General features: G+C 46.2%; 1 protein-coding gene across 1 annotated transcript; it reads left to right on the top strand.

The window, feature by feature from the left end:
- The first annotated feature begins 18,376 nt into the window (after nt 1-18,376).
- Smox (spermine oxidase) lies at nt 18,377-54,869 on the top strand. The gene is made up of 7 exons (XM_026385795.2): nt 18,377-18,538; nt 41,685-41,918; nt 45,591-45,817; nt 50,419-50,592; nt 50,700-51,459; nt 52,175-52,335; nt 54,639-54,869. The coding sequence occupies exons 2-7, from the start codon at nt 41,711-41,713 to the stop codon at nt 54,774-54,776; spliced, it is 1,668 nt and encodes a 555-aa protein (XP_026241580.1). The 5' UTR covers nt 18,377-18,538; nt 41,685-41,710; the 3' UTR covers nt 54,777-54,869.
- The last annotated feature ends 16,247 nt before the right edge of the window (nt 54,870-71,116 follow it).

Genomic DNA, 71,116 nt, shown 5'->3' with positions numbered 1-71,116 from the left:
TATCCTGGAGACAGTTGTATGAAGAAATGACTTTCCTTTTTGCATAAGCCAGTTTATGAAGTGTTTATTTCTTTTAGAAGAAAGAGTCAGGACTCAGAGGAGAGCCACTGCAACTTTGTTCCAGTCGCCTGCTATTGGGTGTGAGAGGCTTCTCCCTGCTTGTAAAAGTCTTCCTGGAATACCACCCAGAGTGGCAATCAGGATGCTGGGGCTCAAACCTCAGTCTGCTTTTAATGAGTTAGGTCAATGGACACATCCTTCAGCTCACAGGGCGGTGGGCTTCTCAAGGTTAGCTGTGGAGAGACCTAGAGCCCTGCTTTGCCAATGAATGGGACTGAGTGTTCACACCATTCCCTCGGGGCATTTAGGGCAGGGACAGGGTTGCTCAAAGCTGGCTCTCGGCTCTAAGGACTTGTTGCTCGGGGAGAGGAGCCAGGGCTCTCCTGCTGCCCTCTTCTTCGTCAGCAATCCCTGTTCCCAGCCAGGGTCTGAGCCCAGTGCTGCAGAGGCTGAGATGTCTTCTCCACTCCTGACCTCTCCTTCCTTCTCTGTGCTCCTCCCTTTGCCCCTGCCTGAAAGCAGTGTGCAGTGGGCAGCTGAGCACATGACTTTAACAAGGGTTTTTATCAGGAAAGTCCATCTGCACTCCTAACTCAGCCTTTAACCATTGGGAACTGCCTGTCTCAACTGCTTAGCCCTAGAGTTCTCAAAATTGGGCTCCAGAACCCTGGCAGCAGCATCACTTGGAAACTGGTTAGAAACCCACACTCTTGGGCCCTGCCCCAGACCTGCCCAATCAGAAACTTGGCCTGGGCCTACAAGCAACGTGCCTTGTAAGGGGATTTCAATTCCCATTCACATGACAGAACCATGGCTTGGAGCTGTTACTAGCACAAAAGGTACCCAGAGAGGATTACCTGGAGCTATCTACATCCCCTTTAGCAGCAGGTGTACATTTCCCCAGCTGCTGTGGAGGAGAGTTGGCTGCTTAGCTTCCAGTTGCCCCTTCTCCCTGTGCCTAATCACTATGCCCACAAATGGACAACTATCCCCTTGGGCCCCAGTCAATGACTGATGAACATGGGGGTTTATAAGGTCCAGGTGGGAAACTGGTGTGGATTACTTTCTAGAGCCTGTCTACAAATGAGGCCCATTCTAGATTTTAGTTGCTCCAATAGCCCAGAGCTGTTGTTAGTACAACAGGTGTGAATTACTACACAACACTCTGGTGCAAAAAATAAACAGTCACTTGGCTTGGTTTTGCAAAATTAAAATAAACCTGGCCCTAAAGCTCTGCCTGCCAGGTTGGCAGATGTCTGTGCTTGGTTATCCTTCTCTGCAGGCTGGTTGGAAAGTCAGTATCTCCTACATCCAGGAGGCTGGGGAGGCCCCTGCTTTGCAGGCCCTGGTGGCGACCAGCTGTGATTAGACCATTTTCCTCTTGGTCTCAAAGAATCAGCTCCTCTGCCCTTAGCTCAGACCTTATTGGGACCCATTTCACAGGGTGCCTAGGAAATACAAAAAAATTTATCAACTCCTCTCCTTCTCCTCACTGTTCTTCCTGAGGTGGGGAAGAGGGAAAAAAATGGGTGTTTTTTGTCCCAATAGGAAAAAAAGAAAAGAAAGAAAGGCAAGACACAAATTCCTTTCCCCAATTAATTTTTTTTTAAAGAGAGAGTGAGAGAGGAAAGAGACAGAGAGAATTTTTAATATTTATTTTTTAGTTGGCGGACACAACATCTTTGTGGTATGTGGTGCTGAGGATCGAACCCGGGCCGCACGCATGCCAGGCAAGCGCGCTACCGCTTGAGCCACATCCCCAGCCCCCCCAATTAATTTTTTTAAAATATTTTTTAGTTGCCAGTGGATTTTTAACTTTGTTTATTTATATGTGGTGCTGAGGATTGAACCCAGGGCCTCACACGTTAGGCAAGCACTCTACCACTGAGCCACAACCCCAACCCACCTCCCAATTAGTTTTTTGATGGGTGGGTATAACAGAGAAAATGACAAGTGTGTCTGTATCTGTGTGTCCGTGTGTGTGTCTATATGTTGGTGTTGGGGAGTGTTTGCATGCTATGTGTGTGCATATGAATGTGTTTGTGTGCATGTATAGGTACGTTTCACATTCATATAGAGGTATATTTGTGTGTGTGTGTGTGTGTGTGTGTATACAGGTATATTTGTACATTGGCTTGGATTTCCTTAAAGAGAGATTGTCACCAGGCCAGAACCCCAGAGGATGCCAGTCTCTCCTTCAGTCCCAGGCCTCACAAGTGATTGACACAGTGTCCACCTGCTGCCCCTGTGGATCCCACTGGGAACACAGAGGGTGATGCTGGGAAGGACAGTGGAATGACCTGTTTGAGCTCTAGCCACCTGCCTGTGGCATTTTAGGGTTCTGGGGTTCTGTAAGAACCTGAGCAACTATGGCCCTAAACACCCGGAAGAGACTGAAGGGAGACCTAGTTAAATGAAAATTAAAAAGACCAGATGGAAATACAGTAAAACATTCATAAAATTAATTTTTTTTCCCTGGGAGCTGTGATTATGGGTGTTCTCTATGTCTTTTTGTTTATTTGCATTTTTGAAATGTACTATAATGAACAAGAAGCATGTGTGCCATGATTGAAAATGAAACCATAAGAATACTTATCAGGCCATGCACAATGGCACACTCCTGTAATGCCAGCGGCTTGGGAGGCTGAGGCAGGAGGATCACAAGTTCAAAGCCAGCCTCGGCAATGGCAAGAATTGCACCCAGAATTGCACTAAGCAATGAGACCCTGTCTCTAAATAAAATATACAAAATAGGGCTGGGGATATGGCTCCGTGGTTGAGTGTCCCTGAGTTCAATCCCCAGGACCAAAAAAGAATACTTATTAGCACTCCCATATCTGGCCCTTGAGTACCTGCTTCTTCTCCTACTCTGTCAACAAAGGAAAGCTTTTACTTCTTCAACTTTCTGCTATGACAATTCCTGGCATAAGAAAAGTGGAAAGGATAGTATGGATTCCACCTGATCAACATACACCATGCCTCACCACCTAGGTTCAGAATTGGACTTTTTTTCACATTTTATTTTATGTGTATTAAAATAGATACTTTTTCCTGAAACATTTAAAAGTAAATCTCAGATACCAAGATATTATACCTCTAAATTACTTTCAAATACATCTTTTAAGAAAAAGGAAAGTCTCCTTGTAACCACAATGGCATTTCACACCTAAGATACTTTATTTTACCTAATATCCAGGCAATATTCAATTTCCACACTTGTCCTAAGAATATCTTTTGTAGCTGTCTAGTTTTTGAACCAAGATCCAATCAAAGGCTGTACTTAGTATTGTTTTTCATCTCTCTTGTCTTTGGTAGTAGAGATAGAACTCAGGAGCACTTTACCACTAAGCTATATCCCTAGCCCTTTTAATTTTTTATTTTGAGACAGGGTCTCACTAACTACTTCGGGCCTCAGTACATTGCTGAGGCTGGCCTTGAACTTGCAATCCTCCTGCCTCAGTCTCCCGAGTTGCTGGAATTACAGGTGTGTACCATTGTGCTTGGTTGTTGTGTCTCTTTAATCTCTTTTAGTCTGAAATATCCACATACAACCTTTTTTTTCCCCTGATGACTTTAACTTTGTGAAGAATCTAGGCTATTTCTTGTGGAATGTTGTATAATCTGGATTAATCTGTTTCCTTGTGAGATTGTTTATTTGTCTTTCTCATCTCTGAATTTTCGGTAACTTAGAAATTATCTTCAAAGATTTAGTTATTCTCAAACTTTCTCCATTTTTATGTATTGATTAGATTGAACATTTTGGGTACAAATATATGGTAGGAGGCCCAGAGCATCTGGTTATTCTGTAATGAAGCCCATGATCTCTCAGTTGAAATGTGTTTCCCTCTTTGCAACTAATAAATAGGATTTTATTTTGTCATGTTGTAAATATTTCATTTATACCAACTTTTCACCTAATGTTTTACACATCTATATATGGTTCTGGCCTGAATCAATCATTGGGGATTGAAGTAATGGGGATTCTTGATTGGATATGTAGCTCAGGAGTGGAGTATAAGGCTCTGGGTTTCATCCCCAGCACAGGAAAAAATAAAATAAAAAATAATGATTTGGAGATGTCTTTATGGGCCTTTGGATTATTATTTTTCAGTGCAATGCAATCAGTTATAATCATTTTTAGTTTTGATGTTCAAAATACCCCAAATTTGGCCAATAGGAGTGCTCTCATGCTGGGTCACATGTATTTTTGACATGGATTGAAACCAGGGGTGCTCTACCTCTGAGCTACAACCCCAGACATTTTTCTTTTTTAATTTTGAGACAGGGTCTTGCTAAGTTGCCCAGGATAGCCTTCAGTTTGTGATCCTCCTGCCTCAGCCTTCTCAGGAAGTAGGATTACAAGTGTGCACCATCCTGGTCCATATCTGTATTCCTGTTTATCTTATTTACCTTTTATTTTTACAATGGGAAATACATTGTACATACCATTTGCACTTGAAATTTTTCTTACGTCCTGGAAGTCATTCCACATCATATATCATCCGTATTCTTTTGTACAACTGTGTAGATGTATCAGAGATTATTCAGCCAGTACTCTGTAGACAGGCATATAGGTTATTTCCCATCATTTGCTGTTACAAATAGTTCTTCAGTGAAATTCTTTGTTGTTTTGTATTTGTGGTGGTGTAACTTTAGGGTAGATTCCAAGAACTGGGGTTTCTGGGTCAAAAGCCTTTGTACCTTCATCAGACAGCTCTTTTTAAACCTTGATCTGATCCTGTGATAGTGACTTCCTGTGGTCAGGATTATGACCTTAGACTCTCATCCTCCCTTATCTTGACCTTGGCTCTAAGCAGTGTTCTTTACTGAGTGAGCATTCAGAGTTAACTTTCTCTACGAAGGCCATTTCCCTGGGGTTCTCTGAATTGCTTCATTTGTCTAGATCTTCCGCTGATGAACGGTCTATTGCTAGCTCTACCTTTTCCATGAATGCTTCTCTGAAATTATGAAATAATGTCCTGTTCTGTTATTTAAGTCTTCATTCAGCATTTCCTGGGTAGAGTGACTCAGAGACCAAGACCCAGTCAGTCCTGCTCTCTAGGAGCCCATAGTGTAGTGGGTGCTTTGGGAGGCACCAGGAGTTGGTGCTGGTAGAAGCAGAGGAGGGGCATCTCCTAGAGATTGGGGTGGTTAGAAAAAGTATTTTAGAGCTGCAGATGATGTCTGGACGGAGACCTGAAGGATGCCAAGGGAGGCGCAGAGCAAGGGCAGATCACGGTTGGTGGAAGATGTCTTGGGGACCAGATTTTCAATGTTAAAAAAATTTCTCTTCCCACATATTCAAAAAAATTGTTTGAATGGAGTACTGAATGGAAAATAGATTGCAAAAGGGCATGGGGATTATGTAGGAACTATGACAGCCTCCAGAAGCTAATTGAAGTCCAAACTTCAGTAGATGGATATGAGGATTACGAGGGAGGCACATCTACAGGGTCTGGTTATTTACTAGACATGGTTGAATGAGCTGGGGGATCCGTCAACACTTTATAAAACATCCAAGTTTTTAGTTTGATTATCTGGATTAATACTAGTTCCTTCACTGAATCAGATAATTAAAAAAAAGAAAGAAATTGGATTTTACAGGTGGGTGGGAGAAATGGGCTTCCTTTTACTGAAGTAAGTTTGAAGTACCTGGGGTTCATTCAAGTGGAGACTTGTAAGAGGGAGTTTATATGAGAGGTCAGAGGGCTCATCTAGACTGAAGATGGTAGATTTATGGTTGATTAGCATATGATGGCAAGAGAAGCCCCTTCTAGAAGAAAGTTTGGCTTGAGAGAAGTCAACCAAGCCCCCAAACTCAGAGGAACCATCACATTTATGAGTTTCCTGGAAGAAAGAGACCCAGAAGAAGCATCCAGAGAGGTGAGAGGAAAGCCAGGGAGCTGGTGCCAAAGAAATTGAGAACACTTCTAAGGAAGGAGGAAGTGGCTGGCGAGTCAAATGATCCCTCAGGAGGATGTACAAAGGTCCACAGAGGACGGAATCATTAAAGAACAGTTTCAGTGAAGTGATGGGGACAGAAACAAGATTCCAAGGGCTTTGGTGATAAGCAGAGCACAAGGCTTGGAGATACCCATCAGAGGTTGCTCTATAAGAAGTAGGAAGGAGTTGAGAAGGAGGGATGGTAGGAGGGAGGAAGGATGAGCCCTTTGAAGTGGGTCTGCCATTTTCCAATTTTCCATTGTCCCTCAGTATCCAGCTAGGGAGGAGGAAGGCTTCGATGGGACCTAGGGGTGGAGGAGGAATGTGGCAACTGCCAAATAAACACACCATCCAGGGAAGGCAGCCAAAGCTCGGCCCAGAATATCTGAACCGGAACTCATCTTCCTTCTGCAGCAGGAAGTGGAGTTGGGAGCTGAGTTAACTGTGGAATTTCCGAGGTTGGAGGATGTTTGTGGCAAAACTTTTTATTTATTTATTTTTTCATTGATGAAAAAAGAGCTGGAATTAAGTGATCCCCTCCAAGTATTCCCTCCCACAAAGGAAATGCTTGATTTAGCCTTATGTTCACAGTTAAAAAAAAAAAAAAATCTCTCTGAGGTTTGAAGGTTTGTTTCTTCTGGGTTGTTTGTTACCCTCTAACATGGCAGGATGTTAAAATCAGACTCTTTGTGTCTTGATTTCAACTGAGAGCCTAAGAGAATTAGTGGCCCTATTCTAACCTCACTACCAAGAGGAAGTCCTTGTAGACCACTGTGGGGAATGTGGAAGGAGGTTTTGAAAACCAGCTCTGGAAATCTTAGATGGCCCCACCCGCTGGTCCATAAAATTTGCTGGTGAGTCAAAAAGAGAGTTGAAAATCAAGCCGGGCATGGTGTTGCACGCCTCTTTCCCAACAACTTGGGAGGCTGAGGATCGCAAGTTCGAGGCCAGCCTTAGCAACTTAGGCCCTGAGCAATTTAGTGAGAGCCTGTCTGAAATTAAACTTAAAAAAGGCCCAAGGACTTAGTTTAGCAGTAAAACTCCCCTGAGTTCAATCTCCAGTATAAAAAAAAAAATAGAGAAAATTTCTTTAGAGGCATTTGTGTTATGAGTCTATCATAGACTCCTGGAGTGAGATAGATGCCCCCCCACACTTAGGAAAAAATGAGAGGTGCTTCCATGATACCACATACAGAAAAACTCTTATTCTGTCCCCAAGGGAGATGATCCTAAGTCCTATCAGATGCTAGCTCAAAGCCTAGGGTTTATGGATGATGTGTGACTTTTTGCATGAGGGCTAGATAAACTTCCCTGTGTTCAATGGCCTATAAAAGAAGTCAAGTTATCTGGCTTGCACTGCATACCAGGATGTGTGAAAATACAATGCTGGGGAGAAAATAAGATAACTACAACCAAAACATCTCATTTGGCCAATGGGAGAGTGGGAAACCTGCAGAGTGGTGGGTGGTCCACAGCTATGGTCAAGCCCACTGGGTGGGCAGGATTCATGAAACTCCCTGCTCTGAGGATGGACTGAATTCTTTGATCTCCCTCTTGGTCCTGCTCATTTCTTTGCCCTGCTGGCATTGTCACTTGGTGGTCAATTCTTCTCCATTTAAAGCGGGCTTGGAAATGCGTGCCCTTCCTGGGTTCTGTGTAGCTTTCAGCCTGGCACAGGTTTGGAGGACCAGGATCACCTTAAAGGCTTAGAATGTCTTTAGTAACCCAGCCTCTTCAAACCCTTAGAAGGCTTCAGGGGTATTTATTCACATGGTTTGATGTTTAATCTCACCCAAAGACAATCTTTTTAAATTTTTATTTATTTATTTATTTTTACCATTTGAAAACTTTTAACTTTCATTTGTTGTTCTCTATACTGCAACAGTCTCCTTTTTCAACTTACTGATGTCTCCTTGAAGGTATATGAAGTAATTGACTTGGATGTGAAGGCAACAACATTATTCTCCCTCCTTCCCTCCCTCCCTTCCTCCCTTCCTTCCTTCCTTCCTTCCTTCCTTCTTTCCTTCCTTCCTTCCTTCCTTCCATTCTTTTTTGTACCAGGTATTGATCCCAGGTGTGCTTAAGCACGGAGCTACATCCACAGCCATTTCCACCCTCCATTTTGAGACAGGGTCTTGCTAAATTGCTGAGGCTAGTCTCGAACTTTTGATCTTCCAGTCTCAGTCTCCCGAGCTGCTGGGATTACAGGTGTGAGCCATTGCGCCTGCAACAGCTGGATTCTGAGCTTCAGGTGCTGACTGCACCCCTCAAGACCTTGGGGTCTCATCTTTTGCTTAGGATGTCTTTTTCAAGTCATATCTTAGAGACACCCAGGTACTTGAAATGATGGCCACTGTAGTGGACTGTTAGAAAAGTTACTAAATAATATCCCATCTTTCCCACCTTCTTTTATTTTATAGCAATAGAAGTTTTCCTGGGAGTTTAATTGCCCAGCTCTGACCTTTCTTCCCAGCTTCCCCTCTGGCTGGTTGTGGCCCTATGTACTGGTCAATGGGCTATTAGTGGAAGTGATGTGTACAGTTCCTTGGTTGTTTTCTTTTTCTTTCTTTCTTTTTTTTTTTTTTTAAAGGAGGAACATGTCTGTGTATTTAATATGCACAGTGTATTTTATGGAATGAATAAAACCCTGAACCCCGCAGGCATCTGAGCTTTATTTATTTTTTTTAAGAGAGAATGAGTGAAAGAGAGAGAGAGAGAGAGAGAGAGAGAGAGAGAGAGAGAGAGAGAGAGAAAGGGGGAGAATTTTAATATTTTTTTTTTTAGTTCTCGGCGGACACAACATCTTTGTTTGTATGTGGTGCTGAGGATCGAACCTGGGCCGCACGCATGCCAGGCGAGAGCGCTACCGCTTGAGCCACATCCCCAGCCCCCCTTGGTTGTTTTCTTAAAAAGAGGTTGGTTTACCAGTATTCATTCTAGTTTAGCCTTCATTTCTACAATTATTTATTTCAAATTATTTTTTGAATACTATCTCTTTATTTCTAAATTTTCCTTTTGGAAAATTTGTTATTTATTTATATTATTATATTGTTATTTCAGAGCTTACATAAATTTCCTAATGTCTTTTAGCTCATTTTGTTAGAGTAGGTGATGTTTTAAAGTCTGGTTTGTGGACATGGCTTTCGGGCTTGTGTTCATTGTCATCGTGATGTTATTTTCCTCCTTATTCTCTTTCTTCCTTACAGTAATGTTGTACAGTATCTGGCCTTGATTATTTGCTCTGACTTATTTCTTTGTCAAGTTAGTTTTCTTGAACTTTTAGAAGGAAACTGGCCAGATGAGGTAAATAGAGGATACTGGGGGTCCTTGCCTTATTCCAGAATTTGAAGGGTAAACATTTAATATTTATCTACTAAGTTTTTATTTTCTGGCATTGGGAATTGAGCCCAGGGCCTTGTACATGCTAGGCAAGTGCTCTGTCACTGAGCTACATCCCTAACTCTTTTTATTTTATTTTGAGACAGAATCTTATTAAGTTGCCCAAGTTAGCCTTGGACTTGTGATCCTCCTGCATCAGCGTCTCGAGTAGCTGAATTACAAGTGTGGGCCACCTCATGTAGTTTCAGTATTTTTTTTTTTTTTAAGGTATGGTGGTTATCTTTCCCTAGGTTTAGGAAATTCCATTCTGTTTTTAGATACCTAAGAATTTTTATCATTAATAGGCATGAATTTAAACCAATTTTCTCTATTTGATTATCTTGTATATTTAAATGCTTTAAAAATGTGTATATATAGTATGTTTTAATGGTGAACCATTTCTTGATTCTGGAGATAAATCTAATTACAGTATGATGTATTATTGCTTTGAATACATTACTGGATACAGTATTTTGTTTTGAATGTTATATTTATAATTGATGTTGGTCTGTGAATTTTCTTTCTCATTTCATTTTTGTTTTTTGTTTGGTTTGAGGATCAAGGTTTTTCAAGCCTCATTATTGAATTGGGGCATATTATCTTCTTATTTTCTGGAATGTTTTGTATGAGATTAAAATGAACTATAACATGAGTGCGTTGAAGACACTGCTATAAAACCATCAGAACTTGCTATGCACAGTGGTGGATGCCTGTGATCCCAGCTACTTTGGATGCTGAGCTCAGGGTCAGCCTGGGGAACCTTGTGAGACCCTGTCTCAAAATGGAAAATAAAAAGGGGGCTGTGGATATAGCCTAGCAGTAAAACATCCTGGGTTCAATTCCCAGAATAGGAAAAACAAACAAACAAAACCCATCAGTTTTTTTTTTTTTTTTTTGGTGGGTGGGGGAGGGAGGTACTGGGGATTGAACCCTGGGATACTGAGCTACATCCCATTTTTAAAAAATTTTAAATTTTGAGACAGGATCTTTCTAAATTGCTGAGAGTCTTGCTAAGTTGCTGAGGCTGGCCTTGAACTCAGGATCTTCTTGCTTCAGCTTCCATAGTCCTGAGATTACAGGTGTGCACTATCATACCTGTCAGAACTTATTTTTTTAATGAGTAGATTTTTAAATTCCTGAATAAATTTTCAAATGATTATACAATTATTTGGCTTTTCTGTTTCTTGAGTCATTTTTGATAGATATATTATTCTAAAAATTTTCTTGATGAAATTATCTAGATGAAACATCTAAGTTTTAAGTGGCAACATGTCATTCATAGTTTATAGTTGCTTATAGTTTAAATTTCTGGGTTTTTCTATCATTATGCAACCGTTTCATTTTTAATATTGTTAGTTTGTGCCTTTTTTGTTTTATCTTTTATGTGTATTTAATTTCTAAATCTGCCTTCTTTGGATTTATTCTATAATTGGTTCTCTCATGTCTAATATTGGCTACTTTGCTCAATAATTTTCAACCTTTTGTATTTATGATGCTTATTTCTTGCTATTGGTTGCCGACTGCCCCATGTTTTATTATGTGGTAACTTTTTGTAAATATTATGTATGTACTGGAGAAGAATGATTTTTTTTTTTTTTTCTGGCTTGGAACATTTGTCTTTTTGGTCAAGGTTACTACCCTGATTGTTCAAATCACCTATATTTCTCCCCATGCCAAATACTTGGTTGTTGTTGAGTTAAATTCCCAGCACCATTTCATCCAAGGCCTCTCTCCCTTTTCCAAGCTGATAAATTTTCCTACCTACCAAGACCTGGATCAGATGAACACACGCGACCTTTCTCTCCTCCATCTCAAATTTCTACTCCTTATCCATCTGAGAGTACAAGCTGACCTCTGAGCACCTCAGGGTGTTTGCATTTTCTTATAGAAAATAATTGTAAATTTTTTAAACAGTATAATAAGCTCACCAAAAGAATAGTGACCTGGTATATGACAAGACACTGGTAACCCTGGACATTTTGGGGCTATTTGATGACTAACCATATAAGACTAAGTGGGAAAAGCTATGCTGAAAGGCTACATGCTGATGATCCCAACTATAGAATATTCTGGAAAAGGCAAAACTAGAGAAAGTAAAAAGAACCAGTGGCTACACAGGGTTTGGGAGGAGGAAGAGATGAATAGCTGGAGCATAGAATACTTTCGGGGCAGTAAGACTATTATTCTGGATGATACTATAATTGTGGATATATGACATTTTACATTTGTCAGAACCCATAATGTGAACAACATCAGGATGAATTCTAATGTAGACTATGGGCTATCGTTAATAATGCATCCATATGGGCCCACCAGTGAGTACCACAATTAGGCAAAATATTAAAAATAGGAAAGATTAGGAGGGAGGTCAGGGGGTATATGATAATTCTCTGTACTTTTTATTCAATTCTTCTGTATAACCCAAAGCTGCTCAAAAAAATATTCATTTAAAAAAAGTGATACAGAAGAGTTTAACTTTTTTTTTTTTGTTTGTTCAAGAGATTGAAGCCAGGGGCGCTTAGCCTCAGAGCAACATCCCCAATCCTTTTATTTTTTAAATTTTGAGACAGGGTCTCACTAAGTTGCTAAGGGTGGCCTCAAACTCACAATCCTCCTGCCTCAGCCTCCAGACTATTCAGGATGTGGTTAGATCAAGAGAGTGATCAAGGCTGTAGATTGAGCAGATGCCACGCTGGAGTCATGAGGCTAGAGAGAGTGCAGGGAAGGGAAGGTAACTGGGACCAAGATGAGCCTCCTCATTCAGAGGAGAAGTTTTCAGGGAGGCAGGAGAGAAACCAGGAGACCAAACACGCCAAGAGCAGAAAGCCTCCCCAGTAGGAGGCAGCCGTCAAGTGTAGGAAGGCTTCCAAAGGACTGAGAGGTGAGGACCACTGGATTTGACAACCTGATAGTTGCCAGAGTTCCAGCAGAGTGCTCTCCACGTGATCTTCCCACAGGTGAAAAACACTGAATTAGGGGAACAGAGACCAGGACATTTGGATGATCTGCAAGTCTAGGAGAGAATGGCTGCCACTCTAGCAGAAGTTCCTAGTGCTACCAGCTCTGGGAATTCTTTCTCTCTTAACTTGTAACAGATCTACAAGCCAATCTTGGATTTTACCAAGTATGGAGTGCTATTTACAGGAACTCTAAATCTAAGAAGGGGGTTTTTTGCAAAGTAAATAACATTTCCAAATGTATCTATTTGTATCTGTTTTGAGTCTGAATCTCAATATTGAGTTTCATAAATCTCGATCCTCATTCTTATCCACAGGAAGGCCTCTGGACTCTCCTCTCTCTCAGCAGGTCACCTCTTCCAGCGTTGTCACAAGGACCTTCTTTAGGCAGTTTTCATCTTTCCACACAGTGGGATTCTGGCTTTTAGTTCTGTTGGGAAATAGGAATGAACTAGCCATTCTATGTGTGGAGTTGTTTGCTTCTCAGCTAAAATAAAGACAAGAATGAGTCAGCCTGTTCTAACCTCTGGGATCTCCCAGTCCTCCCAGTGACTCAGAGGATGGTCTGTTAATGGATAACTACTCCTCCCAGGAAGTTGGTAGCCCCATCCTCCCACTACCTGTCACCAGCCCTGATGTGCTCCCATTAATGAAGATAAGAGGAGGCAAATCAAGGAAGATCAGCTAAAAGTGATCCAGGAAAGAGGATGGGAGTCAAAAGATTCAAGAGGCTAAATTGGTTTCTCATTTGTTGGTGGCCTCAATTAGACCAACAAAGGGCTCTGTGTCCCTACATGAAAATGGAGAAATCATAAAAACTACAGAGAGATTCAGAAGGCATCCAAAAGGGTGAGGTTAATTTTCTCTGGAATAAGTCTGGATGGAGACACATTTTGGAACTTTTCTGTGCAAAAGGAAGAATGCTCTGGGGGATGGTTTTATCTTTGAGGATTTTTAGGATAAGCTGTGGTCTGAGCAAGGTTTGGTGGAGGGTAGAAGAAGATGGAGAGACCTCCATGAGATAAGGGGCAGGTTTAGAATCGAAGGCTGGGGCAGGAGGTCACATGTAAGGAGGGCTGGCCAGTATCAGGGGCTGGAGTGACCAGTGAAAGGCAGGGGAGGTTGGCTAGTAGGGACACTTGGGGGGTTACCTTTGGGGACATCGAGCACTTGGAGGAAACCCAGCATCCCAAGACCTTGGTTTTGGCACCTGTGAGTTGTGGGCTGTGGTTTTCTTCTGTCTACTTCATGGCCTCTCTGTCATATTCTCTGTGTTCTTGTTTGTTCATTCCCTCCCCCTTTTCTCTCTTGCTCCTTCTCCTCCATTAGGAAGCAGTGAAGATAGCCCTTGCGTGGGTTGAGTGCTTCCTGTTTAGATGGTATGTGGCATCTGCTTCTGGAGCAGCCATCAGCCCATCCTGTTTACTTATTTCTGACACAGAAGGTTGTGGTCAGAAAACCCATCCACCATGGCTCCTGCAGGGGGAAGACAGGGACCGGGACACTGACATAATGGGCATACACACTCCTGCCATGGCCAGGTCTGTCTGGCTCACCAGAGCCAAGGAGGTCCAGGGTTCTCCATGTTTCCATATCTGGGACAGTCTTCAGGGCCAAGTTTGCCTCTTATGGTGCTGACATCAGGGGTCAGAAAAATGTCCTGAGTTAAGTTGGTTCACAGTGTGCAGCTCTTTGAAGGGTGTGGGACATCTCTGAATCTAGAAAGGGTGTGCCTAGAAGGAGCATCTGGTCCAATGCTCCTATTTTGCACTGGGGAGGAAGGCAAAGGGCTTAAGGAATCAGTACCTTTTCCACATTCTCTCTCTGCTCTGCTTCCCCTGTCTGAGCCTCTCCTTAATTCATGTGATTTGCCACATACTCCTAGTTTGGTTTTTCTTGGTTTTCTGTGCAGTGGCTACTGTCCAGGGTTGGGCTGCAGGTGGATGAAGTTTTCTGAATTGGTGATATGGATGAGGTAGGAAGCAGGTGTGTGGGAGAACAGATGCGGGTAGTGATGGACATTAAAATAGAGCCATTGGGAGACCTAAGGCAAAAAAGATGGTGTTCTGTTTTCAAGGTGTTCCTAAACTCTGAGATAAGGACCTGAACATAACAAAAAGTGTCAAACAAAAAACTGGGATATGAGCAAACCCCGCATAAATAGAAAGTCTAGTTACAGGGCCATTGATATTCTGATGAAGTTCTTGGAATTCGCTAGGCCAACTGGAGATTTCCAGGCACCTGATCTCCTGGCCTGATTGCATACCAAGTATGAAGATGAAATGCCAGATACCTCTGGTTTCTTCTAGGCAGGAGAATCTGTTCCATGCCTCTCTCCTGTTCCCTTGGTGGGAGAGCAAAACATATACCCAAGCCTGCTGCAGTGGTTGGTGTGATTTTGCAAGGAGTGTCATTTTTGAGACAGCAAAATAACAATAAATAAATAAATAAATAAACAAACAAACAAATAAATAAATAAATAAAAAGGGTTGGGGATGTGACTCAGTGGTAAAGTGCCCCTGGGTTCAATCCCCAGCACACCACTTCCAAACAAAAGTATTCCTGGGGGCTCCTGCTTTGTGGTAGGTTATCAGCAAAGATGGTATAAAGGATTCCTTCTATGTTTGTGTGCATATTTGTTATGGGGTGTATTGATCTTCCCCTGAAAACATAGTGGTGTAGTAATCCCCCATACCTCAGAGTCTGATTATACTTGGAAACAGCATTTTTTACAGAGGCGATCAAGTTAAAATGAAGTCAGTAGGATGAGCCTTAATTCAATGTGACCGGTTTCCTTATAAGAAGAGGAAACTTGAGAGCTAGAAACATGGAGAATATCACGTGAAGATGACAGCAGAGACCAGGGTAATGCTGAGGAAGACCATAGATTGCTAGAAACCCCTCAGAAGCTAGGAGAGAGGCGTGGAACAGATTCTTTTTCCTAGAAGGCACCAACCCCACTAACACCTTGATCTTGAACTTCTGCCCTCCAGAACTGCAATAAGTTTCTGTTGTTTAGGCCATCAAATCTGTGGTATGAGGTCCCTAGGAAATATGCAGCTCCACTTTTTCTATCAATAGCTGGACTTGATTTACCCTCCTTTTGAATCTGGGCTGGGCTTGTGACTTTTTTTAGCCATAGAACATGATCAAAATCATGACTTGGCAGATCTGGGCCTAGGTCTTAAGATGCTTGGTAGATTCCTTTGTCATCTTCCGGGAAATCAAACTGCCATGTTGTAAGGAAGTCTGGGCCATCCTGCTTGAGAGGTCCCATGGAGAAAGAAGTCATTTTAATTCCAACCCCAGACAAATTTCCATTGGATGTCCCTAATCAACATTATTTATAGCATAACTGTCCAGCTGGGTCTGGTCAACCCAAAGAATTGTGAGAAATAAGTAGCAAAAGGCAACTGAAACATGCATTTCATTTATTGGCAAGTGGTTTAGCACCTCTGCCACTATTGCCACTAAAGTCAGATACCTCCATTTTCTCTCTTTCTAGCCTCCTCCTGGTGGTTTCTGGGTGGTGCCTGGTTCCTTATGTTGCTCACTTCCACATGCAAATTTTCGATGATGCATATCATTGGCAGGGCTTGGATGTTGCCAGCATCATCAGAAGACTGGAAAAGAAAGTCTCTGAGTTTCTGACTTAGAGTACAGGTAGGAAGAAGGATTCATGAAATGGAAAGTTCCCCAAACACAGAAGAATGTTCAAAAAGTATTGGTACCCATGAAACATAATGAAGGTCTTCAATAATAGGCAATACTTTTTGGAGGGAATTTCTTGTGTGTCCTTGGTACATAGCTCTGGGTCCATTCACCATCTAATGGTAAACAATGCCCTGAAATCTCTCTCAGTTCCAGTCCACATGGTTTAGATGGGTTTGGCTTTAGGATGGGTATGCCATTCAGTCTGAAAGTTACAACCTCAGTGATTGGTTTGTAGATGGTACATGAACCAATCAGAGCCAACTTGGCATAATTTGGCTTTTTGCCAAGAGAAATGAGGACTTGGGCTGTGAGAATCACAGCTAATTTACAGCTATAAGGAGCAGAAATGGAGAGATGGGGAAGAGAATATCAAGTCTTGATAATTTTTGAGTCTCTGGGTCCCTGAATCAGTCATACTATTGGAGTTTTCCATTATATGAGCGCATAAATTTCCTGTTTGCTTACTCCAAATTAATTCATTTCCTATCATTCACAATCCATCTAATCCATATTAATAATCTTATTTAATATAATAACTCTTTGGAATAGGTGCCATTTATTAAACTTTCAGGTGGGCTACAATGGAGGCAGAATTCAAACCCCAGAATCTAACCCTGAAAATTCACTCACCAAAGTTTATTCTGGCTGGGTATGGTGGAGCACTCCCAGCTGATCGGAAGGAGGAAGCAGGAGTATCATGAGTTCAAAGCCAGCCTCAGCAACTTAGTGCGGCCCTAAGCAACTCAGCAAGACCCCATCTCTAAAGAAAATACAAAAAAGGGCTGGGGATGTGACTCAGTGGTTAAGTGCCCCTGGGTTCAATCCCCAGTACCATAAAAAAACAAAAACAAAAACAAAAAAAACCCTGTTTATTCTGCTCTTCATGGTGACAGGGAAGAATTCATGGTGGAGGGGGATGTTTAACCTGACATGTAACTCCAAAGGGGTATAGGAGTTTGTGGGGAGTGGTGGGGAGAAGGAGCTTCTAGGTGAAGGCAACAGCTAAAAGGAGCAGAAATGGAGAGATGGGGAAGGCCTTTCTTCTGAGAAGAAACCTCATCTGAAATTGAGTTACCCTTGATATGAAGCCTGTCCCCAAGTGGTTCCCTCTTGCAGGGGAGCATCAAACCTCATTTCTGCAGGGCCACCCTCCTGGCTTCAAGCATTCTGATCTGTACTCTGCCCTTGGGCTTGTTCCTTGGTATGTTCCCCCAAGACTAAGATGCAGTCGGGATAGGGACCTGTTTCCATCAAAGGCTTGTGTTCCTTGGATGGGTGTCTGGCAGTCCAGGGTTAAATAGGATGAAATTTTCAAACAAATGTTCCCCTCCATTAAACTAGGAAGAGTAAATCTATAGGAAAGCAGTGCTTGCAGAATCTCAAATAGAAAACAAATAATTTCCAAATAATTCTGATTTTTTAAAGGAAAAACAAGTGAGCCACATATTTATCATTTGCTTTAGCTTTTATTAAGTCGGTCTTCTAGCACTGAGTCACAGTAAAAAAAAAATACTTTTTCATTCATATATGATTTTTTTGATGGGGGGATCCTGGGGATTGAACTCAGGAATTGAACCACTGAGCTACATCCCCCTCCTTTAAAAAATTTGAAACACACTCTTAAGTTGCTGAGGCTGGCTTCAAACTTGTGATCCTCCTACCTCAACCTCCAGAGACGCTGGTCTTAACAGACATGCAACACCAGGCCCAGTAAAAGATACTTTCTTAAAAAGGTCATCACTTCTGCTCACAGTCCTGGCCTGTGAAAGGACAGGCTGGGATTTGAGTGCCGGCCCACCCATCTCTATTGTTTAGGGTTCGAGACTGATGCGTGGCAGTTTTCCAAGGCTGAGGTGGGGTGGGATGGAGGGTTGAGTTCGGAGGCGGCCCTTGGAAACTAGCCATTTGACTCCAGTTAAGATCCCGTGCAGGGCCACAGTAGTGAAAGTAGAACCCGGAGGGAGGAGAGGCTACCTTCATCTTCAAAGGTCGGTTCCTAATTCCTTGGGTTAACCAAGGTAGGTGTCCTGGCTCTGATGGTCGCCCCGCAGACGGCCTAGACTTTGCGTTACGCCTTGCACGAGGCTGGGCCGGCTACTTTTTCTTTGGGGGATGAGTGAGTAAGTTGGAGCTATGCTTGAACCAAGGGGTGTGAGCCCAGGTGGCAGCGCGGGGCGAAGTAGCGGCACCTCAATCCTCGGCTTCAGTGGCCTTCGACTTCCCCGCCCCCGGAGGGGCGGTCCGGGGGCGGAGCTCGGCGCGTCCCTGCCCGGAGGCGGAGCAGAGGGCCGGCCCGAGCGGACCGGGCGGGGTGGGCCGGGGACTCGAGGCGGAGCGGGGCCCCACACAGGCCGCGGCGGCTGGCTCGGGCCCCTACGGTCCCGGCGGCGGCTGGAGGAGGAAGCCAGACGGCTGGCGGAGGAGGGGAGGCGGAGGAGGCCGAGGCCACTAGTCGAAGACTCACTTCCCCGGCTCAGCAGGGAAAGGTACCGAGTACCCGCTCCCCGGCCCGGCCCCCAATCTCCGTCTGGCGTTGGCAGGGGCTGTGGCCGCTGCGGGAGGGTGAGGGGCCCGGAGCTCCGGTGGCCAGCGGGGGGCACTGAATGAGGGTTGGGGTGCGCTGCGTCCCTGGAGGCTTGCGGAGAGCGGTGGTCGCCGCGCCCCTTGGCTCCGATGGGGGAAGACAGTGTGGAGGAAGGTGGCGGCGATCCTGGGGCGGGGGTTTCTCGGGCCGGGCGCCGGGGGGTGGAGGGCAGGCCGGACCCGCCGGCTGCGTGCTGGACGAAAGCCCCTGGGGAGCCGGGCAGGAGCGCTCCGTGGGCGCAGACAAAGCCGGGCGCGGACGCCGGGAGACTACTCGGGCTGCCTGGAGGGTGGGCGCTGGGAATAGAAGAGAAAGCTCCGCAGGGACCCGGGGAGAGGCGGGCCACCCTGGCTCCTGGCTCCGGGCAGCGTCCAGGTGGCCTCCTTGAAGGGCCCGGGCGGACTGCGGAGCAGCTTTCTTGGAAGGGCCAACTAGGGGCTCACGATCTGCGCGGGGCTTGGCAGGAGCAGGTTCGGAAAGGGGTAGGGTGTGTTGGAGTGCTTACTTTGTCCGGGACGGGGGAGTTGAGGAAAACCACCGCCCTGAATGGAGGCGGAGGCTCCTGTAGAGCCGGTGAGGGGCCCACGGACTCCCTCGGAGCTTGCAAGAGGAGGGGTAGTGCCCGAAGTGATAAGCGCGGTGGGTGGCATGTACAGTGAGCTGTACCCACAGGTTGTTTGCAGAACCTGTTGGTCGTAGCACATTACGTTCCAGTCCGTGGGGGCAACTTGGCTGTGGTTGGGCAAACAGCAGGTGCCAGGGCTCAGAGGGACTGGGCATGAATGGAGGGACAGGTAGGCGTGCATCTGGTGCTTCTCTGAAGGTGTGTGTAGGGTAAGCCCCACATTTGCATTCCGTTGCTTCTGTCCCCTTTAAAGATTGTTATTCAGCTAGGAGCATTCAATTCCTGAATTCCAGGCCTCTGGCTCCAAGATCCTTTCGCTGTTGCCCATCCCTCAGTTACCTTCCCTCTTCAGTGTTAGAAGTGGCTTCTTTCCCCTTGGGTCATTTCTTACACTATAAGAACAGACTTTGCTCCCTCTCGCATTTTATAGTCCCCCTTTTGCCTTGATCTCCCTCCCCCTTCAGCTAGGACCCACTTCTCTTCATAGTGGAACTTCTCTGGAGAGCTGACTATACCTGCTCCTTTAGAGCATCCCTTCTGTTTTGCAGCCCACTTGACTGGGAAACTTCCCTGAAACTGCAGCTCATGCAGTCAGGGCTCGTTCTTTGCACACCCTTCCATTCTCTGCCCACCTCTCTCCATTCTCCTCCTAGAATCAGTGTCCTTCCTTGACTTCTCCTGGTTTTCTTTTCCCCTTCCTGGCTGCCTCTTCCTTAGTTGCCGCCTCCTCCTCCTCCTCCTTCTTCTTCTTTCTTCTTTCTTCTTTCTTCTTCGACAACCCCTTCACTCATTTCTACATGCTGTAGGCTCTGCATGCCCCATCTCTGTCCTCAGTCCCCTCCTTTCTCCTCACTCCCCAGCTTTGCTTTCCCCTTTGTCCCCTCTATTCACTCTCCCTTGCCCCAGTTTTCATTTTTCCTTAGGATTTTAAAAAGCAAGTATTAATTCATAAACACACAGATCTTACATGTTTTCATTCTCATGATTTTAAGTAGCTGATTTTATCTTGGGCCCCAGCCACTCTGTAGCCACCTATCTGATTTATGATGTCCTGGTTGACAAAAAACTTAATGTGGATGGAACAGAACCCAGACTGCACTCCCCAGATATGATCCTCTCCAGGCCTTTTGAGTGTTGTTTAGAATCTACTCACCTTTTTAAGACAAGTGGCATCAACTCCTTCCTTTCCCTCTTTTTCTGAATCCAGTCCAAGAGGAAGTCCTTTTAGTACTTTCCACAAAATCTAGATCAGTACTGTTCTCCATGCTCTGACTCCTTGTTACCACCCCAGGTTACCTCCCTAGGCTTCCTGCCCCAGGCCAAGGCATCTTTTAAGTGTTGTCTGAATGCTATAGTAGCAGAGAGTAGCCACTAATGGGCAAATAGGCTAATGCTTTTCCCATCTGCATGTGTCCTCTGATCTATTTTTAACAAAAATAATGCTGAAATTTTTGATTATATCACCTTATTCAACTAAAACCATTGATGGCTCTCTATTGCACTTTCTCCTGGTCATTCAGACCCTCTGTGATCTGACCTTGCTGACCTCCCCAGCCTTATATTGACCACTATCTCCTTGTATGCTCCCTGACAGACATCTGAATCATATCTGTCTGTCCAACAGCCTAGGCATTTTCCTGCCCCAGGGCCTTTGCTTGCTTGTGCTGTCTTCTCTGCCTGAGGATTTTCCCAGTGCCTTCACTGGGCTGGCTGTGCTCCTTACTTTTCAGGTCTCATCTTAAATATAACTTCCTCAAATGCCTTCCCAGTATAGGTAGAGGGGCCTCCTCTCCTGTAATTCATTATAGCATCTGGTTCACTTTCTTCATTATATTTATCAGAGGCCATAACTGTTAAAATTATCCTAACTTTGTTTACTTGATTTTGTCTGGCTTCTAAGACTTTGTCTGGAACTTTGACTGAATGGCCTGCTGCTCTATCTGGAGCACTGAGCACAGGGCTTGGCATGTAATTGATACTCAGGAAATCGGAGCCAGGTGGGAAGGATGGGACTGGGCAAAAAGAGATGGATATTGCAGTTAGCACAGGAGCCCCTTTAATCTTTAAGCGCCTTTGAGGATTTTATTTTTGTTCCTCAAAAGCAGTTGTGCAAATTGCTGCAAGAATCTGAGAGAGCCAGTGGGATGTGAAAAAGGGAAGTAGAAGTTGGGTGCAGTGGCACATGCCTGTAATCCCAGCAGCTTGGGGGCTGAGGGCAGGAGGATCACAAGTTCAAAGCTAGCCTCAGCAACTTAGTGAGGCCCTAAGCAGTTTAGTGAGACCCTGTTTCAAAACAAGAAATTAAAAAAAAGGACCAGGGATGTGGCTCAGTGTTGAGCATCCCTAGGTTCAATCCCTGGGGGTGGGGGAGAAGTGAAGAAAGTACAGGTGGCTGGAGGTCAGGCTTCTACACCTTGGGGTGTTCCAGTGTGTGGAGTCTGTGTGGGTCACTGTGGGTTGAGGGCAAATGATTTCCTTTGCTTTATTTGGTGGAAATCTGGGCTGGTTCATGAAAATGGATTTTAAGTAGCTGATTTTATCTTGGGCCCCAGCCCTCTGTAGCCACTTATCTGATTTTTGTCCCCTCTATTCACTCTCCCTTGCCCCAGAATGGAGATTCTCCATTTCTGGAGAGGTGTACAGCCTGGGATTCATTTCAGCCTATACCCTTGGGTGGTTGCTGGGTGCTCAACCTAGGGATCAGGGATTTGGAGAGGAAGAAGAAGCTGGGACTATGGGGGTCTCTATAGACTTTTTTTTTTTTTGGTGGTCATGCTGGGGATTGAACCAGGGGCCTTGTGCATGCCAGGCAACCACTCTACCGACTCAGCTATATCCCCAGCCCTCTCTGTAGTCTCTTACCTTTCTACCCACAGCTCTTCTGTTTGCATGGATGAATCATGTGACTGGTACTCTCAGAAAGGAGGACTGAGAGCCAGGGGACCTCAGATCTGGGAAGGAGGAGAGCTTAGCCTTTGACAGGGGAACTGGGGATAGATTGAAGTCACATCACAAGTTGAATGCTGGAACTCAGGGCTGGTGATTCGGATCCGGGGTCAAGTGGGCACACTTAGGAAAGGCCTTGAGCTGGAATAGGTAGGAACAAGGAGGGCATCCTGGGATGGAGATATCTGGCAGAGACCAAGAGGCTAGGACGAGGCTCTGGTATGCTCACTGGGTGTCAGGCATTGTTCTAAGGACTTTGCAAAATTAACTCCTTTAATCCTCTTACCAGCTCTGTAAGATCAGTCTTACTCCCATTTTATAGATGGGCAGACCGAGGCACAGTCATACAACTAGCAGTGATGGTGTGCGTTCTAGTTCACTCTGCTGCTTCTCTCATGCCTCTCATAAATGTGCCACCTGAGGACTTCTGAACAAACAAGGGGGTTTTCCTGATTCCCTGAGGTGCCTGGCTTGGGGAGCTGAGGAGACAGGAGAGAAGTCATATCCTCTAAGGTGGAAGGGATCCTGGTGTGAAGTAGGTGAAAAAATTTTCTGCTTCATGTCCTGCTTTTTCTTCTAGGAAGGGCTCTGAACCCAGCTCACGTAGTTGGGCATGATGCATACTGTGATTTCAGGGTGCTGTGGAGGTCTACTGCTTCAGGTCCAAAAACCTGTTAGAATGTCACCTCCCTGGGTATAGCATTCCTTCTTTGTTGTCTCTTAAAATGCCTGGAGAGGACAGGGAGGTCAGGTAGGGTCTCTGCAGATAGCTGGCCCGTTTGGGATTCCATATAGAATGCTGTTAGGTAGAGCTTCAGGCTTGGCCCTGAGAAACGTGGCTGGAGTCTGAGTTGGACTGAGTTGAATGTGGGAACAGAATTGGGGGAACAGAGAGATGGAAACTGGAAACAGCTGTTTGCTCCAAATTCTGAGCCTCAGAGTTTTGGGGATCTGCTCATCTGTCTGAGCATGTCTTGCCAGCTCCACAGGAAGAGAGGGTCTGTCAGCATTCTCTTCTGCATTTGGGGAAACTGAGGCACCGGGCCAACATATTATCGAAAGCTCACCAGGCCCCAGGGTTGTCAGTAGGCCTATGGAGGAGGCCTTTCCATAGCACCTAAGTCCTTGTCCACTGTGTTAAAGGGAAGGCTGTGGCAGAGCCTCAGGTGGGCAGGCTAGAGCTGAGAGCAGACTTCCTGACAGCTGGGCACTGGACCTTGTTAGTTGTCATTGGCACCTGGCATCTCCTGAGTCCCGGCCTGGTATTCAGAGCCAATGAGGACAAAGGACATGGTCCCCACTCTCCAGGAAATAAAAGTGAGCTTGCCAGCTGTGATATAATGAGGTGCAGTTCAAACTAGCTTCCTGAAGGAGGTGGTGCTTTGAGAGGGTCCTAGAGTTCTGGGTGGCCGTGCTGACAAAGGAGGAATGGCATTCCCAAGGCAGAGGGGGAGCCCAGACCTGGAGAAGTGGGTTGAAGTTAGGCTGGGGCAAGCTTGACTGCCAAGCTGCTGAGTCTAGACTTGTACTAGGCCCCAGCGAGCCATTGAAGGTTATAGGTTGTGATTGCCATGACTTAATTAAACGGTGGTCTATAAAAGTGCTTCTCAAAACTCAAACACACACGCATCACCTGCGCAGCTTGTTAAAATGCAGGTTGGTCCTGTCTGATTCAGAGGTCTGGGGTGAGGCCTGAGACTCTGCATTTCTAACGCGCGCCTGGGCAGTTCAGTGCTGCTGGTCTAGGGGCCCCGATTTGTGTAGTGAAGATTTAGACTGGAGTCCTGAGGAATCTGCGCAGTTCAGGCGGGACTTGGAACAGGTAAAGGGGACCATCTCAGTTCCTATGAACCATGTAGGGAGCTGCCTGTGTGGGGATTTGAGGGTGCAGGTGAGACTGGGGGGGGGGAAGGGCAGAGAAGAGCACAGTAGATGCTGGGTGAGGGGCCTCTAGAGGTGTGAGTCTCACCTGGGAAACCAGGCTTGATTTCTAGGGCTCCTGACTGGGAGGAGCTTCCAAGACCACAGCGGGTGTTTGGGGTGGCTCTGTTCCTGGGCAGAGTGACATGCAAATGACATGCAGGGCACCTTATCTCTGCCCACAGCCAAGCTGGGTGCTGCGCGTAGCCAATCTGTGGTGAGCACCCTTCCTCTAGCCAGGGTGGGGTGAAAGATTGGGGAAACAGCTGACTCCGGCCTCCAGCCCCAGCTGTACATCTCTGAAAAGTCCCTGAAGTGTCCCCAGCTGTGGACCATCATCCCTGGCATGTGCCCTGTCTGTTCCTCTGGCTGGGTGTGAATCCCGGGTGCTGCTGCCGATGGTCACTTGAGCTGCTGTTGGGGTTTTATCCCACTCTGGCTGTTCCCCCAGCGGACCTGGGCGTTGAGGGCCCTGGATGCTTCTCTCTGCTTTGCCCCTGGCTGGGCCCCTACAGGCAAGTGTCTGCTCTCCTTTGAGGCCTCAGTTTCCTTGTCTATAAACTGAGAGATGTTCAGTCCTGGGGGAAGGGAGGGATGTCACAGGGTTTGTTGAGTGGGGCACTGCATCTTCTCCAGAGTGGCAGCTTAACATATTTTAGTTTTGGTTTAATATTTAAAACTCGCATGCTAAGTAATGGAGTAGAAGAACCAGCTTGCACGAATAAACTGTCCAACTTGCTTTGGGGGTCTCCTAAGTCTCCTTGTTCCTTAGGCTCTGCACTGAGATCACTGGTAGCTGAGGTCCCCCCAGACACTGGCAGGGGAGTACATTCTCTAGGAGGAGGATAGGGAGGCCAGACATGGAGGGCAGAGGTTCTGTTATGCTAGGCAGTGCCCAGAGGTGCTGTCAGGGCAAGGGTTCACTTGCTCTCAGGCTCCCCAGGTGTCCCCACCTGCCTCTTCAGAGGAGGTTAAGGCCAAGCCAGTCTTACCCACTACCTCTGTGCCAGGCTGTCCTGAAGGGGTGGATGGGGCAGCATTTCTCTGACTGTTCTGGGAAACCTTAAGGGTTCTGGGGACAAATAACAGTAGAAAGTGGCAAATCTACTCCATCTGTGGGAGATTTACAATGGATTTAGGAGCATTAAAGGCTCTGACAGGTTCTGTAGAAGGAAACCATTTTGTATTTCCCAAACTGAGTCAACCAAGGAAGTCTTTTTTTGAAGACTCCCTAATAATATCTCACTGACTCGGAAGACACCTGTTGGGAACAGCTGATATAGAAGGATGCTGTATGTTGGGGTACCACAAACATGGTTGATGGGCAGGCCCACATATGCCAGGGAGGAAAAAGGAAGGATGGAGAGCTGGCTTCCTGGAGAGGTAGACTCAGTGACAGGCACATTTGGACAATCAGAGGAAGAAAAGGGCACTACAGAGGGAAGGGCAGACTGGACAGTACCTGGTTCAGAGCCAACTCTGGGCTCTTGCGGTCATGGCTCTGCTTCACTGAGCAAGTGACTAAGGGGCCTGGATGGACCTATCAGATGTCCAGGTCCTGGTGGTGACTGTGCCTGGATCTTCTGGATTCTGTGAGGGTCTCCTGCTCTATACCTCTCTGCTACCTCCCCTTAACAGCAGGGTTAAGCTTCTTTGCCCCGAGTTTCCCTGTGCCTCAGTTTCCCCATTTGTATCATGGGGATAATGTCACCACCCCCCCCTTGTAGGGTTGTGACAGTCAAACACCGGCTGGATGGCTGTTGTTACTGGTGTGATTCAAGGATGGAGGTGGTGTCTCCAGGAGGGACCTGGGGAAGAGGATCGTCATCACAGACATGTGGAGGCAAGGTATAAGAAGCAGCCGAGAGCAGACTAAAGCTTGGGGTGGGGTCCTGGTTAGAGCAGAGCTGTCTCCTTAGAGGAGAAGGAGGAGTGAAGGCTAGGGCAGCCAGGACTGGCTCCCTGGAGGAGTGGCCTGCAGGGTGGGGAAGCAGAATGGGAACTCACAGGCTTGGATCTGGGAGTCTGAGGATTCTGCTGGGTAAGTGTAGGATACCAGTGGCCTGCGGGCAAGTGCAAGGTGACAGGGACCTGCCTTCATTTGTTAGGCCACAGGGAGCCATTAAAAGTTTTGGATGTGATTAGAGCAGTGCTTAGTGAGAAACACGACAGGGACATGCAGTGATGGTAGCAGGGGTGCAGGACCCTCTCCCCTACCCACCCAATAATATTGGTGCTCCTTAAAGCATGGGAGGGGGCTGGTTGCTTATATGATCCTTGTCTTTAGATTCTTGATCATTTACCCAGAATGTTTAGAATCTTTCCCTGTTGTCTTCCCTGGGAAGGGTGTGGTCAGTGGAGGAGGTGGGAGGGGGGAGAGTTCCAGGGTCCCTGTCCCTACTGTCCCCCTATCCCCTGTGTCTGGTGGGGACAATCAGTGAGGCTACCCTGCCTTGCCCTTCTATGTCTGGTTTCCTTTGCAGTGTGAGGACTCTTTGTTCTGCAGCTCAGGTGAGGGGACAGGTGTGGCATTTCAAACAGTGTAGGAGGAGGAGCTGGGATGGTGCAGTGTCAGGTGCTGACAGGCTGGTGTGGGTGACTGACGCGCAACCTCGGAGAGGCCTAGGAGTGGATGCTCTGGGATTCTTCATCCAGCCCCAGCTACACTCCCGTGTCCTCCTTTGCCCCTTGTTCTTTCTTCCTCAAATAGGCGGGGGCCCAGGGCTCTCTCCAAGTCCAGGGGTGGAGGATGAAGAACAAAGGAAAACATTTGGGTTGAAGCAGAGTTGGGTGGCCTGGCTGTCCTGCCCTGCTAGGTCAGATCCCTGAATCTTCTACCTACTTCTTAGGGGAGGGTTTTAAGGCCCTTGTGACTTGAGACCAGGAGAAGCAGCACTTGGAAATGAGTTGGAATTTATTAGAAAACAGAACAAAGAACCTAGCTACCCCCTTGTCCACTGTGTGCCAGGCCCTGGCGGATACACAGTTCCTTGCCTTCCCACGTAGCCTGGGAGGCCTGGTGAGATGAGACACAGATGAGACACTGTCAGTGGCAGGAAATGGAATGGTGGGGGTCAAACTCAGGTTCTGGGACATCTGGCCTTATGCCCTTTCCTTACCCAACAGCTCTCTCAGAGTTTGTCCCAAGATGCTCACTTGGGAGTGCTGGCCCAGCTGCCTGTACTTCTGATCCTGGGAGTGGGGTGCTATTCTTTTCAGCTTCGCAAAAAACTAGACCCCAAGTCAGCTGGATTTTAGAGATGACTCAAGCAGGAGACACCCAGGACCACCAAGGGACAAACACTGTTAGGAAAGTTTTCTAAATGCTGCCTTTCAGTGTTACCCACACAGGGCTCTTTTACTGTCTTTAATTTTGGTAAATTAATTTTAAACAACACCAGGCACAATACAAAACTTTGTGAGTTAAAGGTTTGGAGTCTAGGAAGTAACTCAAGGAGAATCAATGAACTTGACTATTACTGGATTAAAAAAAAAAAAGTGAGGCCTGAGGCTTAGTATCTTATGGAATAGATATCGAAGTGCATTTTGTCAGATGACAGGTTGTGAGACTCCTGAGACCTCAGTTTCCTCCTCTGTAGCACAGGGGCACTGATGTAAGGATTAATTGAAATATTTCATGGGGAAGTACTTAGCACTATGTTTTGTAGCTCGAATGTGCTCAATGAAGAGTGGCGATAACAATGATGGTAGAATGTTAAGAATGACCCTTTTTGACTTCAAAAGCTTGAAGAGTTATTAAGTCTCTTTGAACTCAACAAAAGGACTTGAAGAATGTTTATCATCCAAACTCAGCATCTAAACTCCGTAGGTGTTTTATGGATTACACCTCAGGCCAGGGCCCATGCGTGCACTTTCCATGAACACCTTTCTGTGGACACTTTCTATGAACACCTGGTCTTTCAGATCTTCTGGCACTTGCTTGGGACGCTGTGCTTCAGGCTGGGATGTTTTGTAGAGTCCTTTGGAGGCTGGTTCTGTGCACTTGTTAGGTGTGAATGGACAGGGCACCCTGAAGTCACTAGGAAGGGGCAATTTGTTGCCAGTGAGAGAAGAAGTGACTGTCTATAGGAATAAAAAATTAGTCTTTTTGAATTTTCATTTGGCTGGCAAAAGTAATGACGTCACATCACTGACCCTGTTTATGGGGAGAAAAGCAAGGGTGAAGGGCTATGGCCTGGCACAATGTGGCTGACAAGCCTAAGCCAGCACTTGAGGCAGGGAGACTAGGCTGGCCTGCAGCCCACCTAGCTAAGCATTCGGACCAGGAGGCAGGTGGCCTCCTGGTGGCAGCCCCAGGTTTTGGCAGTGCAGCTGGGGTGAGTCACCAGGCTTTGGGATGACTCTGCCAACCCAGAGTGCCTGGCACAATGTGTTCAGTGTCAGTATGTGGGTAAGACAGGAGGGGTAAGACAGGGAAAGTATCAAGCCCAGGGCAGTCCCTGTGCCTGCCACCCTAGGAGGTAGAGTGGGGACTTAGAGCTGAGCAAGGGTTGAGCCCTGCTCTACCACTCCCTCTCTCTGGGTGGCCTTCATCCTGTCCGTGAGATTCTCGGAGCCAGTTTCCTCATCTGTACAATGGGTAGCTATACAGTGAAAATGAAATAGTGCAGTGAATGAAGAGCCCAGCCCAGGGCCTGGCACAGGAAGCACAAAATAAATAGCAGTTTGCTTTGAGGTGCATCTGGTGGCTGGAGTTTTGGGGGAAGTTTTCTTTCTTTCTTTTTTTTTTTTTTTTTGTGATCATGCATGCTGCCTATGCTCTGTGATACACTGTGCTGTGTGGAGACTACAGAGAGGTAGTATTCCTGGAAAATGGTTTATGGTGAAAGAGGATCCCTCCTCCCCCTGCAAACATTCCTTGGACCCAGCAAATCTCAGACAACTCTGCCATTGCGGCTGTGAGGTCTCTTTGCAGTCAGGGAGCACAAGTCCCAGGCTGGGCCCAGTGGGGGCCTCATGGCCTAGGAGAGAAGATAGACTTGTAGGAGACACCCCCTCCCCGGAGCTGGAGTCAAGCACAGTTGGGCTTTGTGCAGAGTCACGAGGGGCCACCAAGGGGAAACTGCACCCCAGCTGAGCTGCTCCCACAAGCTTCGGTTCTTGTCAGTGGTTTTGAAAGAGTTGTGGAAAGTGCTGACTGGCTGTCCTCCTTAACCCCGGCACTGTGAGCCTGTGGCTGCTGGCAGGGAAAGGGGAGAAGCCTCAGGGTCCAGCCACCCCCTGTTAGCTCATACTTCCCAGGCGTCCAGTGCCTGATCTGCACAAAGGGTGTATCTCTGTGCTCGTGGGTGGCACTGGGGACACTGAATCACCTAGGGACAGGTCGGGTGCCTTCAGCTGATGCCTGATGCAGGGGCTGGCTTGGGGAGGGTGCATGCTGGGTCCTGTGAATGGAAGCCACCTAAAGGGATGCTTGCCCAACTCTGGTGATGGCTTTGAGGAGGGAACAGGGCTCAGGAATCAGGCCCGTGGTGCCCACCTTGCACTTGTGGGTCCTGCACCAAGGTATTTGAGCTAGTTTTTCCTTTTTTTCACATCACAGGCTTGTTGTGAAGCGCAGAGTGAGGTGGCCAGTTGACTCAGTTACAACCAGCCTTGGTTCCTCCCAGTGGTCATGACTGGGCACTCAAGTCATCCTGGCCAGCTCTGGCCCCCATATCCTGCCGTTCAGCAAGTCCCTAGGAGGTCAACACAGCACTCTCACTTCCTCTGTTCCACTGTCATCTATGGCAGAGAGGCCTTCCCTTACCTCCTTACATAGAGCGGTTCCCTGTCCCTCCACCCTGACTTCTTTTCTTTATGGCACTTGTTACCTGGACTTGCCAGGTCCTTTAGGGATTGGCTTCTGGTTTTTGCAGTATCTGAGAGCCTGATGCCTGCCCCAGAGTAGCAGTTGCTGAACTGCTTTAGATGTGGGAATAATCTGTCCCCTGCCACCTGCCCCTCTCCATTCTTTCTCAAACCTTGGCTGTGCTTACCTCCAGTCTTCTCAGCACCTGCCATGCCTGTAGACCTGGGTCCTTTGAGGTGGAGCTGAGACATCTCCCCACCCACATGTCCTAGGCCTACTCAGATTCCACACCCAGCAGGGCGCAGCCCAGGGAGGATGAAGTGCCCATGCTGTTTGTTGAGTGGCTGTGTGGCCTGCCTGCCTGCCTCTCCTGCTTTCTCTGGAGGGCAGAGACGCTGCCTCACTGCCTTGGGTGGGGGTGGAGGGTCTTGTGTTCTCTAGCGGGTTCAGGCAGCCCTGTCCTGTGAGAGTGCTGCTGCGCACACCTGTGTGGCTGACGTCTGGAAGCTCAGCGCACTGTCCACGCCCCAGGGGTGGGGCTGGGGAAGGCCCTTCGCGGAGGTGGGAGATGCCTCCTCCCTGTCTGGCGCTGGGACGCCGACTCCCAGGGCGGCTGCTGCAACTACCGAGGGAGGTCAGGTGAGTGCTGCGGCTTGGGACCTGGGGCTTTGGAATTTCGGGGCCTTGCCAGGTGGTTTGGCCGCACTGGTCTCCTCTGTTGAGGGTTGCTCTTGTAAGTAGCGCCTGGGAGCCTTGGTGCTTGTGGCTCCCCTTCCTGGAGCTAACTCTCATCGTGGAAATCTGACTCCTTCCCCAGCCCACCTCTTTTAGATAGATAACTTTTTATACCCTCCTTGGAATTTCCCATGGCGACCCTTAGCACTGTTTATTCTACTCATGAGTTAAGAAGCCATGAGCTTTAGGGCAGCCCTGTCTCTTTAAGTCATTCCTCTGTCCTCCTAGGGGCTAGTGGAGCTCCGTGCAAGACTGAATCCTGGGGGAGACAAAAATACAAATATAGTTTTCTCTGAGGACTTGTGAGAGGAAACTTAAGACCCAGTAGAGATCAGGGCAGGTGTAATGGTAATTCCTATTTTACAGATGAGAAAAAAAGACTTTTTGAGAACACTCTGAGCTAGACCCCATCCCTGCAGCCTGATACTTCCCCTGTGGGAGCACCCCCAGAGAGAGGTTGGGCCTTGGGCTGGAGTGGGCCTTGGAGGCAGAGAAAGGGGAGGAGGATGTGGATATGCTTGGTGCATGAGCAAAGGCAGGTGAGGACACCTGTCTGGCTTCAGGTGTATTACAGACATGGAGTGAAGATGTCTTTGTTAGCCAGGCAGAGGCGGCATAGAGGGAGACCTCCAGCTAAACTGTGGCTGGGGTCATGTTTGCCACTGCTACATAACACATCCTGAATATCTCTGGGCTGTCCTACAGTCTGCATTTGGAGCCTGCTTTAGAGAAGTGGATACATGTTAGCATCATGCAAGGCCTAAAATAGGAGTCTGATTTAAATGATGTGGTGTAGGTATGGGTTGTTTGTAAAAATCTCCATGTGAGTCTAATGTGCTGACTGGGAAGCAATTCCTGTCTCCTGGGCCTTAAATAAGCTGCTGGGCCTGGGACAGGCTCCCCGCCCACTGTACCTTAGTACTACATTTCAGAACAGAGTGGGCTGAGATCCTCAGTGGGATGGGGACTTCTGGAAAGAGAGCTGCTGACTATTAGTTATCTATTGCCAGGTAATAAAGTAGCCCAAAATTAGTAGTTTAAAACAGTGATGAATTTTTATTATCCTCAGGGTTGTGGTTGTAGCTCCGTGGTAGAACATTTGCCTAGCATGGGCTGGATCCTGGGTTTAGTCCTTAGCAACATTCACATGTGCGTGCGTGTGTACTGTGCATGCACACACACACATGACCTCATTTATATAACATTATTATTCTCCATTATTATGGGTCAAGAATTGAGAGTAGTTTACCTGGATGGTTCTGGCTCAGGGGTCTCCCAGGAGGCTGCAGTCACCATATTGGCCAGCACTCTAGTCATCTGAAGATCTGCTTCTAGGCAGTTCACTTTTGCTTGGCAAGCTGGTTTGGCTATTGTGGGGAGAACTCAATTCCTAGCCTGTGGGCTTCTCCATAGGGTTGCTGGAGGGTCTTCAGGACATGATGACTATCTTCCCCCACTGTAAGTACTGCAGGTGAGTGAGGTGGAAATTTATCTAATCTCAGAAGTCACAGTCCATCATTTCTGCAATATCCTATTAGTTACAAAGGTGGGCTTGCGGGAGGAAGGGACTACACTAGGGTATGAATACTAGGACAGAAGCATCATTGGGGCCATCTTGGAAGCTAGCGGCCACACAGGTTGTCCTAGAGTTGCACTTGCAGCTTCATAACCTTGTCTCATTGGCCCAAGTGCAGTCAGCAAGGGGGATCCTGGGCTGATCCTTCTCTCCCAATGCCCCATTCCTTCTTTCCCATAGCAGTGTCCCTGTGGGGTGGGGTGGGGTGGCTCTCTGAGACCTGACAATCCTTCTGTGCAGTCATCTTGCAGGAGGCTCTTGGACCTCTCTACTGGTAGATTTACCCCATCCTCACCCACATATGGTCACCTGGTCCTGCCTTCCCTGGGTAACTGCCATTAGTATGCAGACTGGGCTCTGCAGGATAATGTAAGAACCATTGCTGCCCTGTGGCTGGCTCTGGGGTAAGCACTGTGCATGCATTGTCACATTCAACTCTCTACTGATGAGGAAATTGAGGCTTAGTTTTCCTATCAAATAAGTGGTGGAGATTCAAACCACTGATATTCAAAAGCAAGTGATCAGACCCCAGGATCTGCATGGAAACCATGGCGCTATAAGGAGGGGATAGCAATTCATTTATTTTATTCAATTGGGTCATCAAGTGAAACATAAAGAAGTGTGCTTTTGTTATTGTGAGAGAGAGATGTCTCTTCCTGGGATTCCCCTGGGGCTTGGGCACCTCAGAACTGGTACCCTTGTCTTGAGACTGGTTTTTCCTCTCTGGGTTTCAGCTTTGACAGAGACCTTTTTCTAGGGGAGTGAATGGCTGTGAGCACCATCTTCTCTTGGTCCTCCTCTGCCTATAGCCTGGTCTGCCATCACCAAGGGAAGTCTTGTACCAACTTAATCACCAGGGCAGTGACTGGTTCTCTGATGTCTCTATACTTGTGTGGTTGATGGCTTCCTGGAGGGGTACTCAAGAGTTGTTGTGTCAGGCCCTTCTCAGAGGGAGAAAATCCAGATGGTCGTATCCTGAGAGTTGCTTAGAAAGGAGACTGGAGACATAGCAGCTGGTGGATAGGATCTGGGGTCAGGGCTGTCCTTACTCAGGGTAGGGGTGAGTGTCACCATTATATAGATGGGAAAAAATGAGACTCAAGCATTACTCTTCAAGACCACACTGGTTAGTGGCAAAGGCTGCTGTCTGGGCAATTTGATCTTTTACAGAACTAGCCAGGAGTGGTGTACTTAGCCTGTTAGACCCTGACATTGAGAGGGCATGGTGCCTGAATGCTTCTGGAAGATTTGGGACTTGAAGGGACAGAGGTGTGTCCTTCTTGTGGAGAGGAGATTTCCCTCTTGGCTAGCCAGGACATGTGCACACAGACACACACGAAGATGGGAAATCAGGGTGTGGGGTGTGAGCAGCTTGGAGTTGGAGATAGAAGCTAAGCTAGGGTGCTGAGTCAGTATTATTTGAAAGGTTCATAGGAAGCATTCAGAAGAAATGGAAACCAATCCCTGAACTGATGTATTGTCTGAACACAGTTCATGCACTAATTTTTGCTAAAGGTGGGATCTATGGGAGGTGGGGTTGAGGGAACTTTGGGTAAAGCTGTTGGGGTCAGGGTATGGGAGGAAGAACTGCAGTCCCAGGCTGTCTTGTGGCTCAACTCCACCTATTTGTCTCATCAAGGTCTCCAACTGAGGGGACCTTTATGTCCATCAAGAAGATCCTATCCTTTCTATGGCTTTTTCCAAAACGTTTTTCCCCTCCTCCACCCACAACTAGGCTTCTGGTTGAGTAGTCTCCTGGGCCTGTCCCTGCAGGGAGCTATACAATTACCTATTCCTCCCAGGGATGCAAGTCCTGGAACAATTAACCTGAGTTGTCTGCAGGCCTATTCTGCCTTGCAGAGCATCCTGGGAAACAGAGAGACCAGCCCAGGGTGCTCACCACCCACAGTGTGCCTCCTCATCCTGCCTACTGATTCCCTGGGGGTGGAGGAGCATTTGGTTCTTGCCCCCATGCACTGAGTTAAGGGCTGCCTCTGTCCTTGCAGCACAGGCCTGCCAACGACTCCTGGCTCCCCTATTACTCTTCTGAATAGGCTTATAAAGCCTTTTAAAGTTGTGCTTTTAGGGACTTTACATATTTAAGGAAGAGATGTGGGTAACAAAGACATTGTGCTTGGAGAGGAGTCCAGGTGCCAGGAAGAAAGATGGGGCCCTTTCTCTTTTTTTGGCCTGTGAGGGCCAAAGGACACTGCTAGTGGTTGGAGGTCTGTGGAATGAGGCACCTATGCCTTTTCTGGTTCATGAACTTGGAGTTGACTAATGACTAACATCTCTGGTGCCCCCTCATGCTCAATGCTGGGTAGGATGGTCAGGCTGAATCAGTGCTGTGGGGTTCAGACCGAGTTATTACTGGGAGGAGTCAATCGAGCTCAGGTTATAGGGTACCTGACTGATGTTTGATATTAGGGTTGGGGCCAAGGCCGAGGCTGGGTTTTGAGCTCTCATCAAGATTGGGGTTCTTATACATGAAATGGAGTTCTGGGCCCTTGGAGAGGTGACTCTGACTTCCTATACTGGCCTTTTAAGGGATCTCCCTCCCTTCCCCTCCCACTCTGAGGTGGTCTTTGCAGTTGGCCGTACTGTTTACCAGTGTTATCTCATTTAATCCTCCCAGCAGTCCTGCCAGGTAGGTGGATCTTCTGTCATTTTACAGATGGGGAAGTATGGAAGACTAAAGGAGGCTTCAGGTATCAGATGGGACTAAGTCAGGTGAGCCCAGGAATCGGGGACAGATGCTGTGTCATTGGAGTGAGTTCAGAGGTGTTGGCCAAGTAGGGTTCAGAGAAGGTAGTAGTCTAGGTGTCACCTGGAAAGCAAGGAAGATACTGAACTGGAGGCTCAGCCTAGGTCTCCAGCCTCCTGGGCCTGTGTTCTCTCCCTTTCCCTTCCTCTTTTGGGCTCAAAGACTGCCTGTGCTTTTCCCCCCAGTCTGGCTCAGTAATCCTGTCCCTTTTGCTTCCTCACTGGCCTGGATGAGAAGGCTGGGGAGGGTCTGGCTGGGAGTAGTTGGGGGGGCCCTCCCTGGGGTGAAGGAGTGGGAGGAGTCTTGCTGTAGACACAGAGCCCCTTTGTCTGCACTGCTGTGCAAAGCAGCTGGTCTGGGATTTCTGGGCATTTTTTACATTGGAAGAATAATTGCATTGTCTGGGGGGACTTGAGAATCCAAATCTGACAGACCTGACAGGCAGTCCAAAGATGTTCCCTGGGCCAGCCCCTGGCTTCCGTCCTTTTCCCTCTCCTTATGTTAGAAGCTTGAGGGAGAGAGGGGTCCTCTAGGGAAGGTGAGGAGGCTGCTGCCCATGGATACTCATTATATCTGTTGGGAGGAGAGCATGAAGTCCCCAAGGTTGGTTGGGAAGGGTTTCAGGTGAGCTGATCTTTGCTGCTGAGGGTACTCTGGACAGGTCTCCCATGAGCAAATGTGGGGGCTTAGAGTGTGGGGGAAGACTTCTGGTTGGAAGGCATGTTCCATTTGGAGGGGTTCAGCTGATATAGCCCTAGACCTCAAGGGGGAGGGGTGAAGTGACAAGTCACTTCAAGTCAATTGCCTTCTCCTGGAAATGGATGAGGAAATTCATCCTGAGGTGGCCCTGAGAAGAGGACAGGGCACAGGCACTTGATCTATGTGACCTATGTTCAGAGGGCCCAGGGATGGGCAGAATTCTATGTATCTTTGAGGAGGGATGTGGGTACCAGGGAGTCTGGCTCTTGCTGGCATTGTTTTTGTTGAAGTGGCCACTGTTAGGGTGAGGCTGAGGCGGGCTCCAACACTGAGGAAGAAGAGATGCCATAAACCCAGCTGGGCTGTTGGCCCTCCTGTGAGTGATCACTGGGCATGGCCATGCTTACCTGGGGGCCAGTCCAGCCTGGAGCCTGGCCCTGCTCAGTGACCATATAGGGCAACAGCCTCACTGCTGAGACTCCAGGCAGCAGGATTTCCTGAGATGCTGGTGCTCTGAGGGCTGGCTGGGGGCTGTTGTAGCACGGAGCCTGTGTGAGGAACTCACAGTTCATGGTGACTGCTGCTTTGGAAAACAGTAATGGAGCAGACCTGTATTCAGCAACATAGCCCTACAATGACATACTGTGCAGTCCCAGCACCCCCAACGAGGGTGTGTCTGTGCTAGGAAGACCCAAGCAACTTCTGACACATGGGAGGGAGCGTGTTTCCCCCAGGTCTTTAGGTTGGCCTTGCTGGGCTGGGAGGCCTAAGACTTTGGTGGAGGTGGGAATCTGGATGTTGGTATTTTGTGGGTGGGAATCAAAGCCAGAAAGGCCACTGGGGTCCAGAAAGTAGAAGGACCAACCTGCCAAGGGCTTCCCTGTGGCTGGCATGAGGTGGATGCTTGCTGAATTCTTTGGTCATACTGCGAGAAGCCTGGCCATACTTGTTTTTGTGAAGATGGGCTGGGGGATGGAGACCAGGCACTGGTGAGGTTCAGAGAGGAGGATGGGGGCCTTGTGGGAAAGTTGGGTTTGGAAATGGCAACAAATTGGGCTGTAAGTGTGATGTGGCTTATCCCAACTGATAAGGAGGGTCTTTCACTAAGGATGCCTCAAGCTTTGAGTCTCAGGACTGCCCAGTGCTCCAGTGATGCATGGGGCAAATGCAAGGAGATGTACCCATTTCCCCCTTCAGTTCTGGGCATTTCCCAGAGCGGCTCAGCAGCGACAGGTGTTAGAGACCAGGACTAACCATCTAACCATGTCTCTAGTATTTGCATGAGGAAGCACTTGTTGCAGGGTTAATTTCTGAGTGACAGTGAAATTGGGAGAACGCGGGGTTGAGTGGAGGTGGTGGGGAGAGAGAGGCAGTGGGGCATTTTGAATGGGAGTAGAGGGAGGTACTCCTGTCCTGGCTGGCCTGATTTCTTGAAGTGCTGGGGCTTGGTCTGCTTGGAGACATGGGAGTCCTAATGTAGGCACTGGGCAGGATGCCCCAGCCCCCCCCCCCCATTTTGCCATGGAAGCAGCAGCAAGATGGCAAATGCCTATTGCCCTGCTCTTCCCGCCTCCCCCTGCTTCCTCCTCCTTTCTCCTGCCCGGCTGAGCCAGCACTTTTTTCTTCTCTCCTTTATCTGCGTGAAAAGTACAGGGTGTTCTGTTTCTCCTGTGCATACAGATCAAGGAGCGGATGTTATTTATTTATTTCTTTACCCAAGGCGAGAAAAAGACAGGCAGGCACTGAGGACCATTTAAATGATTTTTCTTCCTCAATAAGGCAGTTTCTTATTAAAAAAAAAATCCAAAAGGAGAAGATGATACAGACCAACAGAAAACAAGTTGCTCACTCCCTTCCTGTGCTGGAGACAACAGAGCACCCAAAAGTCCACTTGAGCCTTTAGCATACAGTAGGGATTCCTGGATGTCTTCTTTCTTCTTTTATTTGGACCCATGGGATGATAAGGGAGGGGGACCACAAGGAACACTTATTTCCTTGCCCTCTGTGGGCAGTGTGGAGCTCCTTTGGTATTTGGGGGGCACCAGGTATAATGGGACTGGTCTAGAATAAGGCCTATGGAGGACCAGGACTATGGGGTTAGCTGTGAGGGTCAAAGGTGGCAGGTTAATTTCTGAGTGACAATAAAATTGGAAGAATGTGGTCTCCAGTTACTTGTGTTACTTCCACCTGACACTCCACTTGTGATATCTTTCTGAGTTCAAGGTTTCTGGGACCTGATGTGGGAAATGGAGGGTTTTTTTTCCTGCATTCATCTTAAAGACAGAGAGTGCCTGCCAGCATTTTCCACGACCATATCCAGAACCCATTCCAAAACCAGTCTGCTTGTAATGTAGTTTCAGAACCTGATGAATTAGTTTCTTGCATGAGCCCCTCGAAAATGCTGACAGTCTTGTAGTAGTACTTAGGGCCTTATTTGATTGTCTCCACAATGGACAAGCTGGCCATACCTTTGGGGAGGCCAGGAGGTCAGGTAACTGGTTGCCAGTTTCTCCTATCCAGGCTTCCCAAAGAAGGAGCTTACCTAGTCCCCTGGTTTTCAGAGGCAATACTCAGGAAGCCTGATGATAAATAGGATGACCAGTACCTTTAGTTTAATCGTATTACACCCTGGACCCCTTAGCAGCTTTTCAAGATGCAGTTCCAGTGAGGCTTGAGAACCACTTCATCCATCTTACCCACTAATAGTATAAAAGAAGTTACTTGCGGCGGGAGGAGGGGTGCTGGCAGGGGACCCCCCCAGTCCTGGGGAGCTGGAGCATGGGGGCGGGGCCGGCAGCGGTGCCACGTCTTCTTGGGGTGCCCAGGAAGCGGTGGCGTCATTGCAGCTGGCGCTGGGCCCTCCGCAGCATGCAGCGTGTTTACAAACCTGACGCAGCGTCAGCGCTGGCTGGCAGACATCCGGCAGCATCATCTCTGACCCTGCCTGCCCGCCCGTCCGCTGGCGCGTGCGGGCAGCCACATCCTCACCTCTAAATTTAGACGGCAGGAAGTAGAACCTGGGGGAGGGGAGGAATGACTTGAGCTAGCTCTGACCCCATGCACTGGAGGGGGTGGGGAGGACTCAGCATCTCAGGGATCGGAGGAGAGGGGAATAGGGACAGAGGAAGGAGGAAGGAATGAAGAGCCCTGAGACCGCCTTTGGCCTCATCCCTTGGGAAAGCCGGGACCCAGCCTCTCTTGGAGAGGAGGCAGGGAGCCCCTGTTCCTGAAAGTGGAAACTGCTGGTGAGAGGTTCTGGGCCTCGGGCGCCACCTTCTGTCCCTTTAGAGAATCGGTTCTGCCCTGAGTGGGTTCATCTGAGTCTTTGGGTTTGGAGGGTGGTCAGGGTGTCCGGAATTCCGAGTGAGGAGGTGGTGGGTCAAACATTCTGTGGCCAGGTGGAATAGGTGGGGGTAAGTGCAAACAGCAGCTTAGCAGCTTGAGTATATTTTGAAAAAGACTGCTTTTGGCTAAGATTGATAAGCAAGGGCACCTTTCCAAGTAGAATGGAAACCTCAGTAGCCAGACCTTGGGATGTGCAGAGAAGGAAGTCAACATGCCAGCCTTTGATCCATAGATAAGTGAATTGGAGGGCAGGGATGAATATCTGAGATAGACATACATACCTATAGTAAGTTACACTTTTTTTTTTTTGATATAGGGGATTGAACCCAGTGATTAACCAGTAAGTCTCATCCCCAGCCCTTTTACACTTTTTATTTTGAGATAGGGCCTTACTAAGTTGCTGAGGCTGGTCTCAAACTTTCAGTCTTCCTTCCTCAGCCTCTCAGATCCTTGGGGATTACAGGCCTCCCTTACAAATCTTAAATGTATAAATCAGTGAGTCTTTATGTATATACTGTGTAATCATCACTCAGATCGAGATATGCAGGAAATTCTCTCCGGACCCTTCTTACTCATCTCCCCTCCCTTACAGTCTCTCTTCTGATCCCTGTCTTCACAGAACTTCCTGAACTTTGTGTAAATGAAGTCATACAGTATGTGCTTTTTTGTCTCTTGCCACTTGCTCACTGTCATGTCTTTTAGGTACATCTATGTTGTTGCAAGTATCAGATAGTTCAGTTTTGTTTATTGCTGAAGAATATTCAATTGGGTGAATATACTACATATAGTGCAATGTATGTATCTATTCTATTGCTGTTAGATCTTTGGGTTGTTTATACTTTTTTTTGTTATTATAAAAAATCACTAGAAACGTTCTTTTTTATTACTAATAACAAAGGCTTTATTGATTAGACTTCTCTTTTATCATTGCCCTATTAGTGTTTCCTTGAGCTCAAATCTGCCCCCAGGTCAGCTTGTGGAGAAACCAAATGAAAACAGAACTTAAAGAATGAAGCAGTTATTAGGTGGAAACATTCTTTATTTAAAAATTTTTTGGTTGTAGTTGGACACAATACCTTTATCTTATTTATTTATTTTTTATGTGGCGCTGAGGATCAAACCCAGGGCCTTGCACGTGCTAGGCAAGACCTCTACTGCCGAGCCACAATTCCAGCACTAGAAACATTCCTCAACAGATTTATTTGGTGGAATATACCCTGCTTCTCTTGGGTGTTTTCTTAACAGTGGATTGCTATGCAGTAAGAAGGGTCATACTTAACTCTTGGTTATGGGTGACAGTTTTTTGTTTTTACCATAGTTGCAGGCAGCTTCCTCTACCTGAGTTTATTCTGATGTTAGATCCTGGACACTGTTAGATTCTGCAGCTTCTGCTACTCAAACCTCAGTGAAGGAACTGGAGTAGACATTGTTTGGGTCAAGGAAAGACCAGAAACAGGATCAGGACTGAGAGTATTGTCCCAGGACACCTCCAAATTCTCTTGATCATTCTGGGAATAGAGAGGCTGTGTCTTCTGGGGCAGATTCAGACACCCTGTTGGCCTCCCAGCAACGGCTCCTCTAGTCTGGCGTCTCTGAGCAAGCTGGCTTAGTGTAACTGTCAATTTGATGTCTGGCCTCTGGTGCCACGGGTCCTCATGGTCCTCCGTTTCCCGGGCTCCTTGCTGCTTTGTGGTGACTGAGGGGCTGGGTGGCTGGGTAAAAAAAAATGTACCAGGAATAGCAGAGGCTTGATAGACACCAGCCTCGTGGCACTCTCTGGGGGGAGGGTGGGACTTTGTCCTTCCCACCAAATTGCCACCTCATTGAGACTGTGAAAGACTAACAGAAAGCCTAGATGAGAATTAAAGGGGTGAGAGAGGGAGAGAGAGAGCGAGAGAGAGAGAACACGAGGGCACATGCCAGGCAAGAGTCAGGCAAAGGAGCAAAGCAGTGTCTATCCTTGTGTGTGCAAATATCCTGGACTTGGTGTGAGCATCCTGTGGTCCGTGCAAGTATCCTTGGGTATGTGTGAGCATCCAGGGGTTGGTGTCAGCATTCTGGGGTTGGTATGAGCGTCCTGGGGTTGGGTCAGCATTCTGGAGTTAGTGTGAGCATCCTGTGGTCTATGCAAGTATCTCGGGGCCTGTCCTTGGGTATGTGTATCCTGGGGTTAGTGTGTGTCTCCAGGGTTTGATGTGAGCATCCTGGGTTTGGTGTGAGCTTTCTGGGGTTGGGACATACTGGACCACAGTAGCCATGCTTGGCTGCGCTAGTTCAGGATCAACAGCCTCATGGTCAATGTCTCTTGACTTTGGCTTTTTTGGTCATCTTGCCTCTGCTTTGGGGCCTGTGGATAGGAAAGAGGTACTAACAGGTTTGGGATGGAATTGATGGATGTCAGAGGCTTAGGGTGGGCTCCATTTCCTGGTGGGGACTCAAATGTATCCCTCCTTTCTTTTCTTTATTCCCTCCTTCCTCCTACCTTTATTTACTTCTTTCTCCTTTCCTGCATCCTTCAGAGGTAACTCTTCTTGTCCAGGTCTTCAGAGAGGGAGGAGTAGGACTTGGTCCCCTCTAGAGGACAGAGTGTGATGGGAGCCTGTGAGTGTGACACTCCTCCTCCTAGGTTCCTAGAAGGCGAGTGCGGACGGTATGCAAAGTTGTGAATCCAGTGGCGACAGTGCGGATGACCCTCTCAGTCGTGGCCTACGGAGAAGGGGACAGCCTCGTGTGGTGGTGATCGGCGCCGGCTTGGCTGGCCTGGCTGCAGCCAAAGCACTTCTGGAGCAGGGCTTCACAGATGTCACTGTGCTTGAGGCTTCCAGCCGCATCGGAGGCCGCGTGCAGAGCGTGAAACTTGGTAAGCATTTCCCCAGGCAGCACCTCCCTAGGTCACATTTTATTCTCTAACCCATGACCCTGCCTGAAATCTCATTATCTTCTTCCTTAGGATACACATTTCTTCATATAACCTGTAAATATTTTCCAGAAGCTTCCTTTGTGTCCTTCACAGAGGGGGAGAAGGTGGAGTTCTAACATCCATTCTTGGAGAATGCTGGCTTGGTAGCTAGGATTCATAGTGTTCAGGAGGAAGGGGACACCTAGAAGCAGCTTGCTTGGTGCTAAGTGGGCTAGTTTCTTCTATGTTGCAAGAAGGGGAATCTGCAACTTCCTACTAGTCGTTAATTTTTGAGTATGAATTAGTGTATCATTACTAAGAGAGCTAGTCCTAGGACAATAGAAACTTAGGTTAGCAGAGATGGAAGGGATTTGGGACCTTCTTGTGGGTGATGTGAAGGTCTTAGGATTGTCTGTAAAGAAGGTCTGTTCAGGTTTCAGATAAAGAGGACCCTAGAGAAAGCAGCCAAGTAAAAGACTTGATTTTGGGATGGGCAGATTTTACCAGGTCTCCTATAGAGTGGGGGAGATTGCTTGAAATGCAGCTGGAGGTCGGGGCTTCCCAGTCATTGTGGGGATCTGACCAGTGAGAGGTTAAGACCATGAAGATGACCCATGGAGAGCACACATGGTGGCCTGCAGTGTGTGGATGAGCCCTCTATAGGGTTTTGTGTGTGTTTGTGTCTGTTCTACCTTAGTTGGCAAGGGCAAGAAGAGCCTGTGAGCTCACTTGCTCGGAGAGGAAGGTGGTCAGGCTTAGAACCAGCAGAGATTAGGACACCTGGGGACCCTCTCTCTTCTTGTAGAAGAATGAGTTAAGAGTCTTTCCCTAGACCAGTGACTAGAAAGCATAGGTAAAGTTTTGTCCCTCCTCCTCCGGCACACACTGTAGTGTCTGCTGGAAGTAGGGATGAAAGTACCATCCAAAGGACTTGTAAACCTGGGACAGCCCGTGGAAGTGCTGGGACTCTTTGCTAACACCCAGTTGGTTGGCTGGCTGGGAGCCTTGGGGAAAGGCAGTCTAATTACCCATCTGGATGAGATGATCAGGGTCTGATATAGAAACAGAAGACAAGGAGACAGATGGCCTAGTCATGATAGCTGAGAGCTGAGAGCTAGACATGACCACGCTAAATGGTCATCATTAGCTGTAACCTGTATGAATCTTTCTCTGAATCTCAAGACCTACCCCTTACCTACAAAGGGGCCCCCAATTCCCTTCCACCTCTGCTAACCAGCCTTCCTATTGCCTGGGGCAATTCACACTCATACAGGAAAATGCTGGTACAAGGTGGCACTGCAGGAGAGAAGGGCCGAGGAAGGCTGAGAGGATGACTGGGTAGGAAGTCTTGCTGTGGGGAAGGAGGCTGGGTATGCAATGGTGGTGGTAGAAGTTGAGCAGATAGAGAGAAGAAGAGGCAGTATGTGTGGAACGATGAGTGTGAGAAGATGGAGGTGGCCAGGATGGGGAGCACATGTTAGAGCAAGGCTGTGTGTAATTGTGTCATGTGTGCAGTCCCCAGGACACTAAATGTCTGTGAGGTTGGCATAGAGATGATGTCTGATGCCCTTTGGATGCATGGATGATAGACAAGGATGACAGAGACAGAGGGGCCAGCTGGGAGGGGGCAGGCAACATCCTTTGCTGGGGGCTTGCTCTATGCAAAGCTTGGGGATAGAGGTGGAACACTGACTCTGATCCTGACCTTGAGCTTCTCACCTCTTCCTGCTTTTGATGAGTATCCCGAGGCAGGAAGGTGCTCTGTGTCAGGGCTGCCCAGTGGGTGGTGTTAACTTGTAACTCCCTGCTGTGCCCTAGGAAGGGTTCAGGTCCCTCCTCAGAGTACTGGTAGCTTTCCTCTTCCATTGTGAACTCACAGCAGACCAGACACTTGGGGAGCCTGAAACCTAAGGCTCTAGAGGAAGGTTAGTAATAGAATGACCTTAATGACCACTGGGTTACCTTTGCAGGCAAGGCACCAGGCTTTCAACTACTGGTGCTCTTCAGTCTGATCACTTTTCTTGGACAAAGAGACCTATACATTCCTGCTTTTTCCAGAGACACCAGGAAATTCTGTTTTGTTAGCTGTGGTATGAGGTTGCATTTTCTCTTGTTTTTGGCATGTACATGTGTACCAGGCTATTTTTAGTAACTGCTGATTTAATTAGAAGCAGCCAAGGAAAGGGAAGGCATGAAAAAGGAGAACATGCCTAGTTCTTAGGGTGAGGGCTAATACTGCTGTGTGTTAGAATGTATTGGATAGCTATTGCTGTATAACAAAATGCCCTTAAATGCAATGGCCTAAAGCAGCATCATTTGATTTGCTTAAATTCTGCAGGTCAGAAATGTTGGCAGGACTCAGGTAAGTGGGTCTTTTGCTGGATTTGCCTTAGCTCCCTCATATGGCAACAGTCATCTGGCAGCTTAACTGGGGTTGGTTAAGATATCTAAGATGGCCTCACCCACATGCTTGGTGGTTGGCATAGGTTTTTGGATCCAGCATGTATCTCTAGTAGGATAAGACTGGTCCCCCTGCACCATGGTTGTTACATTCTAGAGGGTGAGAGTAGAAGCCACGAGGTCCCTTGAGGCCTTGGCTCTGAAGCCACAAATATCATTTTCACCATATTCTACTAATCAAAGCAAGGCATGAGTCCAGCCCAGATTCCAGGGGTGGGGAAAAGGACTCCACCTCTTGATGGGAGAAATGGCAAAGTCATTTTGCCAAGGGGCATGTTTACAAGGATAGGATGGTTTTTTGTGACCACCTTGGCAAGAAATTTACCACATATATCTTGAACCAGTGTGCAAAAACAAAACACCAAAAATGTTTCTATCCTCTTTGCATTGTTTTGACTTCTCTGGGAACTAAGTAGGGAAGGAAATGAATGTACCATGGTCCTTGAAGCATTAGAAGAGGAAACTGAGGCTCAGGCAGAGAGACAGCATGCCAAAGTCTAGACTTTGGCTGGAGGTGGAAAATAGAACCATTTCCCAGGGCTGTCCCAACTGGGACCCAGGAGTGACCTTCCAGCCACCTCAAATAGATGCTCTAACCAGAGAATCTCTGCCCCCTGTGCTAAAGGATTAGAAGGCTTATTTCCCCCTGGAGATCTGGTTTAGATTTCTCTAAGGAGGAATCTTTCAAACTGGAATGTTGGCCCTCTCTCTCCTCCCCATTTGGAAGGGGCCTTTTTCTATCTGGGAGAAGGACTTAGACCCTGGGGTGAGGATGGTATGGAGGAGTTGGAGTAAGGCTGGATGAGGATCTTGGTCCTTTACTTAACTTGGGTGCCCAGGTGTCCCCAGTTTTCCTCTCGAGCAGGGAGGCGCCAGGGAGGAGGGAAGTCTGGTATCTGGTGTTATTTTGGAAAAAGGTTGGACTGGAAATGGAGAGCCTTCTAACTGTTCCCATCCTGAATCATTCTGGGTGGCTCTTCTCTTAGCTGTAAAGTGGGTTTCACTGGGAACTTTTCCCTGAAGTCTTTAGTTGGTTATCAGAGGACACTGAGCCCTTTCTTGTCCTGTTCTTGAGGTTGGGAGGATTCCCTTGGAGGAAGAAGAGGAGGCAGTGTTCAGGCCCTGTCTAAAGAAATTCCTGCCCCTCTAAGGGCCTATTGTTGTTGCCATTAGGACACGCCACCTTTGAGCTGGGAGCTACCTGGATCCATGGCTCCCAGGGGAATCCTGTCTATCATCTAGCAGAAGCCAATGGCCTCTTGGAAGAGACAACTGATGGGGAGCGCAGCGTGGGCCGCATCAGCCTCTACTCCAAGAATGGGGTGGCCTGCTACCTTACCAACCGTGGCCGCAGGATCCCCAAGGACGTGGTTGAGGAATTCAGCGATTTATACAACGAGGTGAGGGTTGGTCAGGCAACAGGGTGTGGGGAGGGTGGGAGGAGTTGGGAGACCTGCGGGTCTTCTATGATCCTAGTTGTGTGTCTTTGCACACTATGGGGCCTACCTTTGGAAAGGAAGGACAGTTTGAGAATAAAATGCAAATAATGAGTGGAGAGGTACTAGGCAAGTCATACTTGATGCACATGATTAAATATTTCTTCAAAATGGCCTTAAACATCTTTTGTTAGTGTTATTAGAAAATACTTGCGGGGCTGGGGATGTGGCTCAAGCGGTAGTGCGCTCGCCTGGCATGCATGCGGCCCAGGTTCGATCCTCAGCACCACATACCAACAAAGATGTTGTGTCCGCCGAGAACTAAAAAATAAATATTAAAATTCTCTCTCACTCTCTATTTTAAAAAAAAAAAGACCATTTGGACTTTTAAATAAAAAAAGAAAAGAAAGAAAATACTTGGGTGGCAGTGTTTTCTATGATTGTTTTTGGATACTCTTAAAATTTTATTTTTTAATTATTCACAGTATATAGCAGTAGAACTGATTTTTATATATTGAGTTTAACTTCCTTGCTGAATTAATATTTTGATTCTAATAATATCTAGTTACATTATGGAATACAAATTAGTATATCTACTAATATACTAATTTGTATTCCATAATGTAACTGTTAATATACTAGTTTATACTCTATGACTATTTCTGAACTTTAGGTACTACATGAAAATGAAAATTTTGTCTTTTTTCTTTCTAATCCTTAGGGCAGAGTTGTCTAGTAGAACATTTTCACAGTGATGGATATATTTTAAATCTGCACTATCCAATAGGGTAGTCACTAGCCACACGTGGCTTTTGAGCACTTGAAATGTAGCTGGTATAACTGAGAAGCTAAATATTTAATTTTAAGTTGCTACAGGTGTCTGGTGATTATTGTATTAGGTGCATAGCCTCAGAATATTTTTCTTACCATATTGCACTGGTTAGCATCGCAGTCTAATGTTAGAGGTAGCAATGGCATACATCCTTGAATTATTCAGGTTTTTAAAAAATTGTTAATGTTCTTAGTATCTTTCAGTGGTGCTGTGAACTGCACTGAACAGGCAAGGTAATGTATAGACCTTGTTTTCTGATAGCCTGGCATTTGTAATGTAATGACCCTTTTTACTCCATCCAGGACAGCAAATGGACCAGCAAGCACCTTTTGTGCATTTTCTAATCTCTTGCTTTGGAAGTCCCTGCTGTGTGGAGGACAGGGACACAAAGTGTTTTCTCTGTAGGCACTGCCAGTATATTTTCTGTATAGTTCCTTGGTATTATGTGTTTTCACTCACTGCAGAGAGGTTGAATTATCATCGATCAGATAAGGACTAGTATTCTTCAAGGTAGACCTTCCTGGTCTACACCCTGATTCCCAGGCTATTGGAGTGCTTCAAGCATGGATGCTTCTTGAAAATGACTTTCAGGACCATGACCTCCCCCGACCTACCACTGCTCCAGCACTGGGGTTCAAGCCCAGAGACTAGCACATGCTAGGCATATGCTTTACCACTGAGCTGCACTCCCAAACCTTGCTCTTTTAAATGTCCTTAAAAGTAGATCATCAGCTGGGTGTGGTAGTCCTGGGGATTACAGGGATTGTACACCTATAATTTCAGCAGCTTGGGAGGCTGAGGCAGGAGGACTGCAAGTTTGAAGCCAGCCCCATCAATTTAGCAAGACCTTAAGAAACTTAGTGAGATCTTGTCTCAGAATAAAAAAATAAAAAGGGCCAGGGATGTGGCTCAGTGGTAAAGTGCCTCTGGGTTCAATAATCAGTATCAAAAAAAAAAAATGTAGATCATCGTCAACTTGTGCTGGTCCATTTGATTTTTGAAAGTCAAGGGTATGAGTTATGGAAAATAGGGTAGATAAAGTAGGTTATCAGTTTATCAATCTGGGTCATGATGCTTTGGGTCTGAAGGTTGAAGCATAACCATGAGGTTAGGATTTCCTTGATGATGATCTTGATTCAAATATCAGTTATAATATTTATTAGCTATGGGGGGGGCACTGGGGATTGAACCCAGGGACACTTAACCACTGAGCTACATCCCCAGCCCTTTTTTGTATTTTATTTAGAAACTGGTTCTCACTGAGTTGCTTAGGGCCTCACAAAGTTGCTGAGGCTGGCTTTGAACTCGAGATCCTCCTGCTTCAACCTCCTGAACCGCTGGGATTACAGGTGTGCGCCACTGGGCCTGGCCTAGCTATGTAATCTTGAGCAAGTTATTGAACCTCTCAGACCTTTACTTTCCTTATTTGTAAAAAGGACATGGTTGTACCTACTTCTTAATGTTGTAAGGATTAAATGAAATCCCAGTGAAAAGTGCTTAATAAGAATTGAGGTAGCTGGGTGTGGTGGCACATGCCTGCAATTCCAGTAGCTTGGGAGGCTAAGGCAGGAGGATCTCAAGTTCAAAGCCAGCCTCAGCAACTTAGTGAGGCCCTAAACAACTTAGTGAGAACCTGTCACAAAAAAAAAAAAAAAAAAAAAAAAAAAAAGCCAGGGATATCGTTCAATGGTTAAGTGTCCCTGGGTTCAATTGCTGTATCCCTCCAAAAAAAGGTGGGGCTAGTATTAGCTACCTTTGACCTGTCCCATTTCCTGGAATCACATCAGGAAGCCATTATTTAACCTAGGGGAGGAGACTGTACCTACATGACAAACTCAAGTTCAAGTTAAGGCTGTCCTCAGCAGTGGTGGACACAAAGACAGGCAACATTCCTTACTCCTCAGTTGGGTTTTGGCCTCTAGTCAATCAACATGAGCTAAGGATGGGCTACCATGTTGCTAATCACTCAAGGAAAAACCCCAGGGAGGGGGAGGTAGTTGAGAGCCTGACGCCTTGGCAGTGGTCTGGTGTGAGGAATTTGCTGAGGACTCCAGTTAAGGCCAAACACCCAGGATCTTGTGACTGCAGAGAGGACAAACGAATAATTTAACTCATTTTCTTTTGTATAATTTATACTTACAAGACATGTTTAATTCATGTTTCTATCTCTTGTGGAGGCCTTTCCCTTGAGTGGAATGGTGGGGGTGGGGAGTGGTGATCTCAGTAGGCTTTGTCACCTCCCTTGACTCTGTGGCCCCAGGGCCTGTCCCAGGGCTGGGGTGCAGGGCACACATTGTTCTCCCAGATGTGTGCGGACTGAATCTGAACTCACTGTAGGAAAGGAAGCACACCCCTAGTCAGCTCAGCTGCAGATGTGCAGCCCAGGAGCCCACATTTGCCAGTGTCCTGGGAATCATAGCAGTGGGTGGGGGATCTTGCTGTCTTCCTGCTGACAGATTTTTTAGATTAAGTCTTAGTCCTTGATGTCCCAGCCCCTGCCTGTCTTTTCAGAGTCATCTCTTGAACTTTCTCTCTCCTTGTTGCTCCCTTTGGCAAGATTCATCCACATTAAGGTTTCTGAATGCATCTCCATCTCTCCCCACCTGTCTCCCTTTCCGCCTCTGGCTGTGCTCTTCCCTCTGCCTGAAACACTTTGCTTTTCTTTTCCAATGCCATCCTGACTTTCTCTCAACTATTTAGGGCTGGTAGATCTCATAACACCTGGGTTCTTTTCTATCACAGCATGTCCCATAAATATAGCTGTCATGGAATATCTCTATAATTTGAGTGGTCATGGGCATGGACCCTTTCTCTCTTGCTCACCATTACAACCTGTGTCTGGCATGAAGCCTAATAAATGTGTGTTGAGTGAATGTTGGGGCCTGCCCCAGGGATGGCTTACCTTCTTTAGGGAGGCCTGCCTAGAGTTTTGTGGAGGTTATATACCAAGCAGGCAGGGGTTGAGTAGAAGGACTCTGTTCAAGGGACTGATTATCACTATTGCTGAGATGTGGGTTGGAATTCTTGCTGAAATGTGCCCACAAAATAATTTCCATTCCTTGGTGTGCTGGGGCTTCCTTGAGATGTCCCTTCTGTGTTCAACCCTTCCCTCTGCATTGCCTCTTTTTTTACATGCATCTGAGACCCTAATGAAGGGCATGCTTTATGTGGATCCAGGAAGATGCTGTTGCCACCCTTTCTCCTTTCACAAGGCGAAAGAGGCATCTCTGAGTGATCAGATCTCAGGGACCCTCTGCTCCTCTCCCTGAAACACTGGCCAGTTGACAGCTTTAGGCTGCTTTCTTGGGAAAGGGCAGAACAGAAATGCATGGGCAGGAGGACAGGGAAAGGGTTGTGCATTTGATTCTTGGGAAAGGTGTGTGTACGTAGACCTGTGTTCCTTCGTGGGATGTGGAGCCCTACAGACCTGTACAGAGCCTCTGAGGGGGTGGTTTCTTTTCCCCCAGACTGTATAGGTGCCAAATGTTTCAATTCTAAGTGAAGGCCCAGCAACAACCTTGGAATCCATGCCACCTCTCTGAGGTGAGGAGGCTGGCTGCCTAGGGCAGCCTGCCATTCCCAGTCTGCTTAGCAGGTGCTCCTTCATGCAGAGGTCAAGGGCTCAACACATCCAGGGACCACCTGGTAGCTGTCACTTTCAAATTGGGCTCCGTTCATTTGGGGGTGGAGGTGCAATGAGGGAGTGTGAGTTTCCTGGGGGTCTCTCTGGCAGGTCTATAACTTGACCCAGGAGTTCTTCCGGCATGGTAAACCAGTCAACGCTGAGAGTCAAAACAGCGTGGGGGTGTTCACCCGGGAGGAGGTGCGCAATCGCATCAGGGATGACCCTGACGACCCGGAGGCCACCAAGCGCCTGAAGCTTGCCATGATCCAGCAGTACCTGAAGGTATTCTGGGGGAGTCTGGGTCTGAGGAGGGCTGTGCTGCCCAGAGTTCTTGTTCTTTGCCCAGCCTGGCTCTGGTGTCATTGGCTTCTCTCTGGGTCCTCCCACAGGTGGAGAGCTGTGAGAGCAGCTCACACAGCATAGACGAGGTGTCCCTGAGCGCCTTTGGGGAGTGGACGGAGATCCCCGGTGCCCACCACATCATTCCCTCAGGCTTCATGCGGGTTGTAGAGCTGCTGGCTGAGGGCATCCCCTCCCACGTCATCCAGTTGGGGAAACCGGTCCGTTGCATTCACTGGGACCAGGCCTCAGCCCGCCCTCGGGGCCCTGAGATTGAGCCCCGGGTTGAGGGCGACCATAATCATGACACCGGGGAGGTTGGTCAGAGTGGAGTGGGTCCCCAGGGGGGCAGATGGGATGAGGATGAGCAGTGGCCGGTGATGGTGGAGTGCGAGGACTGCGAGGTGATCCCCGCGGACCACGTGATCGTGACCGTGTCGCTGGGCGTGCTCAAGAGGCAGTACACCAGCTTCTTCCAGCCAGGCCTGCCGGCAGAGAAGGTGGCTGCCATTCACCGCCTGGGCATCGGCACCACCGACAAGATCTTCCTGGAATTCGAGGAGCCCTTCTGGGGCCCAGAGTGCAACAGCCTGCAGTTCGTGTGGGAGGACGAGGCCGAGAGCCGCACCCTCACCTACCCGCCGGAGCTCTGGTATCGCAAGATCTGCGGCTTCGACGTCCTCTACCCGCCTGAGCGCTATGGCCACGTGCTGAGTGGCTGGATCTGCGGGGAGGAGGCCCTCGTCATGGAGAAATGCGACGATGAGGCGGTGGCTGAGATCTGCACGGAGATGCTGCGTCAGTTCACAGGTGTGCCCTCTGCCGCCCTTTCCACCTGACCCCTTCCTCAGCCAGCTTCCCCGGGAGACCCTTGGCAGCTCTCCCCCACCCCCCCCCCAGACTGTGAAACCCAGATGGCTGTGGGCACCGGGAGCCACTGCAGGGCACCAGCTTGGCTCCTAAATTGCTGACACTCTCACTTCAGAGCATGAAACTCTCAATGGGTGCTGTGTTTTCTTCCCCTTCTAAGGACTGATGGCAAAAACACTGCCCATTCCTTTCCCATGGTCTTCCTAAGAGTTGGATTTGATTTTTATAATCTGATTGTTTTAGTGAAACATTCTCTACACATATTTCCAGGAGAACTTAACAGGGACCCCTGACATTAGAATGGGAAATATGATTATCTGTAATTTTTTTTTCAAGTGCTGGGGATGGAACCCCAGCCTTGTGCTAGGCTAATGCTGTACCAACTGAGCTATATTCCCAGCTCCCTTAGTTATTTTTAAGATAGGAAAATTAGGACCCTGAGAGATGGAATGTTTTGCTGGGGGTCACCCAGAGGTGATGAGTGGGCCTCCCTCCCTCCCTCCTCCTCCACTCTCAGTGCCTTCTCCAGGCAGCCTGATATTCCTGGAGCCCTGGAGGTGGGGTGGAGTTGTTCATTCTGGGATGCCTTCTGTATGTATGTATGCAGCCTTGTTTCTTATCCTTCCTCCTCTTGGCTCTTCTTACTCCCCAACAGGGAACCCCAACATTCCAAAACCTCGGCGAATCCTGCGCTCAGCCTGGGGCAGCAACCCCTACTTCCGAGGTTCTTATTCATACACACAGGTGGGCTCAAGTGGGGCAGATGTGGAGAAGCTGGCCAAGCCCCTGCCCTACACCGAGAGCTCTAAGACAGCGGTGAGTGTGGTTGTGTTTGTGAGAGACCTGGGAGTGGGTGTGTGGGTATTTCGTGTGTGTCTGGTCCAGGTTGAGGAAGGGTATGAGGTAGTGTTCACTAAGGTGTGCTAAAGTCATGCAGCAGTGGAGTGGCACCTATAATGAAAGAGAAAACAAGACAGTGTGCGCTTAACATCTGGAAGAAAAAAAAATGGAATCAAATTGAAACTTTAAATGCTTTCTTGGGATGATAAAAACTGAGCCATTTCATTCTGTTAGTTAATATGGTAGCAGTTAGTCATATTTGATTTAAATTAACCAGAATTTAAATTAATAAATTAAAAATTTCATTTCTTGGATGCATTACTCACATTTCAAATTTAATAGCCACATGTGGCAAGGGGCTATCCTATTGGATTATGCAGCTATAGAATTTTTCAGTGTCATAGAATGTTTTATTGGATAGCACGGATTCAATGGAAATATTTTCCTACCATGTTTTAGAAAATAAAATTAAGAACACTACCCACTCCAAAATTATGTCACCTGTACCCTAAAAAAAAAAAGGTAAATTTGAGAGTAATATATATTTTTGTTTCCACAAAGTGGATTTTTAGTTTTCCCAACTAAGTGTACATATAACAATAAATGTTAAAACCTCCACAGAATTAAATTTAAAACAATTCTTTGGAAAATTGGCGAAGGAAATTTCAGTCACCAAGGTACACTGTGTGTGCCCTGCTATGCTCAGAGGGAGAAAGGAAAGGGGTCTCAGAGAGGTCCCTACCACTGCCATAGCCATCTTTGCAAAAAGTAAACCTCTTATCACATGCCTCAGGACTAGTGCATGTAAAAAGGCAAAGTAAAACAAAAATAACTGTGGCTTAAACAAGACAACTTTACTTCCAGCACACAAAAGGAAATCTGGAGGTAGGCGTCAGGACCTAGTATTATTAGTTACTGACTTTTATCTTCAGGGCCACCTTATGGTCCAAGAAGGGTGCAGAGGCTCTGGATCTTACATCTGTCTCTTAGTGTAGAAGAAGGAAAGGCAGATGGGCAAAAAAGGGGAATCCCTTGGAGCTGAGACATGGATCTCTAAGCAACCATGCATTTGCATTTCATTGGCCAGTACTTTGTTATATGACCACACCTTGATGATGGAGAGGCTGGGCCACATCATTTTTATTTGGGATGACATCTGGCCCAATTAAAAACTAGGGCTTTATAATTGAGGAGATAGAGGAGAAAGGGTGGATGTGGGAACAGGTGTCTGCTACAACATCCTTCCCGCCACCTTTTCTGTTTAACAACCTCTATGGGTTCCTTGTTGGTGGGATACAGCTACATCTGGGAACTTATTAGGAAAGCACATTCTCAGTGCCCCCAAGAAATGATGGATTAAAAACTGCATTCGATCAGGCTCCACAGCTGATGCCTCGGCATTTGCAGTTTGAAAGGCACCAGAATAAAGTCCACACACAAGCTTGGGATGCAAGAACTTGAACTTTGCCTGGACTTTACCAAGAGAGCCTGCTTTCTCCAGGTTGATTCCTGGATATACAAAAAATTGCACTTTCCCCCCAGTGTGGAGCATTTTTTGCTCCCACTTTTACCTTTCTCTGAATGTTCTTTGCCTCTATTCATCCAGCATCTTCTGAGAACTGGCCCAAAGGTTCTCTCCTCTGGGAAACTCTGTGGGATCCACCAGGCCTCTTTTCTGAGCCATTGGCACCTCACCCAAACACCTACCACATCATGTATGACCGTTGTTTAGTAATTGGGTTTCATGTCTGGCTTCCCCACCAGCATGGAAGCACCACAAAGCAGCAGCCTGCTCACCTTTTATCATCCAAGTGCCCAGAACAGTCCCTGGACCTTGATAGGGGCTCCATAAAGGTTTGTTAAATCACCACCTGACTTTATCATATGCTTATGTTCTTCCAGGTTCTAAGTGCTTTAGATCCATGATATCACTCAGTCCTTGTAACCACCCTCAGAAGTAGGAGTTACAAACACATTGAGGTTAAACCCCTTGCCCTGTTTGCTACTAAGAGGCTCACAGAGCATTTGAGACTGCAGAGCCTGGACTTCTAATAGCCTCAGGTCAGAAAGAACCAAGGTCTGGATGTTTGGGGAAGAAAGAGGGGAAGGTGACCAGGTGGGATGTGTAGCTCCTCATCCTGTGGAAGCAGCAGAACCTGCATCTTAGATGCCTGCCCATTCTTCTGTGATTTGTGGTAGGGATGAGGGTTCTGGGGCATTCAAGAAGCCCTTTGGCCTCTGCTGCTCCTTCATCCTCACCTCCCCTTCCCCCTACCCAGCCCATGCAGGTGCTGTTCTCTGGTGAGGCCACTCACCGCAAGTACTACTCCACCACCCATGGTGCTCTGCTCTCTGGCCAGCGCGAGGCTGCTCGTCTCATCGAGATGTACCGAGACCTCTTCCAGCAGGGGACCTGAGGGCTATCCTCACTGCCTAGCGAGCATGTTCCTTAAAGAACAACTAACTCGTGACTGCCAGCCCCTGCCCCTTGCTCCCTTGTGCCCCTAACTTCCCAATCCTCTGTAGAATGGATTTTAATCTTTGGTAGAGCTAGATAATCTGGCTGGCCTCAGACCCAGCCCTGTAGCTGTTCCTTTTCTCCAGACCAGGTGGTGACCCTGTGGGGCCCGTTGATTTACCTCTGTGCTGGGATGCTGACTCCTGCACCTCCCCTTCTCCCTCCTCGTTATTGCAAGTGCCTTCAATACTTTGCATTTTGGGATAATAAAAGAGGCCACCCTTCCTGTGCTCCTCAGCTTCTCTCCTCAGTTCTCCTCAGCCTCTGCGTGTGTGTTTTTAATCACACCTCCTTTGAGGGGGGATTGGTGGGGGGAACCATGGCCTGACGATGTCCCCAGAATGGTAGGTGCTTGCATTTACTGGAGGGGATATCCCCCTCGCCGTATTTGTGGCTAAACAGAGAGGTTCCTCAGGAATATAGGCCTCACCCTGCCCAGTGCTGGCTCCTTCAGGATGGGCCTAGGTCTGCTTCATGGCCCTTTGCCAGACTTCTTGGAGCTTAATTGGATGATGAACTGCATGGAGTGAGGTGAGTTCCTTGTGTGGAGACCCCACTTGTGGCTCCCTGCCAGGCTCAGATGTGTTCATTGTGAATTTGTTGCTGGTCACAGGGTGGTGGATCTGGCCCTTGCAGAGGTGTCTTTTGAGCCTCTGAGAATGTGGATAACATGACCATTTTTTTTTTCTTTTTTGGTGGCAGGGAGATATCCTGAGTGTGACCCATCTGCTGTGTTCCAAGGATCTGCCACTTATGGGAGGTGGGGATAGAATTTTCTTCTCTTTTTGCTGAGTGGAACATGTCCCCGCACTTATACTCCACCCACACACCTATAGGTGCTTCTTGTGCACATGTAGACATACAGCCTCCATCCATGTTACCTACACATAACATGAACCTACATACACACATGCACATACCTGAGTTTATCCACGAGAAGTGTTTATAGAATTTTTGCCAAGGATCCATACCCATCTGCTGGCATAACTTAAAAATTATATATATAAAACATTTTTTTTTGAACAGAGGAATGTATTCATGTGATTCAAGCCCAAAAGCCCTTTGAATTGTATATTTTTTGAGGGTGGGGGGCTACTGGGGTTTGGACCCAGGGGTTCTTAATCACTGAGCCACATCCCCAGTTCTTTTAATTTTTTATTTTGAAATGGGTCTTGCTAAGTTATCCAGGACCTTGCTAAGTTGGTGAGGTGGGCCTGAACTTGTGATCCTCCTGCCTCAGCCTCCTGAGCTGCTGGTATTACAGGTATATGTCACTGAACCTGGTGAAACAATCCTTGTTATACCTGTTCAGAATCACCATTGCCCCTCCATATACCCTTGCTATTATGTCAGGTGTTTCTCTTCTTAGATATGTCAATATTAAGATACTTTTCCTTCTTTTTATACAAAAGTGCCAAAGTATTCATCCTGTCCTTTATTTTGCTTTTTTAGATTAACAGTATTCACTGGACATCTTTCCACAGTAGTACTTAAACAGACAATGTAAATTTAGACATTACTTTGGTTAAAGCAGGTCTGAGTCCTTCGGACTTAGTGCCTTGGAGGCACCTGTCCACCTCTCACCCTCCCCAGCTCCTGGTTTTTCCCACCAACTGCAGTGGGTTGGACAGAAGTAAACCCATGGCATAAATATGGGGCAAGAAAGTAATACAGGTTCTCGGGGTCACAGGCATAGGAATTGTAAGGGACTCTATGGGGATGAGAGGGCGGGAAATGTTTCTTTGGTGACTCCATGTCAGGTATGGGTAAGAGGGAGGGAGAGAACATTCACTTGGTGCCAGTCACCCTCTGGCAGGGTGTCAGTCATAAATGATGGGCACATTGTCTCTTGATTTGTTATGGATGCCAACTTTGGCTGGAAGAGTGACTGATCCCTGAGGGTAAGTGAAGTCTCAGAGTGGTTAATAAGTGTGCCCATTATCACCTAGGTAGGTAGTGATACTGAGACATGCACCGAGATCTGCCTGACCCCACAGTCAGGCTCATTCTGTTGTATCGTACTTGATGAAGAAAAGAGATTGAAGCCACCAAAGCAATCTGAAGCCATTGCCAGAGAGGGTGGACACAGGCACAGCCTCCCTGGGAGGCTGTGTGACTGATTCTACCAAGGCTGGTCTTGTGCTTGCTAGCATTTCCCCCCTGATTTCCATCCAAGAGAAATCTGAGTGCAGATGCCCACAAAAGATGTGTACCAAAATTTTCATAGCAATGAAGTTTACAATAACTAGAAACTGGAATCATCCCAGCTATCCACCCATAGAAAAAATGGATGAACTGTAGTGCATTCATACAATGGAATACTACTTAGAATAGAATAAAATAAATGACTGTTTGCAACAATGTGGATTATCTCAAAGACAAGGTTTATTGTTGAATGGAAAAATCCAGACACAAGGCTATGTCCTGGATGATTTCTTTTATATAAAGTTTAAGAACCTGCAAAATGAAGCTATGGCATTAGCATCGAGGAGATGGGCATAGTTAACAGGAGTTCATGCATTGGTAAAAATGCAAGTCACATACTGAATATTTATGCATATTTTTGTATTGTGTGACTTAATTTAAAAGATTAAAGTAGGGTCTAAAGAATTCCTCCCCATTATCCCAACCCACCCAACCCAAAATGTGCTGCGTTGGTCTAGCTAATTTCTTCCTTGGCAGAGACAAAGCATTCTAAGATCCGATAAAGGGAGGAGGGACCTACTTAGGCCCATTGGCTACTCAATGATAAGGGTTGACCTTGAATTCATATAGAATGTCCCTGTTTATTTGATCCATTATTCTGTGTGTCCCCCTCATCCTCTCAGTGCCTGCAGATGTTCAAGAGAGGCGGGGAGTGTTTCATAACAGAGGAAATCGAGGTTCCCAGAAGGACTTGTGTGCGGCTGAGCAAGGCCACACAGTTTAGAGAGGATGTGATCTTGTGGGAGTGGGAACAACCCTGGGAGGAAGCCAACAGGGACCCTTGAGACACACAGGAGGGGTCAGGTTGGAGGAGGGGTGGCCCTGGAGAGTTGCCAAAGCATCCAGCCCTCCAATGTGCTGTTCCACCTCAAATAATTGCATAATGTAGGTAGCGTTTATGATTTACAGCTCGAAAAGCAGATTCCAGGCAGATGAACAAAGAGGAACAAGAACCCTTCATCAGCGTGGAGCAGCTAGACACGCCCAGAACACAGGATGCATTCCATGTGGCGACTAAGTTCCTGAAGCAGATGTGGACAAGCAAACATTGATGGACAACCAAAGGGATCTATCAAATGTGGCATGCTCAGGCCATCACCCTTGCCAGCATTGCCATATAGTTCCCATTGCCTGAAAGGTCACCTGGAGAGAAAAGTTCTTTCCTGCACTGGATTCTATGTGGACTTGGTTGGTTTCTTGTGCTTTGGGTATCAGGGAATCCATAGTCACAGCATTCAGTTGTGGCTTTGTGGAAGCCTCAGAAATGTGCCCTCAGAAGGAACATTTGGGGCACTATCTCTTCCTGACTTTGCTGCTATATGACAATGAGTTATCTTCTACTTTATGGGAACTGCCTGCAGTCTGCCCCTCCCACAAGTATAGCACTGGAACACGTCTGGTTTGAGCCACTGTTAGTCAGCTTTCTGTTGCTGGGACAAAGTACCTGAGGTAATTAACTTAAGAGGAAGAAAGGTTTATTTTGGCTCAGAGTTGTAGAGATTTTGGTTCATTGGCCCCCTTGCTTTTGGCCTGTGGTAGCACAGTACATTATGGTGGGAGCATATGTTGGAAGGCATTCACCTCATGGAAGCCTGGAAACACAGAGAGACAGGAAGGGATTGGGGTCCCAATACCCTAATGATCTAACTTCCATCCATTGGCTCCACCACTTAAAGGTTCCACCACATCCCAGTAGTGTCTTAGGCTGGTGACCAAGCCTTTAAAGCATGGGCCTTTGGGGACATTGGAGATTTATTCTAAGGCAGTCACCCTGCAGGACCAAGTAGAATGGGCTCAAGTGTAACCCTGAGGTGCAGAGTGAGGTAAGGGGAGCTGCTGGCTCGATTCTTGAGAATTGCCTGTCTAATTAATGGTCTTCCAAACTTAATGGTAGATACAAGAGACTGGGTTTTCTTATAATGACCGGCTGGGCTGTTTGTTGAGGCTAACTCCTGGTTTGTGTCGGGAATCAAACCATCAACACATGGGAAGAGTGGTTGCCCTGCTAAGGTGACCAGGACATCTAACTTCATATTATGTATTTAATATAAGAAAGGAAGGACTTGGTCACTGCCCTGTTTGGATACAAAAACCATTCTCACTTTCCATGATTCTCGAGGTGGTTGGTTGATGTTGAGTTTGCAGGAATGTTCAAAACCTAGACCTCAGGAATGGAAAGTGTTGGGCATATTTTATTTCCATAAACTCAGTATTTGTACAATTTAATCTATTTGATGGGGTGTTCCCCTCTACATTTCACTATAGATTCAACCTCTTTTTTTTTTTGTCTTAGATATGCTACTATCCCCATTACCATACCTGGAGAACATGAGGTCACACAGTCATCTCTCCATCCCCAGCTCAAGGCTATGCCATCACTTTATGTCTTTCTCATTTGTGAGTGGCTTCAGTGTACTTTGTGGCACCCTGGACTATTGGTTTCTTCCTTTGCTTAAATTAGTTTGGGTTAGGTTTCGTTCACTTGTGATCAGTCCTGACTAATTCAAATTGGTTCCAGAACTGGGGTTTTACAGTTGGTCTCTCTCCAGTACCTTCAACTCTTTTGACCCTTGTTTTATTAAAGCCAGTCAACCTAAGCCCTGGATCAAGCTACAGCTATTCCTGGGCCACTGAAGGGGCTTCTGGAGAAAAACAGAGCCACACCTGCTGGCCAAAGCAAAGCAAAAGGAAGCAAATCAAACAAAACAGCATGGCACTGCCTACAGGATCTGCTGTGGATGTGGTGTGTCCAAATCAGAACTCTTTATTCTGCTTCTTCCCAGATTTCAGCTGCCTCTGGTCTTCTCCACTTGAGAATCATTTGTGGAATCTCCATTTGGCTCTGTGCAAATACCTTGAGTCATTGTTGACTCATCCTGTTTTTCTTTCATACTACATCTGATTGTTAGATTTACCATCACTGAATCTTGTTCTTTCATACCACATCTGTTAGATTTACCATCACTGAATCCTGTTCTTTCATACCACATCTAATTGTTAGATTTACCATCACTGAATCTTGTATCCTTACAAAACATCCTGAATCTGCTCTTCCGGCTGCTTGCCTCTGTGCTCTAGATAGCTGCAGTAGCCTCTTAGGTGATGTCCCTTCTTCCACATCTACCCTGTTAGCCTGTGTGAGCCTTTTAAAATATCAGTCCAGCCTTGCTGTCTCCTTGGTTTCCACCAACAGCCATCACACTAGGACGAAGTGATCTCCAACACCCTACCTATGTGATCTATCCCCTGCCTGTCACCTCCTGCCCCTCTCCTTCCATTGGCCCTGGCTGGTCTTCTTGTCTGGAATATTTTCCTCCAGAAATTTGCAAGGCTTCTTCCTCTCTGTCTTCAGATCTCTACTCAGACGTCACTTCTCTGGGAAGCCTGCCCTGAGCATCCTGTTTTCACAGCCTCCCCCTTCTCTTGTCCTCTCCCCATGACTGTTTCCTTTTCCCTGATGTTATTTTTTTGGTGTGTGTGTGTGTTTACCTATTCATTTGCTTATCCCTCTTCTCACTATAATATAAAATTTCATGTTACCCATTATAAGTAAGTTTGTTTCATGTTCACTGCTGCTTATGAAGTATGTCCAAAATAGTGCCTGGCATAATAGTAGGCTATCAATAAATATTTGCAAAATGAATGAACAAGGAAATGAAAACACCAAGCTAAATAGTGCCACCACGGAGACCCACCTTCAGTGCTGGTGACAGCCGTGGCTTTCCCTTGTCAGCTCTCTCCTCTCAAGCTGCTCCTACTCCCCTCTCCCCACAACGTCACCCTTATCACTGTCACCAGGCAGTGTGGCCTCCTGCTTCCTAGACAAAGTAGACCCCTTAGAGGTCATGTCCCCACCCAGTCAACAAGTTCTCCAGCTTCACACCTGTCCTGCGGGACCTCCCTCCTGACACAATGGGAGATGAGGCTCTGCCTCTTCCAGGGTGACCCTTCACCTGTGCATTCCTTGTTCCAAATATAGAGGCCTTGCCTCTTCCACCTCACTCTCCCCATCTCTTTACTGCATCCTTCCTATCCATATTTCTACATGTCTGTCGCACTGCCCTCCCTTTCTTTGCCTCCCTGGATAGTCAAGCTTCACAGCAGCATTTTCTACATTTGCTTTTTCTGCATTCTCACTGTCCTCACCCTAGCAGTTGTTGGGAGGGATTCTCATATTTCAGAGAGAGACACAATAAAAGGCCAGACTGATCCCCCCTTTCTCAATGGCTAAGAGGTAAGGAATAATCCAGTTCCTGGATCTCTAGAAGCAAATGCTCTATTGGGACTATAACCCACATCCTCTGGCGCCATCTGCTGGCCATATCAGAACAAAACCTTGCTGTCCTGAATTCTCTTTTGAGTTTTCCAAAATCCAAACAAATGAACCAACACAAACAATCTTAACTATAAAAGGAGGCCTTATTGGTTCCTAAAGTAATTTCTTGTGTTTGTTTGTTCATTCATTTTTTTGTTTGTCCATCAAATGCTAATGACTTACTTTTGTATGTCAGGCGCTGTGAGGAGAAACTTCATGTGTCTTTTGTATTTTATTTAAAGACAGGGTCTCACAGTTGCTTAGCACCTTGTCATTGCTGAGGCTGGCTTTGAACTTGCAATCCTCCTGTCTCAGCTCCTGAACTGCTGGGATTACAGGCATGCACTTTGTGTGTGTGTGTGTGTGTGTGTGTGTGTGTTTACATGAAAAATTATTTAATGACAGTGCTTTTGGAAATATATGTCTCTAAACACCACAATAGCCCTACAATACAATTTGTTTTGGGTGGAAGGTGGGGGATTTAGTACAGAAAGGCTTACTTAAATAACAGTTGGGAAAGAAAGTTCCTTTGTGTTTATGTGGTTTGCACTATTAGTTTGGTTTAGGGGCAGGGTGAACTGAAAGATAAATGGTTATTAGCTACAAAACATACTCAATTGATCAAAATTGACTAAAGAACAAATCTACATTTTTAGGTGATCTTTCAAAATCAGTTCTCTGTTCTGAATTACCCAATAGCTACTGGGGATTCAAACTCACTCCCTTATTATAAAAATACATATTCATGCTGGGCACGGTGGTACATAACTGTAATCCTAGTGGCTCAGAAGGTTGAGGCAGGAGGATTGCAAGCTCAAAGCCAGCCTCAGTAACTGAGCAAGGCCCTAAGCAACTTAGCAAGACCCTAAATAAAATATAAAAAAGAACTGGTCATGTGGTTCAGTGGCTAAGCACCCCTGGGTTCAATCCCTTGTATAAATGAATGAATAAATAAATAAATAAATAAATATATAAAATGTTTATGGTTGTGGTGTTCTAGTTACAAATAGCTTCTACTTTTCTAGTATAGAATTTCACTTTGGAGAAACTTTAATTATGCTTTAAGAATTAAGTTTACTAAATCAATAAATAAAATATGTGAATTTATCTTGTCCCCCAAGTGAAGCTGGACTTATGGGTTGTATACAATTCTTTTATGTTTGGACATAAGTAATAGAGGTGTAAGGAAGAAGTCTTTGGTATGAATATATTTACTGTGTCCCAGTAAATCTGGCTTCTTTTGGGGACAAAATAAGGTCCCATTTAATAAAAACTTAAGAATAGAATGGCATATGTAACTCACAGATCATGAGTGGACAACATGTAAAATTTTGAACCTCTCATGTAACTAGAAACAGAAGTGTCCCTTGTGCCTCTCCCAGTCATTACCCCCACCAAGGGTGTGATATCTTGTTACTGTAACAGAATACATGGGATAATAAACTTATAAAGAGAAAAGGATTATTTTTGCTTAGAGTTTTGGAGGTTTCAGTCTGTGGTTGGGTAGACCCATTGCTTCTGGGCCTGTGATGAGGCAGTACGTCATGTGGTAGAGCAAACGACTCGCCTCATGGCAACCGGGAAGCAAAGAGAGGGACAGGAAGGGATCTCAGTATCTTCTTCCAGGACATGTCCCCAATGATCTAACTTCCTCTCAATAGGTCCCACCTCCTAAAGGTTCCACCACCTCCCAGTAGTGCCACATACTGGGGACCAAGCTTTTAACACGAGCTTTTGGAGCTCTTTTAGAACCAGACTACAGCAAAGTAGTTTGAGACTTTTCACACTTTAGTTCGTGCCCATTTTTGTACTTTATGTAAACCTACATTTTTATTATAATCAAATCTCTGAGATTCATCCCTGTTTGTGTAGCTGTCATTAGTTTATTCTCATTGTCAGATAATAGTTTACTGTATGATGTGCTAAGATTTATACATCCCCTCTGGTGATGAACACTGGATTTGTTTCAAGTTTTTGGCTATTCAAAACCATGGCTATGAAGATGCTACTCTATGTCTCCTGGTGAATGTATAAATGCATTTCTATTGGGTGCTTACCTAGGAGAATTGATGGGCTATAGGGTACGAGTAGGTAGGTGTAGGTTTAGAAGTTCAGGGATAATATCTCCAGTCCCTGCATTTCACACTAGTGGGAAGCATAGGATTTCTCCCTGCTTCCCCTACAGGGGTGTTGACACTCAGTCATTATCTTCCTTCATTCTCCTCTCCTTCATATGACCTTGACCTGAGAAACTCAGCTGAATCTCCTTCCAGTTGATATCACACAGCTGATGGCTGGGGATTTGCAGTCCTCTTTTCTATCAAATTATCCTTGGTGTGTGCTTGAGACCACCATGGACACCAGGGCAGTCAGCATGTGGATCCCATTACCAGAAGGGAGCCAAGGCCCTGGGGCATACCAGGGATAGCTGATATTTCCATTTCTCCTCAGGTTGACTTGCCATCCTCCATCCTGGTCCTCCACGGTCCAGCCCATTGTTCTCTCTGGCCAAATAGGCAGGTCAAGTGGTGATGGGAATGGATTCAAGATCGCTGTTTCTGTTTCACATTGAACAGTCTGTGTCCTCTTCCTCCTCCCTTCTCTTTCCATTTTGTGCTGGATTGTTTGTATCCCACTTCATAAATTCTCAGTGAAACCTCTTTGCTTCCCCCCCACACTCCTGCTCCTCAGAATGTGGTCCCCAGACCAGCAGCATCAGCATGTCTCCTGGAACTCATTAGAAATGCAGAATCTTAGACTCCTCTTCCAGAGGAATCAGAATCTGCAATTTAATCAAGATCCCCAGGTAATTTGTGTGCATATTTGGGTCAGTGTGTGCTGACTGCTGTGCTAATGGGGACACTGGGCTGTGACTCTTGCTTTTCAGAGAGCAGGAGTGAATCAGCTCCTTACCTCCACACCTTGCCTTCCATCCCTAGGCCTCTCAGCTCCCTCCTTCTTCCAGGGAGTTGCCCATCTTTAAGTTACCAGGCAGGCAGATGTTAAGGCTTCCCAACAGCCTAGATGTCCCAGGGCTGGGATGGCCTATCTCATGCATGTCTTAGAGCCATGCTCTTCAATATGTGCCGGTGGATTGGCAGCATTCACCTTACCTGGGAGCTTGTCCGAGATTCAGAACCCCAGGTCCCACCCTGAACCTGCCGAATCATTCTATATTTTTCATAAGAGCTGCAGAAGCTTTGATTGCAGGGTAAAATCTGAGATGTACTGTCTACACCACGGGTTCCTCACTCCAGCACAAGGATTGTCTGGGGAGATTAAAAAACTACAACAAAAAATAACCCAGGGTTTCAGGCTTAGTTTAGAGTTATGGTTTCCATGCTGGTTGCATATTGCAATCACCTGGGGAACTTTAAAAGCCATGGATGCCCAGGGCCACGCCCAGAGCTCTACTTGAATCAGCCTCATCTCTGTGCTCTTCAATGTTGCAGCAGCTCCTACCTTGGATTTTCTGATAGGGGCTTCTTTGTGGCTTCTCTTACCACAATGGCCTTCATTCCATGAATCAGGGAACCAAAGAGGTGAACTTAACCAAGCATTTCTACTCCAGCAATTCATGAAGGAATTGGTGAACTAACCTTGAAAGGGTTCAGATCTCTTGGGCTATTACAAGGCAGATTTGGGTCAAAGGTCCATCAACTTTCAACCTGCATAGCTCCTACTGTAACTGCCGTTCTTTTTTATTTTTCCAACTAGAAATTCATTTTGATACACAGGTACTTTTGTGGAAAGAAAATGTTTACAAAAGAAAACTTGTGATGTCATAGGACGGACCTTAGCCAAGCACAATCAGCCTTTTCCTTCATTTAAGGGGTTCTGGGACAGTGCAATGACCCAGATCAATCCATTTCACAGATCATGCCATATTCCAGGCTTAAATTTTTGGACAATTTGTTGCCATTTCTGTTTCCCTAAACTTGTCATTTTATGTTTTTGGCCAGTTAATATATTGCAACAAATTCTTCACCATCAAACTTTTACATCCCACAATTGAATAAAAGCAGTTTAGCAATGCCTGAGAGGCATGGAAATCATCTCTGAATCATCAGAGAGCTGTTTTATTAGGAACCATAGTTTTTAAGTCTCTCTTTTTCTATAACAATCCTTTCTCCTTTTTTCTTCAACTCTTTATACTGAAGCGTAATATGCAGAGTGCATAGTATTTCTCCTAGTGACTTTGGGCTGATCCGATACTATCTGTCCTGAGCAGCTTTCCTAAGTCTTGGGGAACCAGTTTGCAATGAATCTTAGGCTTTTGTTGTCATTTGGTGCTATCCGTAAGTGACAAAGCTACTTTATACAAACGGTGTTCCATCCCACCAGATTTTGACAAATTGGTAACCAGTGTATGATAAACTGACTTCACAGAGATTACTCAAAATATGAATATATGGTGAATGAATTTTCAGGTGCCTTGCACAGTTCTGTGCCACCAGCCAGGAGAAGACATAAAGCATTGCCAGCACTACCAAAGCCCCTTTCATGAACCTTCTTGTCTTAGTTCATTTCTGTTGTTTCAACAGAACGCCTGAGACTGGATAATTTAAAGGAAGATAAATTTATTTTGATTTACGGTTCTGGAGAATGAGAAGTCCAGGACTGTCATTTGCTTGACTTATGGTGAGGACCTCCTGCTGCTTTAACTTGTGGCAAAAGGGGAAGCCGGTGTATGTGAAAGAGGGAGAACATGAGGGGTGGACTTGTTTTATCATAACTCTCATGAGAACCAGAACTCACACAAGAGGCGTTCATCTGTTCATGAGTACCCTTCCTCTGGCCCAAACACCTCCCACTAGGCCCCACCACCAATACTTTGGCTTTGAGCTGCTAAGGTTCCAACATATGAACTTTGAGGTGATGCACTCAAGCTATCACACTTCCCAAACACAAATTCCTCTCCCCTCCCCAAAGAACCTGACTTCTAACATTATCATTTCTGATTTGTTTGCTTGCCTTGAACTTTCCAAATGGGGACTACTCAGGATGTGGTTGGCTTCTTTTGTGCAGATTACTCATGAAATTCATCCATGTTGTATGTGATTGAATTTTATACATTTTTATACATATAATTTTCTTAACCAATCTGTTGTTGTTGTTATTAGTGGTTCCAGGGATCAAACCCAGTGTCTCCTGAATGTTCCTCAAGTACTCTGCCACAGAATAACAACCCCAGTTTTACCAAATCTATTTTTGTTGAACATTTGGGTGGTTTTTAGTTTGTGGCTCTTAGGCATGCTTGTTCTTGGGGTGCCCATTCGAACACATTTTGATTGATCTGTGTCTGAAATGGATCTGATGGCTCTGAAAGTCACTTCATCTTCAGGCAGTAAGGTGCACAGTTTTCCCAAGTGGTCGTACTGTCTGCCAGATTTCAGTTGTTCCCCATTCTTTCTTGTAATGTCCTTGTCTGGTTTTAGAATCAAGGTTTTTCTGGGCTTGTAAAATGAATTCAGAAGTATTCCTTCTTTTTCTGGTCTCAGGAAGAGTTTAAAATTGGTGTTATTGCATCCTTCAATGTTTGATGACATTCACAGATGAAGCCATCCAGTCTTGGAAAGTTTTAAGTTGTAGGTTTAATTTATTTCTTCATTGTAGGATTATCTATCTGTATTTTTATTTTAGAAGAGATTTGAAAGATGTATTTTAAAATTAATTTTTTCATTTTACTAGGTTTTCAAGTGTATTGCCTTATATTTCAAAATATCTTTTTAATCTTGATATATGCCCACATATCATAATGATGTCCTGACATTGACCATCAATCTTTTTTTTTTTTTGCACTGGGGATTGAAAACAGGTGTGCTTTATTATTGAGCTGCATCCCTAGTCTTTTTTTGAGACAGGAGTTCCCTAAATTGCTTAGGGCCTCACTAAGTTGCTGAGGCTGGCCTCAGACTTGGCAATCCTCCTGCCTCAGTCTCCCAAATTGCTGGTATTACAGGCATGCACTACTATGCCTGGCTAATCTTTTTTAAAGATCAAGCTCACTGGAAAATTTTATATTAAAAGAAAGAAATTTGAGCTTTGTGATCCTCTTTTGTACTTTTAAATTAACTTCTGCTCTAATCCTTTTTTTTTTTTTGTTCTTTTGCTTTCTTGAGGCTTCATGTTCTCTTCTTTTTGAGATGGATACTTATGAATTTTAGCTTTTCTTCTAATGTGTGTTTTGTTTTGTTTGGTACTGGGAATTGAACCTAGGGTACTCTACATCAGTCATTTATTTATTTATTATTTTGAGATAGGGTCTCACTAAATTGCTTAGGGCCTCACTAAATTGCTGAGGCTGACTTTGAACTTGTGATCCTCCTGCCTCAGCCTCTCAAATTATCTGTGTGCCACAGTGATGGGCTAACATTTTTGTTCAAAGCTATAAATTTTCCTCTGATCACAACCTTGACTTTATCCCATAAGTTTTGATGTTCTCTGGATCTGCAGTGATATTTCATTTCTGATATTGGTAATTTGTGTCTTTTTTTGGTCTGTGCTAGAGGTTAACCAACTGATTTTTTTCCCAAATAATCAGCTTTTCGTTTCATTGATTTACCTGTATTGTTTCAAATATCATTGATTTTTACTTGTTTTTAATATTCCCTGCCTATTACTACTTTGGGCTTAATTCATTTTTCTCCTTACATAGACAGGAACTCAGATTATTGATTGGAGATCTTTCCTCTTTTCTAATGTGAGCTTTTAGTGTCATAGTTTTCCCTCTCAGCACTGCTTAGGCTGGGTCCCACAAATTTTTATCTGTTATATTTTCATTTTCACTTAGTTCAATTTTTTTTTTGAGCAACACCATGATGTGACTTTATTATGTCGCTTGTTCGCCTCCTAACGGAAACTTTGTTCTCACTGGGCTTACTTCAAATTCTCCTGTCTAGACAGAAAGGACAAAATCCTGTCTAGAGACATGATACAGAGAAGGAACAATTTAATAGCTATTCCAGATATGTCTGAGGACTGTAGCTATTGAGAAGAATCTGCCACTGAGCTTTGTTTTCCTTAATGCTTAATTCTCCCCTCCTGTTATTTTTTATTATTTCTAATAAAAAGTCCACTGATGACAAACCCACGTCAATGGAGTTATTTTTCCTTTCTTCGATCATCTATTTCCCCACTCTGATCCTTCCGCTTCTGATTCTCAGCATATTTGAAGATTTGCTTATTAACTGTGATTCAACAAAGTTTAAGGTCAGTGTGTCTAAATGTCAATTTCATTGTGTTTATTCCAGTTAAGATTCATCAGAATTTTCAGTCTTAGGATCCATGTCTAGGAAAGTTGCCTTTTAAAACATTGCTTCTCTCTTGTCCTGTCTCCACTTTCTCTTGAAGTTTTTACCTGGCACATGTTGAAGTTTCTCATTCCATTTTTTATATTTCTTAAATTCTCTTTTCCTGTATTCTCCTTTCTCTCGGCGCCACCTTCTGGATGCTTTTCCACATCTCTCATTGCCCTTTTCCCTGGTTAGTCTCTCTAGTGAAGATTATAAATGTACTTTCATATTGCTCCATCTCCTCTAGTGGCTGGTTTTCTGTTTTGCTGTATTTCTTTCTTGGATCAGCTGGCTCTTGGAGACTTTTTCTTTCTTTCTTTCTTTCTTTTTTTTTTAACCAGAGAATAAACTCTGGGGCACTAAACCACTGAACCACACCCCAACCCTATTTTGTATGTTATTTAGGGACAGCGTCTCACTGAATTGCTAAGGGCCTCACCATTGCAGAACCTGGCTTTGAACTTGTGATCCTCCTGCCTCAGCCTCCTGAGCCTCTAGGATTACAGGCATGCACCACAGCACTGGGGAACTCTCAGAGACTTTTTTTCTCTCTCATTTTTGATGGGGAGTTTACTCTCACTTGCTTATTGTGGGAATTCTCTGTGCTCTGATGGGTGAAGGGTCCTTGCTGGGTCATTTCTGTATGGCTCTGCCAAGGCCCTCTGGGTTTCACTGGGTCTATATGAGGCTTTTTATTATTTTGGCTTTGACTTTTTTTCACCTTGAAGACAGTACATGTTTGTACCTTCAGCCACTTGGAGCAGAGGCTTCAGGCTTAGATTTTTCTCGGTGACCCCTTTTCTGTCCCTGGCCTCACCCCAGGGGTGGGACTTTTCCCTGACCTGCTTCACAGGCAGAACAGCCTTTCCTGGCTGCCCACCTCTGCAGAGAGCTCAGTTTCAGGTCTGTTCTGTGCCTGGAGTCTGGAGTTGGGGCCTCAAGTCTTGTGTCCTTGAGGGCGTTTGAGCCCTTGCCCCTAATTCTACACAGATTTGATCTTTGAGGGGCCTTATGACAGATTCAGAATCACCATCCTGGCTTTGTATTTCTCTCTAATTATTGGCACCTGGGAGTTTCTGGTGCCCTTGTAAAGAGAAGAACTGGGGAAATTATCTTCAGAGTTCTGGAGGGCAGGAGGTTCCAGCAGATAGATTATTTCGGTGAGGGATCCCTGCTTGGTAGATGGTACCCTCTTTGTGTCCTTGCCTGGTGGAAGAGAGTTCAATGTTTTTAAAAATTTTCCTCGAGTATTATCTGTGACTCATGGATTATTAGAAATGTGCGTTTTAGTTTCCAAATGTTTGGAGATTTTTCCCATTATCTTTCTGTTATTGATTTCTAGTTTGATTCCATTATGGTCAGGGAACACACTGTGTGATTTAAATTTTATTAACTTTGTCCAAGTTTGTTTTATAACCCAGAATTTAGTATATGGTGTTTTTTTTTTTTTTAGAGAGAGAGAGAGAGAGAATTTTTTTTTAATATTTATTTTTTAGTTTTCGGTGGACACAACATCTTTGTTTGTATGTGGTGCTGAGGATCGAACCGGGGCCGCACATACGCCAGGCTAGCGCGCTACCGCTTGAGCCACATCCCCAGCCCTAGTATATGGTTTTGTTATATGATCCATGGGGGCTTGAAGAGAATGTGTGTTTTGCTCTTGTGTAGAGTACGTTATAGATATTGTTCAATATGCTTGGTTGATGATATTGTTGAATTTTTCCAAATCCTTATAGATTTTTCTGTTTGGTTCTATTAATTGTTGAGAGAATAACGTTGAAGTATCCAACTATAACTGTTTATTTACTTATGCTTTGGTTCTAATGATACCAAAAGCTTGGTTCTTGTCCCCATTGCCAGTCCAATAATAAGGACAGGGTTTTGAAAAAAAAGAGAAGTTTTATTGCTTTGCTAGCAAAGAAGAAACACAGGGAACTCTTGTCTCAGAGGCTGTGATTCTACCTGTTAGTGGAAACAGAGGGCTTTTAAAAAGGTGATTCAAAGGCTCTACTTCAGCTGTGCCCCATCAGAGTCACAATTCACTAGTAGACTTGAGAGACAGCTGTTTCTTAGGTCTTTCAGTTGCCATTCTGAGGTCTGAAATGTGTGTGCATAAGGACAGATAACTTGACCTAGGATAGGAAGATGGGTAATCTTGCTTCCCCTAAGGTTAGGAAGAAGCAGATGGGAAAGAGGAAGAAAAAAAAAGATGTCAGTTTTAAAGTAAGTCATAGTGGCAGAGCAACAAGAGTTATGGTCAAAGCATGAAGTGGACCCCTGTTACACTATCATTTTTTTTTTTTGTATTAGTAGACTTTATTTCTTTTAGAACAATTTTAGACTTACAGATTTATGGGCAAATAGTAGTCTCCCCTTCCATTTTTCCTATTATTAATATCTTACATTAGTATGATGCATTTGTTA

This window comes from Urocitellus parryii, chromosome 6 (genome assembly GCF_045843805.1).
Source record: "Urocitellus parryii isolate mUroPar1 chromosome 6, mUroPar1.hap1, whole genome shotgun sequence".
NCBI lineage: Eukaryota > Metazoa > Chordata > Mammalia > Rodentia > Sciuridae > Urocitellus > Urocitellus parryii.
Note: the sequence above shows the minus strand (reverse complement) of the source record. Positions and strands in the feature narration are given on the sequence as shown.

Excerpts from the sequence above, each read along its gene's own strand:
- Smox (XM_026385795.2), top strand. The coding sequence starts at position 41,711 with ATGCAAAGTTGTGAATCCAGTGGCGACAGTGCGGATGACCCTCTCAGT. Across the intron at positions 45,818-50,418 it reads TCAGCGATTTATACAACGAG|GTCTATAACTTGACCCAGGA; the intron begins GTGAGGGTTGGT and ends TCTCTCTGGCAG. Across the intron at positions 51,460-52,174 it reads GATGCTGCGTCAGTTCACAG|GGAACCCCAACATTCCAAAA; the intron begins GTGTGCCCTCTG and ends ACTCCCCAACAG.